This window comes from Nicotiana tabacum, chromosome 18 (assembly GCF_000715075.1).
Source record: "Nicotiana tabacum cultivar K326 chromosome 18, ASM71507v2, whole genome shotgun sequence".
In the NCBI taxonomy this organism is placed as follows: Eukaryota; Viridiplantae; Streptophyta; class Magnoliopsida; order Solanales; family Solanaceae; genus Nicotiana; species Nicotiana tabacum.
Genome location: NC_134097.1, coordinates 87678676 through 87750764, shown reverse-complemented (window position 1 = coordinate 87750764; position 72089 = coordinate 87678676).

Sequence of the window (72089 nt, the reverse complement as noted above, 5' to 3'; positions counted from 1 at the left end):
GATGCTGACTATGCCAGGTGTACCGCGAATAGAGTGGAGGGGTACTTTAGATCACACTCCCAGTAGAGTTATTTCTTTCCTTAAAGCTCAGTGAATGGTTGAGAAGGGGTGTGACGCGTATCTGGCCTATGTGAGAGATGTTAGTGTTGATACCCCTACAGTTGATTCAGTCTTAGTAGTACGAGACTTCCCCAATGTGTTTCCAGCTAATCTTAAAAGTATGCCACCCGATAGAGATATTGATTTTGGTATTGATTTGTTGCGGGGCACTCAGCCTATTTCTATTCTTCTGCATCATATGGCCCCTCCTCAGTTGAATGACTTGAAGGATCAGTTACAGGAATTGCTTGATACAGGTTTTATTCATCCCAGTGTATCACCTTGGGGTGCTCCTGTCTTGTTTGTAAAGAAAAAGGATGGTTCTATGTGTATGTGCATTGATTATCGCTAGTTGAACAAAGTTATAATTAAGAACCGGTATACTTTGCCTCGTATTGATGATCTGTTTGACCAGTTACAGGGTGCACGAGTGTTTTCTAAGATTGACTTGCGTTCAAGTTACCATCAATTGAATATTCGGGAGCTAGATATCCCGAAGACTGCTTTCAAAACTCGGTATAGTCATTACGAGTTCCTTGTTATGTCGTTTAGACTGACCAATGCCCCAACAGTCTTCATGCATTTGATGCACAGTGTGTTCCGGCCATATCTTTACTCGTTCGTCATTGTCTTTATTGATGATCCTCTGGTATACTCCCGGAGTTGGGAGGATCATGAGAAGCACTTGAGGACAATGCTTCAGACTTTGAGGGAAAAGAATGTATATGCAAAGTTCTCGAAATGTGAGTTTTGGTTGGATTCCGTGGCATTCTTGGGCCACATGGTATCGAGTGAGGTTATACAGGTGGATCCGAAGAAAGTGGAAGCAGTGCAGAGTTGGCCCAGACCATCCTCAGCTACAGAGATCCGCATTTTTCATGGCTTGGCGGGTTATTACCGTCAATTTGTTGAGGGGTTTTCATGGATCGCAGCACCTATGGCCATGCTACCCAGAAGGATGCTCCGTTCCAGTGGACGAAAGAGTGTGAGGCGAGCTTCCAGAAGCTCAAGACAACTTTGACTACAACCCTAATATTGATATTGCCTACAGCTATTCGGGGTCTTATGATGTCTATTGTGATGCCTCGAAGATTGGCCTTGGAGCAGTATTGATGCATGTCGGTAGGGTGATTACGTACGTGTCCAGATAGTTGAAGGTACATGAGAAGAACTATCTTATCCATGAACTCGAGTTGGCTGCTATTGTTCACACCTTGAAGATCTAGCATTACTATTTGTACGGTGTTCCTTGTGAGATTTATACTGATCACCAGTGTTTGCAGCATCTATTCAAGCAAAAGTATCTTAATTTGCACTAGAAGAGGTGGTTAGAGCTGTTGAAAGACTATGATATCACTATCTTGTATCACCCGGGCAAGGCCAATATGGTGGTCGATGCTTTGAGTCGCCGGGCGGAGAGTTTGGGGAGTTTGGCCTATTTACCAGAAGTGGAGAGGCCCATGGCGATAGATGTTTAGGCCTTAGTCAACCAGTTTGTGAGATTGGATCTTTCGGAGCCCAGTCGGGTTCTAGCTTGTGTGGTCTCTTAGTCTTCCTTATTTGATCGAATCAGGGAGCGTCAGTATGATGACCCTTATTTGCTCGTCCTCAAGGACAAGGTTCTGCATGACATTGCCAGAGATGTGACTATTGGTGATGACGAGGTATTAAGGATGCAGTGTTGGGTATATGTACATAATGTTGATGGACTTCGGGAGTTGATTTAGAGAACACCCATAGTTCGCGGTATTCCTTCCATCCGGGTGTCGCGAAGATGTACCAGGATTTGACGTAGCACTATTGGTGGAGGCGGATGAAGAAGGATATAGTTTGGTTTGTAGCTCAGTGCCTAATTGTCAACAGGTAAAGTATGAGCACTAGAGGCTGAGTGGTTTGCTTCAGCAGATAGAGATTCCGGAGTAGAAGTATGAGCAGATCACCATGGACTACGTATTTGGACTCCCACGGACTTTGCAGAAGTTCGATGCCATTTGGGTGATTGTGGATCGACTGACCAAGTCCACGCACTTCATTCCTGTATGTACTACCTATTCTTCAGAGCGGTTGGCGAAGATTTATATCCGGGAGATTGTTCGTCTGCATGGTATTCCAGTTTCCATCATTTCAGACAGAGGTACTCAGTTCACATCGCGGTTCTAGAGGGCCATACAACATGAGTTGGGTACTCGGGTGGAGTTGAGCACAGCATTTCACCCCTAGATGGACGGACAGTTCGAGCGCACTATTAAGATTCTTGAGGATATGCTCAGTGCATGTGTGATGGAGTTTGTAGGTTCTTGGGATCTGTTCTTGCCACTGGTGGAGTTTGCCTACAACAACATTTATCAGTCCAGCATTCAGATGGCACCGTACGAGGCTTTATATGGTAGGCGGTGTAGATTCCCGGTGGGTTGGTTTGAGCCAGGCGAGGCTAGATTATTGGGAACAGACTTGGTTCAGGATGCTTTAGAGAAGGTTAAGGTAATTTAGGATAGACTTCGTACAGCCCAGTCCAGACAGAAGAGTTATGCAGACCGGAAGGTTCGTGATGTTTCCTATATGGTTGGAGAGCAGGTCTTGCTTCGGGTTTCACCTATGAAGGGCGTTATGAGATTTGGGAAGAAAGGGAAGTTGCGTCTGAGGTTTATTGGTTTTTGAGATATTGCGACGTGTTGGGGAGGTTGCTTATGAGCTTGCCTTACCTCCCAGCTTGGCAAGAGTTCATCCGATATTTCATGTTTCGATGCTTCGGAAGTACCTCGGTGATCCGTTACACGTTTTGGAATTCAGTTTATTCCTGTTGGACAAGGATCTATCTTATTTTGAGGAGCCAGTGACGATATTGGACAGGCAGGTTCGAAAGGTCAAAGAACATTGTATCAGTGAAGGTTCAATGGCGGGGTCAGCCGTTCAAGGAGGCGACTTGGGAGACCTAGCACGATATGTGCAGCCATTACCCTCAACTTTTCACTACTTCAGGTATGTCTCTATGCTCGTTCGAGGATGAAAGAATGTTTTAATAGGGGAAGGATGTAACGATACGGCCGGTTGTTTTAAGAATTAATGCCCCGATCCACTATTAACTACTTCCCCGTATTTATTTCTACTGTTCTGACTTTCGGGAGGATTCGTTTGGAGTTTCGGTAAGTGATGCACAGATGCGGTGCATTTAAGTGAATTTTTGCAGATGCGCACTGGTATCACAGGTGCGGGTCCGCAGGTGCAAGGAAATGGCCACTGGTGCGGAAACCCTGGGCCAGAACCAATATAAGGTTTCTGTCGTGATTTTAGCCTATTCTTTCACCATTTTTATCCGAGAATTTTGCTTTTTGGGAGGATTTTGAGAGAGGATTCAAGGGAGCTTCAAGGAGGTAAGATTTTTGGAACCCAAACTCATTTATATGGTATTATTCTACTGATTTGACAAGAAAATTATGGAAAATAAGGGTTAGAATAAGGGGTTTAGGCTTTGAAATTGGAGACTTAGATTTAGGTATTTGAGGGGTTGTTTGTAGTCTGATTTTCATGTATTTTGTATGTATGAAATCGTGAGAGTGTGAATCCTAGTTTTGCAAATTTTATCCGTTTTCGAGACGTGGGCCCGAGGGACTTTTTGGGCAATTTTCTTAATTTCGCGTGTTAGCTTCGAATTAATTAGTGGAATTAGTTACTTGAAGTTATATTTATATTCTGTAATTGATTTGAATAGATTTGGTCCATTTGGAGTCGGGTACTCGCGGCTAGAACGTGATTTCGAGTTGATTGAGCTAGTTCGAGGTAAATGGCTTGCCTAACCTTGTGTGGGGAACTCCCCTTAGGATTTGATATTATTGTTATATGAGTGCCGTGTATGTGAGGTGATGAGTGCATACACATGCTAATTGGTGAAAATCTCGTTTTCATTGAGCTAATACTATGTTTTCTTGTAATTTAACAAATACTTGTACTTGAAGCCTTTTATTTAGATTAGGAAAAGCATGCCTACGTTACTTAATTGCCTTTCCCGCTTTAATTACCTACTTGTACTCTGTGCAGCATGTTAGAGTAGAAATTCATGTCTAATTCTTGAATAAAACTGTATATTTTTCTGAGATGGTTGTGTATTTACTTTGGGTCTACGGGACGATATCCCGATAGATCCCCCTGCTTTTTTAGTTTAGGAATACGGATCGGTATTCTGGTAGATCCCCCTGCACATTTATGATTGGGACTACGGGATAGCACCCGGTAGATTTTTCGTACTGGATATTTACTTTGGGACTACGGATTTGGTATCCCAGGAGTTTCCCTTGCACATTTATGATTTTGACTATGGGACGATATCCCGAGAGATCCTCTGTACATTTACGTTTGGGACTACGGGATGATATCTCGGGAGTTCCCCTTTTGCTACTTCTATGTACTGAGTTAGAATCTTTTCTGTGATTTTATACATTATAGACTGTTAGCAATTTAATTATATTATCGTATTCTATACTACTTTACCTTATTTTCATCTATAGTCAGTAGGGACCTGACCTTCCTCGTCACTACCCGACCGAGGTTAGGCTTAGCATTTACTGAGTACCGTTGTGGTGTACTCATGTCCTTTCTGTGCATGTTTTTCGTGTGCAAATCTAGGTTCTTCGGATCAACCATACTATCAGTAAGGCGAGGCGATCATTAGAGACTTTGAGGTATATTTGTCGCGTCTGCAGACCAAGGAGTCCTTCTTTATTCCCCCCTCTAGCTTTAGCTCCTGTATTTACTTTTGTTTAGACATTCTAGAGATTAGAACACTTGTAGTAATTCAACAGCTTGTGATTTCATGAGATTTTGGGTTTCGGTAGTTGTTTTAGTTTGAGAGTTTGTATTGTATATGCCAAGTGGCATCTTAAATTTTTTATTTATGTTTATTCTGCTGCTTTTGGCTAGTTTTTTTATCTGTCATATCTTTTCCGTAAATCATTAGGATTACCTAGTCGTAGAAACTAGGTGTCGTCACGACAGTTCACGGAGGGCGAACTTGCGTCGTGACAACCTCTACCAAATGAACCTCTGCCTCCAGATGAGGCCACCAGAAACCACCAAAATGACGAAGCGTCTTCTCAGCTACCGCCTCTCAACCTTGAAGATGAATCACCTCAATCCATTTAGCAATCTCTATCGCCATCTGGAAAGAAATATCATCTCTTATATCCTTGGCCGCATGTTGTCTGATACCAAAATTAATACCATTAATGAATCTTCTCACCCTCTCTCTATCAGTAGGAATCAAGATAGTTGCATGGCGAGATAGGTCCACAATTCTAGTATTGTACCCGCTAGCAGTCATGCTACCTTCTAGAGGTGCTCGAGCTGCCTGCGGTACTCCTCTCACTACAACAAAAAATTCTTTTAGTGGCAAAAGATATGCCCTTTAGCAGAAATAATAATTGTCGCAAAAACTATTACCGACAATTGTTTATTTTCTGCTGCTTCCAGTGTCACCAAAGGCTTTAGCGGCAATAAATAAGAAAGCTGGTAAAGACCCAAATTGTTGCTTCTAAAAGGTATGACAATTAGCAACAATTATCTGTCGGCAATAGAAGTGGCCACTAAAAGTGGCTAAGGAACATCTTAGTTCATACATTTAGGAACAATTACTATTGCCGGTAAAGACAACTTACTACTGGAAATGGTGACTTCTATTATCAACAACTTTTGTTATGGTAAATATATATCCAATTTATTGACAGTAAAAGTTTAACAACATATTTTATGGCCTGAAATCATAAAATAAACACACTGCTTTTACTCATTCCAAAAAGAATAATATTTCATTACATCCACAAACAAAAATGACAAAATTCTTAACTTTAGAGTTTCAACATCGTAAAATAAATAGTACACAACTTGAATTAGTAATTTAATCTAGTCTTTCTTCACCAGCTTGGTCACCCCACTTTGCTTTGCACACCCCTTGTTTCGTAAACCCACAAGCTCCATAGCCTACAATGGTATACCTGAAACATAGAAGAATGAATTTGTTAAATCTAGTTCATTATGTCTCGAGAACAAATTAACAAATTTGGTTGCCCCTCATTCCGTTCATCAGATATATTATATCTTACGTCCATTTCAATATATACTTCAGGCAATATTCCAATGAGCCAAAATCTTATCTGACTAGCCTACCAAAGTATGTCAATGTTGGATCCATACTCGTGCCTACCCCAAAGCGACTCCTTCAGCAAATTCATGGCAAAGGTTTTCTGGAATATAGAAAGAAGCCACTAAATATTTTAATATAATAGAATAATTAACTTCACTCTTAGAATGCTCCAAACAGTTAAATTAAACACGAAATATTTTAGATCTACTTAAAACCACTTCGTTGAAAGATCAAACAAGAGGCAACACCTAGTGGTTTATTCCTTGTGAACATATCACAGTGTGAAACTTAAATCTGCATAGTTTCATTGAGACAAGCTTTACTTTTTTTTCTCTAGGAATTGATAGACCACATGAAAGGGGTAGTAGTAGAAAATTAAAATACAAGTTTAGATTATAGCTAATAAGCCAATTTATGGGTTTAAAGCCCATCTATTCTATACTTTGAACAACCTTTAATCTAAAAGGTTCATAGAAGGAGCAAGTAACTCAACTACGTCAGCAACTTTCGAATAAAAATTTACATATATATTTCACTCTTCAATGCAGTAAATGCCACCGATTTTCGAGATTCATTTTATTTAACGGCACATTACAGTAAGGCATACTAATTAGTAGACTTGTTCCAGCTAAAACTTCAATATTTTTAGCATTAGAAGACTGCTTGGCATTTTTAATTATGTGTAAGAATATACTTTCTTTCTCCGTTTAGTAATTTTGATATATTAATTAACAAAGTAAATACATTGAAGTATATTTTAACTTTTATAGATACTAGAATTCAAATAACTTACCATGGAAGATGTAACTTTCAATAAACATATGGCATATAAAAGAAAATTAGGTAACTTTTGAACTGAACTAGCTAGAAGTGAAATTAAAATGAATGTTAGAAAATGGAATTTTATGTAAAGCAAAGTTAGTATACGTGCAATCAAATTACTTACGCCAACCATTTGAATATAATATAGTTGAAAAAACATCTTCTATCTCAAGAGAATTGATACGAACGATGAATTCATCAAATAACTTACACTAACAGTTTGAACATGTGGAACTTTACAAGTTTTGGCTTGATAAATGACGATTATCGATGTTATTCATAGAAGATACCTACTAAATGGTTTAATAAGTTAATGGAAGTGCTATGGCATGAAGATAAGAATCCAAGACTATTATTACAGAACGATATAGAGACCTTCATATCTATATATATCTTGAACGGGTAATCGCATGTACATAAATAAAACAAGGTGGACAGAATAACTTCAATAACTAGAATAACTTTTCAATAAAAAATAGAATAATATGGTTTCCTCCTTCAAGATTTAGGAACACAATATGAAATTACCTTCTAATTCTTCTTTATATGAGTGTACTCCAGAAGACAACTGCGAATGTTTCCACTCAAATAAGGTAAACATTCAATTAACTTGAGTTAGTAAGTGAAGAAAAACTAATCCATCAACAACTTATATCTAACGAACAATACAAACAACTAGATAAAATAGCTTTAAAAATATGTCGTTTAGGACCTATTCTCTCAAACATAAATCAAGTTGCATTACTGCAGATATTTGGACATCTTCTATCAGATGTATTAATATGATTATATCAGGAATAATAGAAGAATAAATTTTTACCTCAAAGGTATAATAATGAACTAGACATGTAATCCAAAAACTCATTGTCAACAAAAAGAGATAACATACTTTGTTAGAGGATGGTATAAGACAGCAAAGTGTGACGTCTTAAAAAATATCCCTATATTGTGAATTCTCCTTCACCCATTGTGAATGAAATTATTAGTAATTAAATTGCACTCATGAGAAGCAATTTAAATGCATATCAATTTGATTTTACATCAAAAGGGTCGGCCGTCAAAAAACTTTAAGAAACATAGTCATATTGTGAATCCAATTACCAAATGAAATCTTTATTTTTCCAGAAAATCAAAGTTACCAAACTATATCTTAAATTTTACCTTCTTCTCTTTTTTGCATCAACGTTATGCATAAAATTAGAGCAAGGTAAGTCTAAATTAAACATTTCTACTATAGATGTTGGAGAAAAATAAAAAATATTGAGACATATGAGACCTACCAGCAAAGGAAGAAGAACAAAGTAGGTCAAAAGTACAAAGAAACAACAAAAGAGCAATGGATTTTGACTAGTAAAGAAACCCTAATCCCTGACCGATGAAACCTATATTTAATTTAATTGGAATATGAATCTATAGAAGGGCAACCTTCTTCTACACTTACTACAAACACCAAATTAATATTTACGCACTTTAGCTTTGCATTTCACGAGCAAAAGGGCCATCAAAATCGAAACAAAGAGGAATAGAGAGAGAGAGAGAGAGTTGAGAGAATTACCTTGTGACGGTTGCTGCTAGTGGTAAGAAAGATGATTTGAGCGCCAATGGAAATGGGAGAGAAGACGGGAGGCATCTGCTCTATCTTGCGGCTTACTATGGGTGAATGTATTTCTGCGCAGTAGAGGGAGAGGGCACTTTATGAGGAAAACATGAGGAAGAAGGAAATGAGTAAAATCAGTTTATAATTTAGTAACCTTTACTGACTATTAATTTGAATCACGGGTAAAAAGGCATGATTTCTTGGCAAATGTTCAATTGTCGCTAATGTTTGTGCAAAGAGAATTATTTTATCCGCAATTGGCTAATGTGACGACTCGGCCAGTCGTCTCATGAGTTATTGCAATTTCCCCCCTATGTTTGCTCTTTATTGCTTTGTCTATCGGTTTTATATGTGATCGGGTTGGTTGGCTCGGGTTCGGAAAAGATTTAGTAAGGTTTAAGACACTTAGTCTCTTTTGAGGAAGCTTAAATTGGAAAAGTCAACCGGATATTGACTTATGTATTAGAGGGCTCGAATGTGAGTTCTGATGATTCGGATAGCTTTGGGAAGTGAATTGGGACTTAGGAATGTGATCGGAATGTGTTTTAGAGGTCCGAAGTAGATTTAAGCTTGAATTGGCAAAATTGGATTTTGGCGATTTCCGGTTGATAGGTGAGATTTTGATATATGGGTCGGAATGAAATTTCGAGAGTTGCAGTAGTTCCGTTGTGTCATTTGGGATGTGTGTGTAAAATTTCAGGTTATTCGGATATGGTTTGGTTGGGTTTTCTATCAAAAGCATAATTTAGAAGATTTTGGAATTCTTAGGCTTGAATCTGATGCGAATTTGGTGCGGTATCAACATGGATCTCCTCCTCTTGCTCCATCTCAGGCTTTGTAATCGGTGTTGTTGCACATGCTCTAGGATGAGCTCTACCTCTTCCTCGGCCCCAACCCCCACCTCTGGTATTGGCTACAACAGGGGGCTCTGGCTCCTAATCGGCTGTAGATGCAGTGTGTGTCGTCACCATCTGTGGGAAAACAAGAATAGATTGGTTCTAAATTCAGTAATAGAATAAAGTCGCACAGTAGCGAAAGAAACATGTATAATTTTTCTAAAGATCTATAGCCTCTAATAAATAAGTACAGACGTCATCTTCCGGACTCTACTAAGCTTGCTCATGACTCATGAGACCTAGGAAACTTAGTGTTCTGATACCAATTTGTCACGACCCGGAATCCCAACCTCGGGGCAGTGATGGCGCCTAACATTTCACTTGCTAGGTAAGCCAACTTTAGCTAATTACTTAACCAATTTAAAACAAAACATTAATAATATGAAGCTGTAATAGTGTGAAATAGATATGATAAATACAACGTAGCATAGTCTAAATATATCCCAGAAATCTAGGGTCACGAATACATGAGCATACTAGAATTCTACAGATAAAATCTTAATGAATTACAACATTTAGAAATAAGGAAAACAGTAAAGATAGGATAGTAGGGGACTTTAGGGACTGCGAACACCAACATCTATACCTCAATTCTCCAAAAGTAGTTGAATCCGAGCAGTATCCACTACGCTGCTGGGACCAACACTGTTATCTACACAAGTAGTGCAAAAGTGTAGCATGAATACAACCGACCAGATGTACTCTGTAAATATCGAGCCTAACCTCGACGAAGTAGTGACCAGCTATGGCAAGTCACTCACAAATAACATGTATGAAAGAATAATAACAAGAAACATGAATAGAAGTAAATCAGTAAACTCATATGAATGGACCCGAAGGTCAGCTACCAGGGGGCCTGCAGAATAACATAATTTCAAGTTTCATATCAAAATATCGAGAATAAAATCTACAACCACAAATAACTACAACACATCAAATCTATTGCAGCATGCAACACGTTCCCAAGTTTCAACACAATATCTTATACAACGTATATCTCATTTCCCATATCAATATCATATCATTTCCTGCTCCGTTGCGGCGTGCAACTCGATCCCTCAATATCAATTCATTTCAATACTGTTGCAGCATGAAACGCGATCTCCCAATACCAATTCATTAACTTACACCATTATTTTCGAAATACCAACACAAAAGAGAATGAGACGTGGAGAACATTAAAGAACGACCAATACAAACGGTGGGTATCCAACACCTCAAAATCCTAAACCTTGACAGTTCATCAATACAAGAATATCTAAATAGCTCATGTAGTCAAAATAACATAAAAGAGTGCATCAAGTAATATAAGGACAATAAAAGCAAGTAAAAACATGTGACAATGAGAATATATAGTTAAGTCATGTAGAAACATGCAGCAGACAAGTAGATATTGAGTGAGAAATGGACAAATCAAAATAAATAACATTAAATAATAATTAACAAGTAAAACATTGATATCGAGTAAGAATATGTAACAATTAAAGTATATAACAAGAGATAACACGGAAGAATTGAAGATATGGAGGTAAATAACCCAATCTCACATGCCTTAATTCACTGACGGCACATATACACTCGTCACTTTGCATATACATCGTTTCCTCACACAATTTACATTACAAATAATCCAATAAGTCTTAATTCCCTCAAGTTAAGGTTATACACAACACTTACCTCTTTCCAAAATCAAATAAACACTCAACCACAATATTTCCTCTAGATTTAACCTCCAAACCGGTCAAATCTAGCCAAATATAGATAAAAAAGCTTTAAAAACTACCCGCAAGTGAAAAGGATTCAATTCTTAATGAATTTGAAAAAGTCAACCCCAGGCCCGCTTGGTTACAATTCGAGATCCAGACTAAATTCGATTACACATTCACCCCTGAGGCTAGTTATATGAATTGTTTCGAAATCCGATCTCAGTTTGAGGTTTAAATCTCAATTTTACAAAATTTCAAAATTCTACCCAAATCCCTAATTTCTATCATGGAAATCCTAAACCTGATGTTAAAAACACATAAAATGTAATGGGGAATTGAAACAAAGTGGGTTAGTGTTGCTTACCTGTGATTTTGGGAAGAAGAAATTCGCCTCTAGAGTGTTTTAGGGTTGAAAAATGATATAAAATGAGCTAAGTCCCATTTTTTCCTCTTTGTCCCAGATGCAAGTATCGCAATTGCGAACTCTTGTTCACAATTGCGACCACAGCAAATGCGAAACATAGGTCGCAAATACAAACTGTGTATGAGAAGCATAGAAGTCACAAATGCAATAATTAGTTCGCAAATGCAAACTGCCCCCCTTTGCAAATGCGGACAACTACTTTGCAAATGTGAGGCTCTCTCAAAGCAAACACAGCACCCATCCCAAAACCGACTCTTTATTTGCAATTGTGAAGATCTAGCCCCCAACCTATGCTCACAAATGCGAACTGCTAGTCACAAAAGCGACGCTCACAATTGTGAGATCTGCAATAGACAACGGAAACAGGCACTGCACCAGCAGTCCTCAAACTATCCGAACTCATTCGTAATGCATATGGAACTCACCCGAGCACTTTGGGCTCTAAACCAAACATACACACAACTGTAATAATACCATATAAACTTGCTGGCACAATACAAATACCAAAAAGAACATCTAAAATCATGAATCAAAAATCAAAACACATGAAATTCAAAAAAGGAAACTCAAGAGTAGCTAGAACACAACCAAACATCTGATTCTTATTAAACCAACTCGGAATTACACTAAATTTTGCAGATAAATTTTAAGTAGTAAAACAGACCTATTCCAAGTCCCAAAACTAAAATAAAAGCCCGATAATCATAAAGACAATCTACGGTCAAATCTAGGGAATTTCCAAATATTCAAATTGCAAACTTTCGACAAAACAAGTCAAATTAAGATAGGGACATCCGAATTCAATTTCGGGCATGCGCCCAAGTCTAATTCATAATACAAACCTACCGAAATTAGCAAAACACTGATTCGGTATCGTTTACCCAAAATGTTGATTATAGTCAACTCAAGTTTTTTAAGGCCAAAAATCCCATTTTCTTCAAATTTTTTGAAAAAAACACGGACTACGCATGCAAATCAAGAAACATCAAATGAAGCTAATAGAGGTTTCAAAACACAAAAATAAGGGCTAGAACTCAAAATGACCGATTGGGTCCTCACACCAAATATGTATTTACAACTATATTTCTAAATAGTTTTCAACTGCTTGATGGCTATGTATAGTATATAGTTGCTCTCAGGATAGCAGATGCTACCTCTTTCTTCCACTACCTCCTTTTGATCCATCTTATGCTGGTTGTTGCCTCTACTTTTTATATTTGTATTCTGGTCCAGTTTGCTATGGTATTCCTTACCTCAATGTAGTAAAAAGGTTAAGATGTGTCTCCATAGTAACAACTATACACATGCTACATTTGTCATCATTAATGGGAACTTGTCATCTATGTAATCTTTCTTTTATAAGTAACATGTTGTAACACCCCACACTATTACCCCATATAAGGAATTAAAGAATTAAAAAGGTTTTTGTAATTCCAATCAGTTGGTAGCACATTACCGGGGAAGTAGACGGTGCAAGGCAACACATTAATCATTCGGGGCGGCGAAATTTCCTATACTAGTCACTGGGTATAAAAAGGCAGTGCAACTCTCTTCTCTTTCATTTTAGGAGATATAACTCATCTTAGTCCACCCAAAATTCTCTTAAACTCTCTCTAGAATTCTCAAACAATCTAAGTCTAAATCAAAGGCGAATCTCATAGGATCTAGCGTGAAGAAGCTTGGAATCATCACTTTAATATTTATTATCTTGTTGTATTGATTCTGGAGATTCGTCGGAGGCAGAGTTAACCATCATAGAAGTGTAGCCAATTCTTAAACAAGGTATGTAGGATAAACTTTCTTTCTTGGCATGACTTGGTTTGAGTGTCTCTCTCTCCTTCAAGGTTTTATGTGTTGTGAGATTATTTACTTCTAAGATCTTCTCAGTAATATTGTCTCTGTTCTTGTACATTATTCCTACCGATGGCACACCTTCAAGATTTTGGTATTTCTAGGCAGTACCTTTAGTTTGGAAAAAGAAATATGATTCCTTGAGAGTTTAATCTCAGGTTTTCCTTGAAATTGACTCTGCATAGCATCTATGTATATATGTATCTATTTTACATTTCTAGCCGCGATATAGACTGTCGGATATGGCACCTATAGTGCAACAACTGATCAGTTGCATATGTTGAGACATGATATGAGATATTATCGAGCTCTTGTGTGGCTAGGTATGATTATATGTGATGTGAGGTTACTGAGTCCTCTTGAGGATGGTTACGCAGAGTTCTATTGGGACCAGGTACTACCGAGACTTCCTGAGGCCATGTACGACTGAGTCCTCTATGAGGTCGGGTATGAGGTGATGTCTGATGTAAGGCTACCGGGTACTATTGGGGCCGACTACATCGAGTCTTATTAAGATGTGCATGTACAAGTTTTCATGTGATGGTATGATAGAGGCGGTGTATCGTGTGGGATTGAGATGTGCATGTACAAGTTTGTGGTCAGTTTTGAAGGGAAGGTCATGAGTTCTAGACAATATGGACGGTTCCAGAATTCTAGATAAATGTTGGTACTATTTTGTATCACTTGAGAAGGGTGCACATTTTAGAAGGGGTACTGTGTTTTGACTTGTTGATGCTTTACTGGTATTACGATAGTCGGCTAGTTGATCGACTGCTAACGTTTAGATTTTTCTATGTGGCGTAGAAGAATTATAAAAGTATTCCTACTAAGATGATTGTGTATGAGGGATATATTAGTCATTTGAGTGGCGGAATTGGGATTGGATACGATGATTCATGTATTCTAGGGATTTGGAGGTTATAAGGGTTCTTAGAGGCATATTGTTCTTTGGTTGCGGACTGTGACGGTACGTTAAGAGGTTGAAGGTTAATTGTATATGTTATGGATATGTTATGGATATGTTATAGTGGACTTTTTGGAGGCTATATACCTATTATGGGAGGATCAAGATTGATTTGGATGCCACTACTAGGCCTAATGAGAATGTGTATTCTACACTGGGTCGGAATTTGGTTACTCAACATAGCTATTGTTGAGGAGTGTCATATGTTAGGATCTTATTCGTGTTATGATATGTTCCATGAGTTACTCTTCTATGCTACAATGAGTTGTCATACTGTTGACTATTTACATGTAATGTGGTGCTATTTGGGCCTTACGGTAGAATTTGAGCATGATGGCTCTTAGGGAGTTGAATGGTTGATCGTACCTTGGTTATGGTCTTCTTGTTTGTGGTATATTGTACTATTTGTTTCTCCATGGTTATGTTCATGAACTTTGTGTGGTTGTTGTTGATATGCATATGGTTGTGGATTGTGAGCATCATGGCTCGAGGTATTCCATGTGGACTGGTGTTGGATTGGGTTACGCATTGTATCAGGGTTATGTTAGGATATTATCCTTTGTGTTTATTTTATATGTTTTGTTTCTCTTTTGTGTGATATTTCATAGCATTGCACCTTGTGGTGGTACTGGTTGAGCTTGCAAAATGAGTCCCTCATTTGATTCTCTTTCCGTTATTGGATGCGTTTGAGTTATTGCTTATTTGGTGCACGTATTGCACGATATATGGCTCAAGGTAGTGCTTGTGTGGCATGTCAGTCGAGCAACTTGTACTAGATGAGATGAGGTTATTGGACCTGGAATGAGTGCTATTGGATTTGATTAAGGTATGTTCAAGAATAACGCCACTAGTCAGCTTAGATTTTGGCTATGGTTCTTATCGGGTGAGAGAGCTTCATGTATTGTTGACCGGATGAGTGAATATGTGTTTCTACATGTTTCTTTCATCATTGGAATTATAAAAAGGTGTAGAAAAATATTTTATTCGATATGAGGTTTGCTACCGGTGCCAGGTTTGTTATTGAGCAGCTATTATGGTCAGAAATTACTGCTATGAGTGTTTGAGTTATATGGTATATCATGTGATTCTATTTTTGGTTAAGGTTACAGCTTGATATAGCTTTTTTATATTATATGTAGTGTGTAGATATGAGAATCTATTATTTTAGAGAATTTTGGATGTTTGAGGGTTCTAAGGTTTATGGACTAATGTGGAAGTAAGGATCTTCAGTTAGGTTGTGTTGTCAGGAATATATGGATTGGAGTGACATGGTACCACCCATGGGCATGTGCATGGTGAGTTTATATAGTGATTTGATGGCTTTGGAACGACTTTTGGCACGATCTAGCATGAACGTATGTTTAAGGGGGGTGAATATAACGACCTGACCGGTCGTTTCGAGCATTTTCATCTCTGTTCGGTGGTTTGAGGTCGTGAGTAGCTTCATATGATGTAGTATGACTTGCGTTTATAGTCGATTTTGGTTTTCGAGTGATTTGGGATTGATTTGGAAGAATGATTCTCATTTTAGAAGCTTTTAGTTAGAAGAGTTTGCCGAGTTTGACTTTTGTATGATCGACCCTGGATCAGAGTTTTGATGGCTCCCTAGGTCTGGATGGTGATTTTGTACTTGGGCATATGCCCGGATTTGTATTTGAATGTTTCTAGAAGGTTTTGACTCAAATTAGCAAAAGTTGGCAATTTGAAAGTTTGGATAGCTCAGAGGTTTGATTGGGAATTGACTTCGATGTTATCGGGTTCATATTATTGTTCTAGGAGTTGGAATAGCTTCGTATTGTCATTTGAAACATGTGTGCAAAGTTTGGTTTTATTCCGAGTTGATTTGGTAGGATTCAGACGCGTTTGGCAAAGTTTGAAGGTTTGAAAGTTAAGAGAATAATCTTGACCTTCGATTCTTGGTTTTCATTTATTTGTGATGTTTTGAGCTATTGGAATGATTAGACGGAGTCCTGAGGGGTTCGACTGAGTTTTGGGGTGGTTCCGGACTATTTTAGGCCCATTTTAACTGTTGATTTTCTGCTACAATGATGTACATCGTGATCGCGAAGCTTTGGGGTGCGAACGCGAAGAGTAAAATACAATATTGGATCTATGAATCGTATTTGTGGAGGGAAGGCTTGCATTCGCGAATAGGAAATTTCTGCTGTCACTGAGCTGACTTCGAGAGCTTAAATCTTGCAATCTATAAGGAATTCTGAGATGATCTACAATAGAAAGTTGTATCTCTTTATGTCTATTTTTCAGAAAATCAAATTGGTTGTCATTTGGAGTTTATTACAAAAAGGTATGACCATTCTACAAGCTGTCTGGGAAGAGTTTAGGAAATATTAATGTAATTTGTTTGCGATCACGGGGACACGACCGCAATCGCGAAGGGTAAAATTGTGCTAGACATTTTGGAATCACGATCACGAGGTTAGTGATTGCGATCGCGAAGAAGGGGGACAGGTAGTGCATTAAAACATCCAATTTTGAGATTTTGAGTTCATTTTCTTGACTTTTTGAGTTCTTAGAGCACAAGTAAGCGATTATGGAGGAGATCAATACTCAAATCTTGAGGGCTGGTAATTTTATCTTTGTTCTGTTTATATACTTTGTTTCCCAAGGAATAATACACTTAAAAAAGGATTTGAAGAGGAGAAATTGAGGTTTTTCTTATTTGAACTTAAGAGAATGAATTTTGGGGTTTTGAACAAGAAAATGAGGTCAGATTCTAATGAAACTTATATGGTTAGACTCGAATTCGAATGGGTTTTTAGAACTTTTGAGTTTGGTTGGGTTTCGAGGTGTAGGACCAGGTTAACTTTGAGTATTTGATTAAAGATTCGACCTTTATCGTGTGGGTTTGTTTTCTATGGCACTATTTGACATTTTTGAGTTGCTTTTGGGTAGTTCGAGTTGTTAGGAGGTTGATTCGTGTGGGATGGCATTTCTAGAGTACTGTTTTGGCTTGCCCGGTATTGATTTACCTTCTTTGAGGTAAGTAACATATCAAAACTTGGGATTGAGGGTATTTATCCCTTAAAACTATGATATTTGAAAAGTTTTAGGGGTGACGCAAGCACTAATTGACGGGAGTTTGTGCGGGAATCGAGGTATTCATGATCCGGATAGTTCTTAGGCTATTATGTGCTTTGTTTTGCTATCATGCTTCTTTGATATCATGTTTTCTCCATTTATATGACTATGTGAGACATTATTCATGCTAGAAATCATATCTAGACCATCTGCTTAATTGTTTGAGACATGATAGGGCTATTTTTGCCATGTTGATTTGCCTTAGCCGTAGTCATATTGTACATTCATGATAGTTACATCCGCATGTTATACCTCTTTCTCTATGCACTTTGATATGTTGTCTCACATGTTATTGTTTTCCTTGTTTGTGATATGCGTTTGAGCTATATTTGAGGCATATTATGATATTCTGTGCTATATAATTGGATTATGTTTTGGTGGACATGTTGGCATATGGAGACTTTAGCAGATTGATGACTAGTGTGTGTCATATAGCCATGTTGTGAGTTATGTTGGATCGCGTTGCATGCCGCAACAGTTATATTGATATAGAAGTAGCGTGTATGCTAGGCCCCATATTGGACTAAGTGTTGGCGATTTCGAAGTTGCCCGTGCACCAGGCCCCACTATTAGGCTATGTGATTTTGATTAGTGTTTGGCCAGGATCCAGCCCTCTAGAGTTTAACATGCTAGTAGTGAGCGTAGGCACAATTATATAAACACGCTTTGGTGAGGGGATTTTGAGCCAGAGACCCATATAGTACTGAGTAATTGTATGTGTGATAAAGTGGGGCATTTGAGCCAGACACCTTGAGTATGCTGAGAGTGAGTGTACTTGATGATAGCACTATGAAATTATTTATTTGACATTTATATTTGACATGTAGTCACAGAGATTTATTTCCCCCATGCTAAACGGTAATGTGACATTTGATGATTTGACATGTAGGTACAAAGATGTATTTCTTCATGGTAGCTGGTAAACGAAATATCTCATATTTTGTTCTAATTTTGGAAAAATCATAGATTCTGGATATACTCATATTTTTATGATTTCGGTGTGAGATTTGGACTTTGACTGTAATACTTAAAAAGCATATCTACTTTTCTATAACTGTGAACGAGTTGAGTATAATTCCTTTTAATTTATTCAATTTTACTGTCTTATTTATATTATTACGAGTTGTTATTGGCTATTGGTGTTGGAATATGACTTTCTTTCCAGCTCGTCACTGCTTTCAGCCTAAGATTAGGTTTGTTACTTATTGAGTAAATGGGGTCGGTTATACTCATACTAAACTTCTTCACCTGGCGTGCAGATCTTGGAGATGATGCTCCTGTCTATGGAAGGAGCTGGCATTGAAGATGTATTTATTTTTTGGATATAGCTACCACTTATCCTTGGTAGTTTTAGATATTAAATTTGGTTTATGTATATTCAAAACAGATGTTGCATTGTTTCATATCAGCTTGTAAATCTATGTCTTAGTAGCTCGTGACTTGTACTCCATGTTGCACCCTACTTTGCACGAGTCAAAATAAGATTCAACTTGTGGTTTCTCTGTTGTTGATGAAAGAGAGTCGCCGCCTAATATTTAAAGGTATACTACGGTACCTATTTAATTACTATAAGTGATATTCTTTATTAATCTGCTAACCAGTGAGATTATGGGTAAGGGTTCTTGTCCTTCTAAGGGGAAGGTGTTAGGCACCTCTTAAAATCTACCTGAGGTAGCTCCATATGACTTAGACTAGATTTATGACTAATTGTTTGTACTATGCTTAACTAGTGTTTGAAGAGGTATGACTTACTGTATATTAGGACATAATACTTACAAAGGATGCATGTTGTTTAAAAAGGGTATAAGTTTATAAAGGAGTTTGAAAAATGATGTTAGTGTATATATGCTTGAAAAGAGCTTTAAAAGTATATATGATATTTGTATTTAGGAAAATATATGAAAAAAAACTAAGTTAAAACACTTTATTCCTAAAGCATGAAAGTTCATATTACTCCAATAAGATGTTATCAGAGTAAGGCTAAGATATACATTGGCTCTTAAGAATCAGATAATGCTAAATTGTTTGAAAATATTTGTTTGGACGGTAGCACCTTGTGTTTTTTTTCCGAAAAGAGTCGATTTCCTTTAGAATGTCAAACTCGCGATTCAGTTTTGGTTTTTTTGTTTGAAAGAAGGGTGCGTTCTCTTGCTAAGCTTTTGGGATTCAAAATCTTTAAGAGTCAGCAAAGCATAGTGGACTAATAATAATAACAACTTACAATTGATTGTAACGACCCGACCGGTCATTTTGCTTTCTAGAACCATGTTTCCCTGAACAAGAATCTGCACTTGCTTTTACTGATTTATGACTTGCCGGGATGGGTATTACGAAAATTGGAAAGGTTTGGGTTGAAATCTGAACACTTGATTCCTTAAGTATGGCTTAAAAGGTCAAGTTTGACTTTGGTCAATATTTTGAGTAAATGACCTTGGAATCGAGATTGATGGTTCCAATAGGTTTGTATGATAATTTCGGATTTGGGCGTATATTTGGATTGGGTTTTGTATGACCCGGGGCGTTTCGACACCTAATAATGAAAGTTGGCAATTTGAGCAAAGTCCATAAATTTGGGTTGAAATGGATTTTTATATTCTAGGCATCCGTTTGGGATTCCGGGCCTAGGAATAGCTCCGTATGGTTATTCTGGACTTAGGAGTGCATCCGGAAGTGGATTCGGAGGTCCATAGGTCGTTCCGTAGTCATTTGGCAAAAAGTTAGAACTTGAAGTTTTTGGAAAGTTCAACCGAGGGTAGACTATTTGATATTGGGTTCGGATTTCAGTTCTAAAAGTTAGAGTAAGTCCTTAATGTCATTTAAGACTTGCACACAAAATTTGGCGTCATTCCGAGTTGATTCGATAGGAATCGGACGCGCGGAAGTGTTTTATAAGTTCTTAGAGTTCATGAGAAATTCATGCATTTTGGAATCCAATTATTGGTTCTTGATGTTATTTTGGTGTTCCGATCGCGCGAGCAAGTTTGGAAGAAGTTGAAAAACACACCAGATTTTTTGTGTTCTTGGCACCAGTTGCAGGTCCCGCAAATGCGAGAGATTGTTCTCAAATGCGAACCCCGTATTTGTGATGATGGCTTTGCAATTGCGAAGAAGCCCGACCCAGGTAGTGTTCGCATTTACGACACTTATGCCACATTCGCAATCCCAGCAGAAGTCGCGTTTCTGACTCATTGGTCGCATTTGCGACTCCAACAGCTGAAGCCCAAGCTTCGCATTTTTGAGGCTTTTGTCGCATTTGCGACCCTCACATTATTGAAACTGGTGTCCCAAATGTGACATCAGAGGGCTGTGTCCCGCTCTTTTAATGCGAGACTTAGGCCATTATTTCATTTCACTTCATCCTCTTATGCGTTATTTGGATACTTTGAGGTAATTAATTTCTATACAACATGAGTTAAATACATAGATTATGGGTAGATTAACATGTAAAATTTAGGAAAATCAAGGGTTTAGATGAGAACCTAGGTTTTGATAAAAAAAAGAGATTTGACCACGAAATTCGTTATGGAACTTAGTAAAAATTATATATTTGTGTTCCTAAGGTTATGGGTAACAACTGTGTTCGAGAATTTCTGGAATCCGAGCATGCGGTACCAGGGGTAAATTTTGGAAATCTTGCAATTCGGGGATGATCACTTTAATAGTGGAAATATGAACTTTTGAGCATAAATTGATTAGTTTATGTAATGTTGATTAGTTTCGAGTCGTTTGGCATTTGGAGGTTTGAGCACATTCTTGAGTTGGGAAGAAGGCTTCGAGACGAGGTAAGTCTCCTTTCTAACCTTGTAAGAGGGAATTTACCCCATAGGTGAATTAAATAAATCTATCTGTAGGGCTACGTACGTACATGGTGATGAGACTCTGTATATAGCTACTATTATGTTATTGTCCGGGTAGTTTAGGACCTGTATCATGCTTTATTTGAAATGCTTGTGTCCTTACTTGCTATTATAATCACTTAAGTCATGCTGGAAATTGATAAAATAATTATAGAAGATTATATCCACCTACTTGAGGATTTGTATGAAATACTTGACTGTAAATGAGAAATTTGTGTTTTCTTGAAAATAAATTGTTAATTGTGGATCGTGCCGAGCGCCTTGGTAGTAAATAGATGCATCTATGGTTCACACCGTTCGACCCTCTGGCAGTGCATATTCTTATACTATGTTGGACCGGACCGGACGACCACAGCATAATTACGCATGTTAATTATTTGGAACTCTCCGTAATTTATACTGCTTAAATGCTTTGAAATGTAAGTTGTTAAATGATACGACTGAAATTGAAATTTTATTTATGAAAGAATAACTTATCACTTCCTGTTATTGAACTATCGGTATTATTCATGATATTTATGCCTAGCATAACATTTTAATTGTATTATTGTTGGCTCTAGTAAGTGTCCAGTCGACCCATCGTCACTACTTCATTGAAGTTAGACTGGATACTTACTAGGTACATATTATTTATGTACTCATACTACGCTTTTGTACTTAATTGTACAGGATCTAAGGTCGGTGCATCTAGCTACCCGCCTGACGCGTATACTTGAGCTTGGATTGAGACTTCATGGTGAGCTGCCCCCTTCCGAGCCGCTCAGCAGCATGTCGGAGTTTCTCTTTTGCTTATATTTGTCTATTCTATTTCAAATAGCAGGATAGTCATCTTTTGTATATTCTACTAGTCGCCCACACACTTGTGACACTAGATCTTGGCATATATTAGTAGAAATTAATTTTTGGGTTGAAGTTCTATAGTTATGATTTTTTTTAGTTATTTTCGTTTTGTTTTCCTTAAAAATCCGTTATTTATCAAATTATTTAAACTTAAGTAAAGTTAAATGTTGGGATTGCTTAATAAAAATGAGAAATCACTAAGTTGTTTACTGTTGGCTTGTCTTGCAACGGTGCTAGACGCCATCACGGTCTGACATAGAGTTGGGTCGTGACATTGACGAATGTAGGATTATTCCCTAACTAATGCTTCTTTTAATCCTAGGTTCTTTAACGCTTGTCTAAATTGTTTTATATGATTTAAGACATAAAGTAAAGCATTTAATAAAATATATAATTGTTGTATACAGGTGAGATAAAATAACAGGAATACAATAAAGGACAATGACATAGTAAAGCTATAGAATAGCGAAAACAGTAAATAAAGGCGTAAAGGGAAATGAAGGACTGTGGTTTTTGGGTCTCAAAGAGGCAGGCCCAGCAATAACAGGGACGGGCAACAACTAACTTTAGATTCTCAAAATATAGAAATGTCAGATTTGGGCTTGAGTTCTTCAAGAACTTAGCAGCCCCAAGCCATTTTACATGTTCGAAAAAGAAGAGAGAAATTCATTAGAAAGGCAATACTATACTACATGCTCATACATGAAACTTGCAAGAAATGAATAAAAGAAAGATAGCTAACTATATTTAAACACTAAGAAGGTTATATTAATGTGGTGGTTATGTACAACAAATGATCCACATTGAACACCTTTCATTGTCATTAGACACTAAACCAAAGGGAAAAACAAGTGTCAATGAATTAAGTGATAAGGAGAAAATTTCACTCAAAGTCGATGCCCCCTTTGAATCCCCGACACTTCAAAGTTTCCAAGGGTCTCAAGGCTAGGACAATGCTTGTGCCGGGGAGAGCAGCCCTACCTAGAGTTAAACTCTATTCCCAAATACCCCTAACCACTAACGACTCATTATTCACTATAGGTTTAAGTGTCAATAAGGTTCTTTCAATGTGAACCAAATACCATAATACACCCTACCACAGAAGCATACCTCTTCTTAACAGAATAGTATAAGGAACACAAAAACAGTTTTATTTTTTATGACTATGTTTCTAGTACTATGTGAATGAAACACACATTGAACAAATCCTGAAGGTCAAGTTTCCAAACACATATAGAAGCGGGGACAATTATACTGTTATTGCTAAAGACTCAAGCAACTAAGAGCACACATCTCAAGGATAGATAAAGAGTACATAGTTTAGATATGCAACAACCAAGAAATACATGTGCCTTTGCCCTAATAGACTAATCCCATATTAGTTTAACTTAAGTCTTGCACGCACATGTCAATACTGCTTGGAACTTTTGAAAGTATCAACAAAGGTTCAGGCAACAATCATAGTTAGAACTTCTATAGGGGCTATTAGAACTACCAGAATATAACCAGAGCTTATAACATGTCTACAAGTTTTACAGATTAAAAAATGAAATTCCTAAGAGTGCATAACAAGAGCATAGACTATCACTCTTAAAGCATTTTGGAATTGATGGAAGAACCACTTCTTTATAGGAGTATCATAAAATAGGCAAGTTATTGTGTTTAAGATGTAGCAATAAGAGGTCTCTCTAAGACAAGATTTTGTTCAGATTAATAAGGAAAGAGAGAACTGAGTGCAGTTTCAAGATAATGTACAAAAGTATGAAGTCGAGAGGGATAAACAAATATTCATGCAAAACTTTTATTCAATCATACATATAGAGATTTCAATTAAAGTTATGATCTTTTAAGACAGGATGAGTCTCAACCATTACAAAATCAAGTTATCAGTTTCATTAAAGGAGTTAGAGGCAGGGAAGTTATTATACCAAATAGGTTTAACTTAGCTGTACTGACTCAGATTAACATCTAAACATTATATAGTTATACTCAGCTTATAAAACAGTTAACATTCAACTATTGTAGACATGATTATAACCTATTTTATGAGAGATAACTTAATTATAACAGAACACATGCAAGATGGTTGCTGATGTTTACATAGGTTCACCTTAATAAGACTGTTTCATATACAGAAACTCATAGATGTAACTAATAGTTAGACATGGGTATAAGACTTCCATAATGATGACTCAAAGAATGCTTACAGGTTAACAAACACTTATACAAAGAAAGAAAGCATTTAAACTTCGCTTACTTTAATTAAGTGATGAAGGATTAAATTGTGAGCTTTCATATTTTCTCTAGTTAGGATTATCAAACAACAACCTCAACAACAAAATGCAGAAATAGTATGGCAGGGATAAAATTCATAGCAGAATCATTAAAAAAAAACTAAAGCCTATGAAAACATGAAAAGTCATTATGGCATATTAAGTAGATTAATTACATGGGTGACTTGATATACAATAAAAGCCATTAAGGTTACATGACAACTCAATCAATACTAATGAAAACATGACAAATAATCATAGATCAACATCAGGTCATGGCGAACCATAATAAACAATTATAGACTAATAACAAACATTGTAAACAAAACGATTAATAGAAAGATATGGTCATGATCTTTGAATGAAAAAATCAAAAAGAGGGTGGAGGTACACTGACCTTTTCTAGGGTAGTAGACCAAACAGTATTCAATCTTAACCATAGGATATAACCAAAGCTTTGAGATATTAGCAGTAAATAAACTCGGAAACAAAGGAAATAGAGATCAATCAAAGAAGAAACCAAGCTTCTTAATTCGTATGAGATTTTTAGACTATTGTTAAGTCGGATAGGTCTGTTTGGTGGTGTTAGGTGAGAGAAATCAAGGCTCTATTTATAATGTCATTTAGGCCTCATTTGTTGGACTTATTGGAGCTCTGAATCTTAATCATTCAGATCTTAGACATTAAGTGTGTTTGTTTTTAAAGTCTAAATCTTAATCATTCAGATCTTAATCATTAAGTTTGCTTGTTTTTTTTTACTTTAGAACCACTTAATGAGTCTTAATATGTCTGTATGATTAAGATCTACAACAAAGACATAATTTCATTAAGATGTTATCATCCACATTCATTATTAATTACCATCACCGCCTACTATTATCAACTATTACCATTCCACCCACCACCACCTCAATCATAGCCGCCACCATTATCGACAACCACTTAGAATTTCCACCACCATCATTCTCAACTAGAACCACAAGCTCATCCATCTCAACAACCACAACTAACCACCCTACCACCATCAATAACCATAGCTGGCACTGGCCACCATTATAAACTACCACCACTTTCCTCAATCACAAGCACAACCACCACCACCACCCATTGTTATTAGTTATTACCACTTAACTACCACCATTCTCAACCATAATCGCCATCACAACCAATTACCACTAGCTAATACTCAGAACCACCATCATCAACCAAAACCAAAACCAACCATAGCCTCTAATCGGTATTCACAAGCACTACCGTTAACTATCACCACCAGTAACCTCTATATTTTAGACAATATATATTTTATTGATAGATTATTATATTAGTTGGTATTTTATTTAAATTTTATGTTTATTAATTTTCAAATAAAGATAAATTTCATACATTCAAATGTTAAAAAAAATAGTCTTAATCATTTAGTATTCAGATCTTAATATACATCTTAACATTTAGACGTGTATTCAGATTCAAATGTCTTAATCTTAATACATATCTTAATATCCAGATGTGTATTCAGATTCAGACGTCTTAATCTTAAAAATACAAATAGGGCCTTAATGTCCTAGGGTTTCAGATTCAAGCATAGGTAGTGGAAGATGACGATTACCAGGTGATGGAAGCATAGGCGAGTAAAAAATTAGTGAGATAGAGAGAAATCAGTGAGAGTTTTTTCACTGAAAGAAGAGAAGTTGACCATTGATGGAAAAACCCATCGGTCAAAGCTTCAGTGTCCAGAGGTCACTATATTTGACCTCTTGACCTCGAATAATCATAATAAAGCTTTGAGATACGCTCATGCATGCTCCGATTTGATCGAGTATAAAAGCAATCTAAAGATTTGAAGTTTCACCTTTGAGTCTAGGATTTCAGGTTTGGGGTTTTTGAATCCAGCCAATGAAATGGAAAGCAAATCATAGGCCTCATGGCCTAGGGACAAAGTGAATGATTCTCTAAGTTTGGAATTAAGAGAACAAACACGAAACAATGTCTCGATGCTAAGGTCAGAATCTGGTACTTCAAATTTGAAGAACAAAATGGGAAAGATCAGCAGGATTCTCGGATAGAGAAGTAGGATAGGATGATATGATGAGAGATTTTTTGACCTTCCACGAATTTGTGCAAGGCCTGCTGATTGATGTGCATGAGAGATTGGGAGAAGGGAGAGGAAAAGGATGCGACTGAAGTAGTTGCAAATGAACTAGGGTTAGAAGATTGGGAGGGGGGGTCCCTCAATTAAGAATGAGGGAGTTGATATGGGTCGTTAATCTTTTAGATTAATAGTTCAGATATTTAGGGATTAAACTAATTTTGTGGAAAATTTTGGTGGTCGTTGGATATTTGTGATCTAACGGTCAAGATAAAAAACTCTGGGCGTTTAAAAATTAAAGGGGAATTAGAGTTAAAAATCGTGGGCCATTGATCTAAGAAACAGACGACCCAAAGTTGTTGTGTTAGTTTTGTAAGTGGGTAGGACGGGTAACGTGGCACGATCTCATTGGTTCAATGGGAGTGGCATAGATTGCCAAAGTAGAGAGTGAGGAATTGGACCTGGGTCATTTTCGGATTTGGCTGGCGCATTGGGCCAATTTTGATTTGAAAATAGCCAATTTGTGCTAAGGAATACAATTGCAATTATGGCCATTTAGTCTTTAAGCTCTTTAAAATTAATTTAAATAAATTTAATTATTTTTAATAAAATATAGAAAAATAATAACTATCAAATATACTACTAATTATTGTAACCAATTATTTGTAAAATACTTTATCTTCTAATTTATGACACTATTTTAAATTAGTAACAAAATAGCCTATTTAACTAAAATTGAGAAATAATTTGTTAACTTAATTATAAAGCCTATGTGGTGTAAATAAAAGATTATTTTAATATTATTAAAATATTAAGTACATTTGTAATTACATAATACTAATACTGGGTGATTAAATTCAAAATTAATACTTAATTAATTTGTAAAAATAGCTATTTAGCGATAGAAAATACTTTCAAAATATTTATTATAAATTATTAAGTACAAGTAAATTAATTTTAAAAGAGAGGGTCAACATTAGTCGTCAACACTACCAATGCTAGAAATTTTGTATAGAAGTTCAGTTATTTTACTCCTTAACTATTATTATTCTCATTTGAGTTGTGTTGAATGTTATTTGGCTTACCTAGTGGGTTGGGTTAGGTGCCATTACGACTAAATGAATTTTGGGTCGTGACACATTCCTTAATGTTTGAAGTGTTTCTAGGCAGTACCTTGAGTTCGGAAAAAGAAACATGATTCCTTCTGAGTTTAATCTTGATTTTTCCTTGAAATTAACTCGGTATTGTATTCATGTATATATGTATCTATTTTATATTACTGAGTCGCGGTATAGACGATCAGGTACAGAACCTATTGTGCAACTACTGATTAGTTGGGTTGATGAGACATGATATGAGATATCATATCACCAAGCCCTTGTGTGGCGGGGTACAATGATGTGTGATGTGAGGTTACCCAAGTCCTCTTGAGGCCGGTTACACCGAGTTCTGCTGAGACCGGGTATAGCCGAGACCTCCTGAGGTTGGGTACGACCGAGTCCTCTATGAGTCCAGGTATGGAGTGATGTGTGATGTGAGGCTAACGAGTCCTCTTGAGACCAACTACGCCGAGTGCTGTTGAGACCGGGTACTATCAAGACCTCGTAAGGCTGGGTACAATCGTGTCCTCTATGAGGTCAGTTATAGAGTTGAATGTGATGATATGTCCCAAAGAGTGGTTGAATAATGATATATGTAAATTAAAATAAATGTATGGCCTAAATGAGTGGCTCCATTTTACCAAAGCTTGCATAAATTCTTAATTTATGGTTATAGCAGTGTACGTCTCGGGTGGTTGTCTACCGTATCAAGGGTAAACTTGTGCATTTCTATCTCTTTATGTTGTGCCTTTGGCTTACATATGTCATCCGTTTTACATACTCAATAAATTATTCGTATTGATACCCTTTTCTTTAGCTTCGTTTTCATGTTCATAGGTATAGATAGACCCGGTGATGTCCCTCCCCAGTAGGGTGTTCGTTTCAGCAGTTGGTCGTTGTTCTACACTTCTTCGGAGTAACTGTTCAAAAGTCAATAGGTACCGAAGTGTATATTCTAGTTATTTTGAGTACGGTGAGGCCCTGTCCCAATCATCCTGTACATATAAGCATATTTTTCAGTATTCTTAGAGGCTTGCAAACTAGTGTTCAGATGTATGTAAAGATTGGTTATAACTATGTTGGTACTAATTGTGAAATAATAACAATGTTTCTTTTGCAAGTCAGTTCCACATATTCTAGATTTTTAGTATTATTATTTGGAGGCCTTGCTAGCCCCAATTTCATATTAAAAGGGTCTAAGTATGGGCGTCGGTTCGCACGGGCCTTCGGGCATCGTGTTCCGGTCGCACCTCCCAAGGTTGGGGTGTGGCACATGTCTTGGTAAGCGAGCCACATGACCGGCCTTTGTTTAGGCATCATAACAGAACTCCACACTGTCACGACCCCAGTTCGCCCTCTGTGAACTATCATGACGGCACCTAGTCTCTACAACTAGGTAAGCCTAGCAAATGCAGAAAAGAAATAATTTGCGGAAAGAAAATAATTAAAGACCGAAATAACAAATGAAACAGTATTTAAGATGCTGCCCGGCATATAACAGTACAAGAATCAACCTAACACTCCCAAAATCCGGAACCCCATGAATCATAAGCTAAGAGTTTACATAAAAAGCTCTAACTCCAGAAATATCTATCAATAAGGAAAATACAGAAGGGCTATACTAGCACTGAGAATAGAAATGGACTCTTCATTCTGCGGACGCATCAGATATACCTCGAAGTCTCTATGAAAGCACCTCGCCTCAAGTGTGATAAGACTGAGTGGAAGTGCCTGGATCTGCACATGAAACACATGCGCAGAAAGGGCATGAGTACACCACAGCGGTACTCAATAAGTACCAAGCCTAACCTCGGTCGGGTAGTGACGAGGAAGGTCAGGGCCCTACTGAGATTAAATGAAATATAAGGTATAATAGTATAGAATGAGACAGTATAACTAAGTGTAACAGTAAGAGATAATATAGAATAGAAAGAACAACAACAACTATAATAGAGACAAAATAATCACAGAAAGGAGTACAGCTCAACACAGAGATAACAACCGGGATCTCCCAGGATACCATTCTGTAGTCCCTAAATATAAATATCTAGTGGATCTCCCAGGTGCAGTCCCATAGTCTAACTCATAAGGCGCGGGAATCTACCGAAAATCCGATCCGTAGTCCCAAATGTAAATATCCAGTACAAGGGGAATCTACCAGGTGCAGTCCCGTAGTGCCAATGTAAAAGTGTAGGGGGATCTACCGGAATGCCAATCCGTAGTACCAATGTAAACATGCAGGGGGATCTCCAGGGATACCGTCCCGTAGTCCCAAAGTAAACACACAACAACAACACGTAAAATAGACAAATCAATTCAAATTCCATACCGAGGTAAAACAGGTATTTCTAGCCTAGCATGCTGCACATAATCCAAATAAGGCAGTTTGAGCAAGTAAAACAATTAAGTCAATTAGACATGCTTCTCTAAGCTAACAATAGGCTTAAATTGCAAGTAGTATAAAGAGGAAAAGAAACACAATTATAATTACTTAATAAAAGCTGGGTTTTTCAACAATTAGCACAAGTACGGACTTGTTACCTCACGTAAAGGCATTTCAAATATCAATAATACCAAATCCTAAGGGGAGTTTCTCCCACGCATGGTTAGACAAGCCATTTACCTCGAACCAGCTCCAAAATCAACCTGAGACCACGTTCTTACCACGAGTACTCAACTCCAAATGGCCCAAATCTATTCAATTCAATTGCATAATGTAAATATAACTTCAAGTAACTGATTCCACAATGAAATTCTAAGATAATACGCAAAATTAGGTAAAATGACCAAAATGTCCCTAGGCCCACATCTTAAAATCGGGTAAAATTTATATTTTCAAAGACCTCATACTCTCACGAGTCTAACCATACCAAAATTATCCAAATCTAATGTCAAATTCCTAGTCAAAACATGAAATTTAGGTCTAAGAACATTCTCCAAATTTTACCCAATTTCTCACCCCAAATCCGAAATTAGATGATGAATTCATGTTTAGATTAATGGGTTATAAGAAAAAAGGAGTTAAGAATCATTACCCACAAACTCCCTCCGAAAATCCTTCCAAAGTTCATCTCCTACCGAGCTCCCAATTCAATTTTGTGACAAAAATGGCTAAACCCTCGACTTTGAAATTTTATATTCTACCCAAATAAATCCTTCTTCGCGAACGCGGAAGGACCCTCGCATTTGCGAAGTACAACTCTGCTTGGTCCAGCTTTCAGCTTTCGTGAACGCGATGCCCAAGTCGTGAACGCGATGACCAACTTTCCTCCTCCTACGTGAACGCCGGACTACCTTCGCAAACGCGTAGGTATAAGATCCCACAGCGTGAAGCATTAAACCTTCACCAACCCCAGCTCCTCTTCGTGAACGCGAGACCCCACTCGCAAATGCGAAGAAGAAAGCAAGAACTGTCTGCTGCAACTTTTTTCTACAATTCTCTAAGTTCCAAAAATGATCTGTTGAGCATCTGAAACACACCCGAGCCCCCCGGAACCTCAACCAAACATGACAAACAATTCTAAAACATCATTCAAACTCTTTCCAATCTTCGGAACGCTCAAAACAACATCAAAACACCAATTTAACATTGGATTCAAACCTAAGAACTCCAAAAACTCTCAAATTACGCTTTCGATTAAAAAGTCTATCCAACCTCGCCCGAATGACCTAAAAGTTTGCAAGCACATCATATTCAACACTACGGAGCTACTCCAATTTCCGGAATTCCGTTCCGACCCTGATATCAAAATCTCACTATTGAACCGGAAATTTCAAAAATTCAACTTTCGGCATTGCAAGCCTAATAAGCTACGGACCTCCAAAACACAATGCGAACACGCCCCTAAGCCCGAAACCACCCAACGGAGCTAACGGAACAGACAGAATTCCATTCCGAGACCGTCTTCACACTGCTCCAACTACGGTCCAAATTCTAAAGCTTGAGCTCCCATTTATGGACTAAGTCTCCCAAAACACTCCGAAACTCAAAACCAAACATCCCGGCGAAACAAAATAGCAGAAACAAAAACGGGAAAAGTAGTTAATAGGGGATCTGGGCGTTAACTCTTACAACGACCGGCCGGGTCGTTACATCCTCCTACACTTAAACATTCGTCGTTGAACTAGCATAGAGACATACCTGAAGTAGTGAAAAGATGAGGGTAATAGCTTCAACATATCCTGCTTGGTCTCTCAGGTCGCCTCCTCAACTGATTGACCCCGCCACGGAACCTTTACTGATGCAATGCTCTTGGACCTCAGCTTTCGAACCTGCCTGTCCAATATCGCCATTGGCTCCTCAACATTGGATAGATCCTTGTCCAACTGGACTGAACTAAAATCCAACACGTGTAATGGATCACCGGTTACCTCCGAAGCATCGAAACATAAAATACCAGATGAACTCCTGCCAAGCTGGGAGGTAAGGTAAGCTCGTAAGCAATCTCCCCAACACGCCTCAATATCTCAAAAGTGCCAATAAACCTCGGACTCAACTTCCCATTCATCCCAAATCTCATAACGCTCTTCATAGGCGAAACCCGAAGCAGAACCCGCTCTCCAACCAAATAGGAAACATCACAAACCTTCTAGTCCGTGTAACTCTTCTGTCTAGACTGGGCTGTACGGAGTCTATCCTGAATCACTTTAACCTTCTCCAAAGCATCCTGAACCAAGTCTGTGCCCAATAATCTAGCATCACCCGGCTCAAACCAACCCACTGGGGATCTACACCGCCTACCATATAAAGCCTTATACAGTGCCATCTGAATGCTGGACTAATAGTTGTTGTTGTAGGCAAACTCTGCCAATGGCAAGAACTGATCCCAAGACCCTCCAAACTAAATCACACACGCACGGAACATATCCTCAAGAATCTAAATAGTGCGCTCGGACTGTCCGTCCGTCTGAGGGTGAAATGATGTACTCAACTCCACCCTAGTACCCAACTCATATTGTACGGCCCTCTAGAACCGTGATGTGAACTGAGTACCTCTATCTGAAATGATGGAAACTGGAATACCATGAAGACGAACAATCTCCCAGATATAAATCTCTGCCAACCGCTCCAAAGAATAGGTAGTACACACAGGAATGAAGTATGCAAACTTGGTCAGCCGATCCACAATTACCCAAATGACATCGAACTTCTTCAAAGTCCGTGGGAGTCCAACTACGAAGTCCATGGTGATCCTCTCCCACTTCCACTCCGGAATCTCTATCTGCTGAAGCAATCCACCCGGTCTTTGGTGCTCATACTTCACCTGCTGACAGTTGAGGCACCGAGCTACAAACCCAACTATATCTTTCTTCATCCTCCTACACCAATAGTGCTGCCTCAAATCCCGGTACATCTCGCGACACCCGGATTGATGGAATACCGAGAACTATGGGCCTCCTCTAGAATAAACTATCGAAGCCCCTCAACATTGGGTACACAAAGCCGACCATGCCTCCTCAATACCCCGTCATCACCAATAGTCACATCTCTGGCATCGCTATGCAATACCTTGTCCTTGAGGACAAGAAAATGAGGGTCATCAAATTGACGCTCCCTGATACGATCAAATAATGAAGACCGGGAAACCACGCAAGCTAGAACCCGACTAGGCTCTGAAAGATCCAATCTCACAAACTGACTAGCTAAGGCCTGAACATCCATAGCCATGGGCCTCTCTATTGCTGGTAAATAATCCAAACTCCCCAAACTCTCTGTCCGGCGACTCAAAGCATCGACCACCACATTGGCCTTGCCGGGGTGATACAAAATAGTTATATCATAGTCCTTCAACAGCTCTAGCCATCTCCTCTGATGCAAATTAAGATCCTTCTACTTGAACAGATGCTGCAAACTATGGTGATCAGTATAAATCTCACAAGGCACACCGTACAAATAATGACGCCAGATCTTCAAGGCGTGAACAATAGCAGCTAACTTAAGAACATGGACAGGATAATTCTTCTCATGCACCTTTAATTGTCTGGACGCGTAGGCAATCACCCTACCATCCTACATCAATACCGCTCCAAGGCCAATCCTCGAGGCATCACAATAGATAGTATAAGACCCCAGACCTGTAGGCAATATCAAACTTGGGGTTGTAGTCAAAGTTGTTTTGAGCTTCTGAAAGCTCGCTCACACTCTTCCATCCACTGGAGCGGAGCACCCTTCTGTGTTAGTCTGGTCATAGGTGTTGCAATCGATGAAAATCCCTTAACAAATCGACGGTAATAACCTGACACGCAAAGAAAACTATAGATCTCTATAGCTGAGGATGGTCTGGGCCAACTCTGCACTGCTTCCACATTCTTCAGAAGAAAATTTATCCCCTTACTAGAAACCACGTGACCTAAGAATGCCACGGAATCCAACCAAAACTCACATTTTGAGAACTTTGCATATAACTTCTTTTCCCTCAAAGTCTGAAGCACAGTCCTCAGGTATTGCTCATGATCTTCCCGACTTCGAGAATACACCAGAATATCATCAATGAAAACAATGACGAACGAGTCAAGATATGGCCGGACACACTGTGCATCAAATGCATAAAGGCTGTTAGGGTATTGGTCAGCCCAAATGACATAACAAGGAACTCATAATGACTATACCGAGTATTGAAAGCAATCTTCGGGATATCTGGATCCTGAATCTTCAACAGATGGTAACTTGAGCGCAAGTCAATCTTAGAAAACACTCGTGCGCCCTGAAGCTAGTCAAACAAATCATCAATACGGGGCAAAGGATAACGATTCTTCACTGTAATTTTGTTCAACTGGCAATAATCAATACACATATGCATAGAACCATCCTTTTTCTTCATAAACAAGACAGGGGTGCCCCAAGGTGATACACTGGGCCGAATGAAACCCTTATCAAGCAATTCCTATAACTGATCCTTCAACTTAGGAGGGGCCATACGATAAAGATGAATAGAAATGGTCTGAGTCCCCGGCAACAGATCAATGCCAAAATTAATATCTCTATCGGGCGGCATGCCCGGAAGATCAGCTGGAAACACATCAGGAAAATCCTGTACTACTAGGACTGAATTAATTGTAGGGGTATCAATACTAATATCTCTCACATAAGCTAGATATGTGTCACACCCCTTCTTAACCATACGCTGAGCCTTAAGGAAAGAAATAACTCTACTGGAAGTATGATCTAAGGTACCCCTCCACTCTACTCACGGTACATCTAGCATAGCTAGCATCACAGTTTTGGCGTGATAATCAAGAATAACATAATGGGGAGACAACCAGTCCATGCCCAAGATAATATCAAAATCTACCATGTTGAGCAACAATAAATCGGCTCTAGTCTCAAAACCACTAAGAGCAACCAAACACGACCGATAAACACGGTCCACAACAAGAGAATCTCCCACAGGAGTAGAAACATAAACAGGGGAACTCAAAGAATCCCGAGGTACACCCAAATGTAGAGCAAAATAAAAAGACATATAAGAATAAGTGGAGCCTGGATCGAATAGAGCCGATGCATCTCTATGACAGACCAAGACAATACATGTGATGACAGAATCGGAGACAACAACCTCGGTACGGGCAGGAAGGGCATAATATCTGGCCTGGCCTCCCCCTCTAGGGCAACCTCTACCTCCCCAACCTCCACCTCTAGCTGGCTGAGCCGGTGGGGTAGCAACTAGAGCTGTAACCATAGCCTGAGAACTCTGTGGGGCACACTGTGGCTGAGAAGTTTGTGGAGGTGCACCCCTCCTAAGTCTGGGGAAATCCCTCACTATATGACGTGTGTTACCACACTCAAAACAAGATCTGGGAGGGCGTGGTGGCTGTGACTGGCTCGGGCCAGGCTTGCTGGACTGACCTCTGAAAGCACCCCGTGCAGGAGGCGCGCTAGAAATTGGAGGTGCATAATAAGGCTCCCGAGGCCTAGGAGGAGCTGGAGCACCACTGGCTGTTGGAAAAGCTGAATGAACAGAGCGACTCATATAACCCCTACCATGATGACCTGCAGCTGGTGTACGGGCACCAGAATAATAGCCCGACTCTCGAGATCTCTTGGCCTCCCTCTCCTCTCTCTCCCTAGCATGCATACCCTTAATCCTCCTAGCAATGCTCACCACTCTGCTAATAAGAAATATCCATCTCTAACTCATGAGCTATGCTAGACCTGATGCTGGGAATAAGCCCCTCAATATACCGGCGAACCCTCTCGCGAACAATAGAAACCAAGGCTGGGGCATGTCTAGCCAAGCTAGTGTAACTGAAAGCATACTCCGAGACAGTCATAGTACCCTAGCGCAAATTCTCAAACTCTGCGCGCCATTCGTCCCTGAGGCTCTGAGGAACATACTTTCTCAGGAATATATCTAAAAACTGAGTCCAAGTCAGGGAAGCAGCCTCATTCGGACTGTCTATCTCATAGGTGTGCCACCACTCATAAGCAGCTTCTCGAAGCTGGAAGGTAGTGAAGGAAACCCCACTCGATCCTAACCCATGGTACGGAGAATACGGTAGCACTCATCTAGAAATCCCAGAGCATCATCTGATGCTACACCACTAAATACAAGAGGCTTGTACTTCTTGAACCTCTCAACCTCAAAATGCGCATCCTCAGAAACCATTGTCCTATCCTCGGGCTGATCTGGGACTGCAGGCTGTACAGGAATAATCTCTGGAACCTTATCAACATGCACTCGATGCTCAGGAGTGCGGGCGGTGGGAGTCTGTGCTCCTCCCCCGTCCTGGGATGTAGCTACAGCAAGGGGAAGCAACCCTGCCTGAGCCAAAGTGGTGTACATGCTCATGAACTGTGCTAGAGTCTCATGAAGTACTGGAGTATTAGTAGAAGTAGGCGTATCAGGTGCATGGGCTCTAGCTGGAACTGCTGGTGGCTCATCGGTGGTAGCTCGCGCGGGTGCTCTGGTTTTATCACGTACGCATCCTCGGCCTCTACACCGGCCCCGGCCTCTAACGGCTGCAGTAGGGGGCGCAGGTGCCTGATCATCTCGGGTAGCACATGTCTTCACCATCTATGAGAGAATAGAAGACAGAAGTTTAGAGTTGTGATATCAAAATCTTGCAAAACAAGGAAATCAAATGAAGTGGAATTTTCTTAACAGTTATATAGCCTCTCGTAGATAAGTATAGACGTTTCCGTACCGATCCGCAAGATTCTAAATTACCGGCTTGTGATTTATAACTCCTATGAACCTAGAACTCTGATACCAACTTGTCACGATCCCAGTTCGCCCTCTGTGATGGCACCTAGTCTATACGACTAGGTAAGCTTTACAAATGCTAAAAAGAAAAAATTTGCAGAAAGAAAATAATTAAAAACTGAAATAACAAATGAAACAGTGTTTAAGATGTCGTCTGGTATATAACAGTACAAGAATCTCAACCTAACACTCCCAAAATCCAGAACTCCATGAATCACAAGCTAAGAGTTTACATAAAAAGCTCTAACTCTAGAAATATATATTAACAAGGAAAATACAAAAGGGCTATACTAGTACTGGGAATAAAAAGGGACTCTTCAGTCTGCGGACGTGGTAGTATATCTCGAAGTCTCTACGAAAGCGCCTCGCCTCAAGTATGATAATACTGAGTGGAAGTACCTGGATCTGCACATGAAAAACATGCGTAGAAAGGGCATGAGTACACCGGTACTCGGTAAGTACCAAGCCTAACCTCGATAGGGTAGTGACAAGGAAGTTCAGGGCCCTATTGAGATTAAATGAAATATAAGATATAACAGTATAGAATGAGACAGTATAACTAAGTGCAACAGTAAGAAAGAACACAGAATAGAAAGAACAACAACAACTATAATAGAGACAAAATAATCACGGAAAGGAGTACAGCTCAACATAGAGATAACAACCGGGGATCTCCTAGGATATCGTCCTGTAGTCCCCAAATATAAATATCCAGTGGATCTCCCGGGTGCAGTCCATAGTCCAACTCAAAATGCGCGGGGATCTAGCGAAAATCCGATCTGTAGTCCCAAATGTAAATATCCAGTACATGGGGAATCTACCGGGTGCAGTCCCGTAGTTCCAATGTAAATGTGCAGGGGGATCTACTGAAATACCAATTCATAGTCCCAAAGTAAACACGTTGGGGGATCTCCCGGGATACCATCATGTACTCCCAAAGTAAACACACAGCAACAACACGAAGAATAGACAATTCAATTCAAATTCGATACCAAGGTAAAACAGGTATTTCTAGCCTAGCATGCTGCACATAATCCAAATAAGGCATTTTGAGCAAGTAAAGAAATTAAGTCAATTAGACATGCTTCCCTAAGCTAACAACGGACTTAAATTACAAGTAGTATAAACAGGAAAAGAAACATAATTATAATTGCTTAATGAAATCCGGGTTTTTCAACAATTACCATAAGTACGCACTTGTCACCTCACGTACAAGGCATTTCAAATATCAATAATACCAACTCCTAAGGGGAGTTTCCCCTACACAAGATTAGGCAAGCCACTTACCTCGAACCGGCTCCAAAATCAACCTGAGACCACGTTCTTGCCATGAGTACTAGACTTCAAATGGCCCAAATCTATTCAATTCAATTGTATAATGTAAATATAACTTCAAGTAACTGATTCCACAATTACATTCTAAGCTAATACGTGAAATTAGGTAGAATGACCAAAATTTCCCCGGGGCCCACATTTCGGAATCGGGTAAAATTTACATTTTCATAATTTTCATACTCTCACGAGTCTAACCATACCAAAATTATCCAAATCCAATGTCAAATTCCCAATCAAAACTTGAAATTTAGGTCTAAGAACTTTCTCCAAATTTTCCCCAATTTCTCACCCCAAATCCGAAATTAGATGATGAATTCATATTTAGATTAATGTGTTATAAGCAAAAAGGAGTTAAGAATCATTAACCAATCGATATCTCTGAAAATTTCTGAAAACCTCACTCAAATCCGAGCTCCCAAGCTCTAGTTTTCACAAAAACGGCTAAACCATCGACTTTGAAATTTTATATTCTGCCTAGATAAATCCTTCATCACGAAGGTGGAAGGACCATCGCGTTCGCGAAGCACAAATTCGCTTGGTCCGGATTTCCTCTTTCGCGAACACGATGCCCAAATCGCGAACGCGATGACCAAATTCTTTCCTCCTACGCGAACGCATAGGTATAAGATCCTACAACCTCGCGAACGTGGGAATACCTTCGCGAACGCGAATCATTAAACCTTCACCAGCCCCAGCTCCTCTTCGTGAACACAGGACCCCACTCATGAACGTGAAGAAGAAAACCATGACGGACTGCTGCAACTTTTTTCTGTAATTCTCTAAGTTCAAAAAATGACCCGTTGAGCATCCGAAACACACCCGAGACCCTCGGGACCTCAACCAAACATGCCAACCAATCCTAAAACAACATTCAAACTTGTTCCAATCTTCAAAACGCTCAAAACAACATCAAAACACCAATTTAACATCGGATTCAAGCCTAAGAACTCCAAAAACTCTCAAACTACGCTTTCGATCAAAAGGTCTATCAAACCTCGCCCGAATGACCTGAAATTTTGCAAGCACGTCACATTCAACACTACGGAGCTACTCCAACTTCTAGAATTCCATTCCGGCCCTGATATCAAAATCTCACTATCGAACCGAAAACTACAAAAATTCAACTTTCGGCATTTCAAGTCTAAATAAGCTACAGACCTCCAAAACACAATCCAAATACGCCCCTAAGCCCGAAATCACCCAACGGAGCTAACGAAACCGACAGAATTCCATTCCGAGGTCGTCTTCACATTGCTCCGACTACGGTCCAAATTCTAAAGCTTAAGCTCTCATTTAGGGACTAAGTGTCCCAAAACACTCCGAAACTCAAAACCAAACATCCCAGCGAATCAAAATAGCATAAACAAACATAAAAAAAAGTAGTTAATAGGGAATCTGGGCGTTAATTCTTAAAACGACCGGCCGGGTCGTTACACACACCAAATTTGCTACTCTCATTTTTGTAAACATAGCTAGATAACTTCTACTCAAAGAGTAGTTTCCTTTAGTGGTCGGAGCATATTTTCCATTCTGGTACTTTTTTTCTTTATCTAGACCCCGCTTGTAGAATTTTATTGAATTGTTGTTGTGGTTGTACTAATTTTCTTTAGCTTTGTACTCCAATAAATAAGATTAATATATTACTAACTTAGAATTAGTTAGAAATACGTTTACAAATTTTTAAGCATGTCTGGAGTTTGAATGTCACAGCCCTAGCTAATGCATGGCGGATATATGATTTTTAGTCTAAGAGAACTTGCAGATTTGTCCCTTAATTTACGATATATCAAGCCCAAAAGCGTGTCATGTTATGTGAACATCATGCGCTCCTCTTATATACATATAACACTTCACTTTCCTTTTTGTCTCAGGTTAATCTAATTAAGGTGTTATAGGCGATACTTCTTTGACAGCTAATTAAGTTGTTAGTCCATCTCCTTCACCTCATCCGTCATAGTGTCATAGATGTTACATACACCCTCATATAGGACCTCAAAACATTCTTGTTGAGGTTTCTCCTCCGTCACATTGTGGTTAATAATATTACATTTGTCACAATCCAAGCTCATCATGACATAGATTATTCGATTTTCTGCGAAGAAAACTAACAAATTTGTTTCTTGAGCTACATTATATCAAGCATGAAAGCGCACATTATTATATGACCTTGTATTTTGTTTTATATACTTCTATCGCATTTTATGTGATACTTTTTCATTTTTAGTCAATACTAAAAAGAATGATATCTTTCTATAGCTAGTAATAATTTAACTTTAAATTTTTCTTTTTACAGATGATTTCTAACTACATAAATATTTGTGTCTTCCTTTATTTCTTAAAGTCAGTGCACAATCAAACATCATTCACATAAATTGAAACGAAGAGAGTAACAATTTATCTTAATTCAATTTCCCTTTTTGACGTGTTGGTGGACTAAGGTGTCATATGAATCCTTCTTCGAAAACTTACTACTCTGGAAATCTGCTAATCATTCTCCATGACGTGTAGTCCGGCATCCATCGTAAGCGACGTTAAATGTGAGTTTCTAAACCAAGGGATAAATATACATATCAAAAGCTAGGCATATCAGCTAGGGGTGCTTATCGGGCAGATTGGACAAATAATTATACTTAACGGTTTGGCTTATCGATTATCGGATTATAAATATAGTAATCTGCTAGCCATCCAATAAGATAACGGGCGGATTGGTATCAGATTAACGATTATCGGGCAGTTATCGGGCGGTTTATCAGCTAAACTGAAATAGAAATTTTTTGAACAATCCTAGTCTGGTGAACCAAACGGTCAAACAGCATAGCTCACTTGTTGTTATACCTTTCCGTTGTGAGACTCCATATGACTCCTCTTTTAGCGACTCCACTATTCTTATTTCAACTAGTTGGTTTGGTGACTATATTACTCTTAATTGGTCCTTTACATGTGTTACCCCCATGCAGCTGGTGTCCAAGATCATCAAGAGTGAGACGAGACTGACGAGTGACGAGTGATGAGCACGAACAAATTCAGATTGAGAGAAATTTTGATTAGGGATTTAGGACTTAGGAGAGATGGCTAGTCGATTTCTCACTCTCTACTGTGGACTGAATTCAATTGAGAATTAGAAATTAGGGATTTAGCCATTTAGGGTTTCACTAGTACTTTATATACATAGGAGTAAAAGTGTAAATATAAAAATTCTTAACGGGTTATCCGTCCCTAAACCGTAAAACCGTTAATTATAAAATCTCAATCTATTCATCAACCATTACCCCAGTAACCCGATACCAATTAGCCATCAGCTCGATTTGATTAAGGGTTATGGTTCGGTTTTGAACCGCTCTAATACCAGCACCTTGTTGCATAATACGTCGCGGAGTGAGTCTTGCGACGAATAGAGACAAAGACTTTAATGAGCTTATGGAAATTTTGTAATTTCTAAAAATTAATGATGGAAGAGTCGGAGATAATTGTGTCTGAGTGAGTCAAAGAGAAAGACAGAAGAGTACTCAGTAAAAGGGTGGTCTTTTGCCAGAAAGGTAAAGAAAATCAAATCAAAGTGGCTATTGAATACATAGAAACCGACTATGACTTTTAACTATTCCTATGGTATGTTTGTCTCTGTAGCAACACAGGCATATTGTATGGTACAATCACAGTTTTGGCTCCCAAACTTTAATGAGACAGTACCCAAGTCCTCTCAGCATCTTTCCTTGTCAATTTCCCACCTTCTTAATTGTATTTGTACCTTCTTATCTCCTCAATCTTTTCCCTCTTTCATTGATCGGAAGTTTTTCAAGTGTTTTTTTTTTTTTTTCATATTCGAGTGCCTTTTTTATACGAAGAGAGAAATTATCAAAAGAATATTCTTTTTATTTCAATTTATGTGATATAATTTGACTCAACATGAAATTTAAGAAAGAAAAAAAATATTAATTTTGGATATATTGACGTGGCACATTAAGGGGAGGTACCATGATACATATTATTTGCAGATGATATAGTATTGATTGATGAAGTGCGAGGTGGAGTTAATGACATGCTGGAGGTTGGGAGATAGATTTTGAAATCTAAAGAATTCAAGCTCAACAGGAATAAGACCGAATACATGGAGTACAAGTTCAGTGACGCAACTCATGAAGATGAAGGGAAAGTGCGTTTTGATACGAAAGTCATCCTTAAGAGGGGAAGTTTCAAGTATCTTAGGTTAGTAATCTAAAGTAACGGAAAAATTGGCGAGGATATCGTACACCATATTGGCCAGGGTTGATGAAATAGAAGCTTGCTTCCGGTATCTTGTGTGATAAGAATGTGCCACTAAGATTTAAAGGTAAACTCTACGGAGGGGTGCAGGTTAGACCAACTATGCTGTATGGAACGGAATATTTGCCAGTCAAGAACACTCATGTCCTGAAGTTGAAAGTAGCGGAAATTAGGATGTTGAGATGGATGCGTGGGCATACTAGGAGAGATAGGATAAGGGATAAAGTTATTAGGGACAAGTGGGGGTGGTTCTCGTGGAGGATAAGATGTAGGAAGTGAGGTTGAGATGGTTCAGATATGTGAAGAGGAGATGCCCAGATGCCCCTATGAGTAGGTGTGAGATACTGGACATTGTCTGCCTGAGGAGATCAGGTAGAGGAAAACCAAAGAAGAATTAGAGAGGTGATTAGACAGTACATGTTGAGGACAAGACCCTTGATAGGAGGTTGTGGAGGTCAAGAATTATGGTTCAACATTAGTAGTAGTAAAGCGTGCTTTTCTTCCATTTCAGTAGTTGTAGTGTTACTCTCGTTTTGTTTTTTTCTTAAATTTTTATTATTATCTTATGTTGTTTCTCCTTCTGTTAGTTACTATTTTGTTGTTGCTACTATTTCTTTTCCTATATATGACTCTCTACTATTTTTAATTTACTTTAGTGTTGTGAGTGTATTTGCTTGAGCAGATGGTCTATTGGAAATAGCCTCTTTATCTGCACAAGGTAAGGGTAAGGTTTGCGTACACACTACCCTCCTGAGACCTACATGTGGAAATATACAGGGTATATTATTATTATTGTTGAAAGAAATATTAACTTTAAAACTTATGATCTAAATATTTCATGACAACTTTTGTGACTATACAATAATAATAAATTCAGTGTAATCCCACAAGTGAGGGTCTGGTGAGGATAGTATGCACGCAGACCTTATCCCTATACCTTATGAAGGTAGATAGGATTTGTGTCACTATAAGAATTTTGAAATTTGTGATTAAACATGTCATAACATTTATGTGATTATAAATTTAAAACTTCTTATTCAAATAAATGAGAAATTTAAAGTTAAATTGTATATAATTATAGAATTATGTCGTTCTTTTTGAAAAGGTCTAATAAGGAAATAATATTACACAAAATAGATCAGATGAAGACTTGTGGATCTCTATATGTAACAAGAACATGAGCGTGGAGATATTAATCACTCATATATGATATTGATAGAGTATCTTGTTTCAAGTGTTATAATTATTCAAGTTTAATATGATTATTTTCAAAATATTTACGTGTAAAATTATTAGTACTATATTATTATATATCTGCAATTTTTAAAAAATTTATTTCCTCACTATGTTGAGTGTTGGCCGGTTAAGAAATCTCATATCCAGAGGATGGAGGTAGCGGAAATGAGGATGTTGAGATGGATGTGCGGACATACTAGGATGGATAAGATTAGGAATGTTGATATTCGGGAAAAGGTATGTGTGGCTCCCATTGATGACAAGATGTGGGAAGCAAGACTCAGATGGTTCGGGCATGTTCAAAGAGAGAAGCCCGGATGCTCCGGTAAGGAGGTGCGAACGTCTGGTTGTGGAGGGCACGGGAAGAGGTAGAAGACGGCCTAAGAAGTATTGGGGGGAGGTGATTAGGCAGGATATGACGAGGCTTCAGATTTCCGAGAACATGGCACTTGATAGGAACATGTGGAGGTCGAGTATTAGGATTGTAGTTAGGAGGTAGTTGAGTTTTGTCATATACAACAATATCTTTGTGAGACTAGTTTGGTAGGGATACTATTTTGCTTTTGCCTTGCTTTGTATCATTCTTCTTGATTTCTGTTTCTATTTGTCATATTTGTTTCATATTATCTCGGTGGTGTTACTAATATTGTCTTCTTTTGTCTTTTGTCTTCTTGAGTCGAGGGTCTTTCGGAAACAGCCTCTCTATTCCTTCGAGGTAGGAGTAAGGTCTGCGTACACACTACCCTCCACTAATGAGATTTCACTTGGTTGTCGTTGTTGTTATTTCCTCACTATCTTTTACGACAAAAAGCATGAGTAAAATTTCAAAGACATTTTAGTTTCAAGAAATCCAAAAGATTCCTATGGAACTCTTATTTTCTCTTTCAGGATGCTGTGAGGGTACATTAGGGACAAACGGGCGGTTACTAGCTTTGGATCATACATAGTAATTTGTAATTCTACTACTCTATTATCTCATTCCCTAGAGAATAAAAGTTACAACAAAACTTTCATAGAAAGGGGAAAAAGACAACAATATACAAACAAATACATCTTTGTTGATGAAGGGTTGATAGAAAATGGTACCTCCCGGATGGGATCCTTTTCTTGCAGAATATATTGTTGAGAAAGACTTGCGGCATCAATGTCTCTTTGGGTTGTGTCTCTTGGATGCCAACAAAAGTATACAAGACAAGATGCCACAGGTTTCAGTGCAATAAAAGATGCCATTACTATTGCTCTAGTACCCACCAAGAAATTATTGGGTTGCATATATGCAAAGATGTTTCAGACCTAAAAATTACACATGCCACAGGTTTGTAAAGATGGCCAGTTAGATAGTATTTGATACAAGTGATCTAGTTTTTGGCAAAGATTTGCAACCCTACCTATTATTTTCGACCCCAACAATGTGTGCGGCACTAAAAGAAGATTGTTAAGACACAAATTTGTAAAGAATTGCACCTACTTCATACTTACTGACTCTAAATTTTAAATTCTTCTCCTTTTAATACCTCAACAACACGACTAATATCTTGACAGTCATGTTCTCAGCTAATCTTTGATGCCTTTATGATTACTGCTTTTCGTAGATGAGTACTAGTATATATCAGATATAGCTTCTTTACTAGTATTTAATTAATAGAATTTGCTAGAATTTAAAGTCATCTAAGAGTCGTAATGTGTTGAAAATCAAATACAATTGCAGCGGAAACATCGAATAGTTAGTGTTTACCCTTAAGACAGATAACAATTAAATTTGTACTCGGTTTTAAGTATACATGGATATATTCAACACAAATAATCAAGAATATTATATAAACGAGTTAAAGACAAAATGAAGATCAATTCAATTGTAATATCACGGCCCGACTTGAACTTAGATTGAACAATAGTTTTGCCTTCGATCGGACCCTTAGTTAGAAGTCACTTATGAACGAAGAACAATCAGTAAATAAGAACTCTGCAATAGTTAAAGAACAGAAAAATGAATTTATATTCTTTGATTCTTGTGTTACAATGTGTTCTATTAAAGAAAGAGCTTCCTCTTTATATAGTAGGAGAGTTTCATCCCTAGTACAATTCTAAAAAAGGTAAAAATTCTCATTTCTCGTCAATTACTGATTCGTAACCGACACCAGATGAGATTTGCACCGTAATATCTGGTTAGGTACGGATATCACGGCCCTCTGTTAGTCTTGTGCAACTGTTTGCCATATTTTCCGAGGTCTTGGAGCCCATCTTGGGTCTGGGGAGTATTGCTTCATCATGCCCGACGATTAACAATTCGTTCACCTTTTATAGGCCTCGGCACGAAAGGCCCTAGCCTAATTTAAACCTCGTATGCATGTATCCTTCTTCCGACTTCCTCATCAGGAAATTGGGTAAGCATTATTTCCGATTTTACCCATATACAGATAGTCCCCTAATTTTCTAGAGAGTAGGTTTGCCGAAATGATGGGAAATGAACAGATGGACCAAGGTTTCTTTCCTCGTACGTTATAACTGAGGTGATGGGTAAATCGAAATGTCCCATCAGTCGCGTCGTTCTCACATCAGACATGTGTCGATTATCGGGTGGCTGTCTTTGAACGTGAAACTTCGCGTAATGATTGTATTTTTCCCTATAAAAGCTTCAACACTCTTCACTTTTTCCACTTTCCGTTTCTAGACTTTTCCTTACGTTCTAACGGCTTTTAAGTTCTTCAGATCTTCACACATTGTTTATTGAGCCTTCATACCTTCAGCTTCATCTTCATACCTCCTCTTTGAATGTTCTTATTTCTCCTCAGACCTATATTTTTCAGATCATAATGGCTAAAACTTCTAAGTCGGTGCCTCAGCAGGCCGCCCCTTCATCTTCCCACCCGGCTGTAGATGCCGAGGTCGACACTCCTGAAGCGGCTCAGGAACCCCCATGAGGAGCTTCATACCCTGGGGCTTCTCTATTGGGGATGACTTCAAGGTTCAGAAGGCCTCTGTTCAATAGGACCGGGGCGAGGTAGCGTGGAGATACATATGCTCCATCACTGAAGATACCCTTCCCATAGTCCGAGAGGACTGTAAGTGGGAAGGTAAAAACGTGATCATCCCTGCACCTAGTGACGTTATTACTACCCACGTGGATGGGTATTTAACTATTTATACTTACCCTTTCATGTTAGGCATTGTAGACCCTATAATCTTGGATTTTTTGCAAGAGGTATGAGCAATGTCTCGGACAAATCTACCCGTCCTTCTGGAGGATTGTGATCCTCTTACGCCATTTTTTGAACAACACTGAATCTCCTTGGTTATCCCTCGACCACCTACTCCATCTGTACAGTCCCCAAATTTTCGAGGGGGACTTATCAAGCTTGTTCACCGAGAAAGCAAGGCCCTCTTCTCAAGCATCGACAAGGATTGAGACTGAGGCTGGTAGGAGAGGTTTGTTCGGGTGAAAACCAAAGATGTGGTCTCTCTCGAGTTCCTACCGTTCCGCGAGAAGTGGAAAATATCTCAAAACTGCCGTCTTTCTTAAGTATTAACTCTTTTTATTCATTCTCTCATTACCTATATTTATGGCCATGCAACTATTGCCTGATTTCCTGATGTGATCCCCCGGTTCAAGGAGTGGATCGAAGGGATTTGTAAGCAGATTCCATACTCCGAACTCACATGGCGTAAACTTTCAAAGAGCAAATGGGAGGCATGTTCTCACGGTGAGGTTCTTTCCTGCATAGTTAACACTATGTCCCCAACTTGCACAATACTAGCCTTTTCTCTTCTTTTGTAGGTCTGCCTAAGACCACAGAACTTAGGCCACTGGACGAGGATGAGGATACATCCTTACTCGATGAGCCCTCCATTTTGGGACAGCCCGATATTGCCATGGAGGAGGAGAAGAAGAGGAAAAGAAAGTCCTCGGGTTCCTAAGATCCCGAGGTGAAGAGGAAAAAGAGAGCGGCCACCCGGGTCCGGAAGCCCAAGAAGAATACCAAGTCCAAGGTATCGGACGCTGACTTCCTCTGTCGACTCAGGGATGAGCCCAAAGAAGACAACATCTTCGTTGCCCATGGATTGACCCCTACTGGGGAGCAGGCGTAGACTGAGGAAAGAGGCCACGAGGCTAATCCCCTTCTGACTCAGGAGGCCGAGGGGGAGATGGATGATGCGACCTCCTAGGAAGCCATTCCTGTTCTGAAGGAGGTGATCGGTGTGATCAACATCATCGAGATGCCCTCCTATACCGAGTCCATGCACGAAGAGCCCCAAACGGGAAAAGAGAAGTCAAGTGAAGGATTCGATGGCATGGAAATGTCCACATTGGAGGATTTTTTCGAGCTGGGTCACCTAGAGATCTCGAAAAAGGACGTTCCCTTGGAAGTTGGTGGGCCGAGTTTGAGCCCAAAATTGGTGAAGTAATTTCTCGTGCCGAGCATGGACCCCAATTGCAAGATAAAGATTATTCTCACAGTCCCAGAGGATGCGAGGGTCCTATATGCTCCGATGGGCTTAACCAGCTACCTCTGATGTCTGGTAATCGAGGAGTACCAGGAAAAGATGAACTAGGTAGGCGCGTCAAGTATTTTCAATGAGGCGCAACAAGCGCTAAACCGGGTAATGCGATAAAATTTGTATACCCCTTTATGAATTCCGCTTAAGTTTTGATGTATCTTAATACTTCCATTGTTTTGATGTCTCTTAATACATTCGGAAGAAGGACATGTACAGGCTTCTTAGTGAGAACTAGGATGAGGCCCTTAAAGACCTCCTAATTCTCCAGGATGAGCAGGAAAAAGCTTAGAAGGAAGCTTCGACCCTGAAGCGGGAACATGCCGAACCGGTTGAAAAGGTAAAGGTCTTTGAATCTAAAAATGAGGAGCTATTCATGGTGACTAATAACATAACTTCATAGGTCCAACAGAAGATTGACCTGATTGACCAACTGTGGACTGAGATGGACAACGAGGGTGGAATGGAAGGATGGACCTGCTGGCTTCAGATAAAGAAACTGCGAAGGCGGAGCTGGCATCAGTCAAGAACCAACTCCGGGTGGCGAAAGACAAAGCCGATAAGTGGTCTCAGCTGAATGATGATCTCCGAGCATAGTTGAGCTTGGCCGTCGTAGAACGGGATACTCTCAGAAGAGAATATGTGGCACTGAGGTCCAAATTGGACATAACCTCTGCTGATACCGAGAATATCGTAGCCCAGCATAAGGCCAATGTGGAGGCAGCTAAGACTCGCTTAAAGACGAAAGGTTGAATATATAAAGCGATTGTCCCGAAGAGAGGCCCTCGAAGAGATTTACACCTGAGATTTCAACTTATCAGCCGAGATCGAAGAAGCTAAGAGTCTCGAGGCCAAGAAAAAGAAGTTGTACTAGCTTGAGGGTGCCAAAGCCTCAAGGGATCTGCAAGATCTGATGATTCTAGTGATGAGTCGGGCCCTAGTGAAGACCAAGTGTAGATGCCTTAGTACCTTTTCAGTTTTTTGTTTTTCCTTATGTATTTATTTTTTGTTTGTTTTGAGGTCATTCTATCGGGCCTTTGTGTGTGTGTGTGTGTGTATATATATATATATATATATATATATATATATATATATATATATATTTACATATCTGACAATATCGTGTCTTTACTTTTCCAGCATCTTCTTGCAATTTCTATTCATGTATTATTTTTGATGCCTTAGCATAAAATCAGATGTAGTTCTGGAGGCATTCATTTTTCAGAGGTTTGAACGAAACCCGACTTTGATGCAACTTTGTTTTCTCGTGGCTTCAAAACTTCAGTGCGACCGGAGGTTTCAAAGACGCTTAAGTATTTTTAGATGATGTTTTTGTCGAGGGTAACCTATTAGTAGGTTTTGATTTTTTTTAAAGGCCTTACTTTCTAATTATGAGCTTCAGACGTCTCCGAACCATTTTTAGGGTAGTCGTAGCCTTTTATTTTTTGGCACCACCTAATAGGTTTGGTGCCTCCAGGATTCAGTAGCCCGGGACGTCCGAATTTTCTTCGGGCGAAAGACCGCGGGTAGGGCTAGCCTGTGGACTTGATAGTCCTCGAGTAGGGATAGACCGTGGGCTCTAGGATGGGGGATCGAAGAAGAAAAAACGTGTAATAGCAAAGAGGAATTTTCCTTCATTTCTTATTATGCATGGTACACGATTGAAAGCTCTTAAAAACTTGTGCCATGACTAGAGTGGAATACGTGGGAATGGTTCATACGACCCTTTAGCCCTTACAATGAATCCTAACCACCAAGTCTTAACTATTAGACACAAAGTTTTCTTTTTTCCCTTGCTAAAGACCTCAATCCGAGGGCAATGGCCCCTAGTATCCGAGGTCAAACTCGTGAGGGCTCAAGAACTGTTGACCTAAAGCGAACGATCATTGACTCTAGTCTTAAATCGGTCTTTGAATCTAATTTAGAACATTTTACTATTGCCTCATCAAAAAACCTTGCCGAAAAACCCATTTTGGGACAAAATCGGTCACCCCTTATGGAACAAGAGTGCAACGCGTACTTTCAGATTAAGAAGTAATTGAGTTTGTACCTTAGTATTAGTACTGCTTTAAGTGTGTCACGTTCTATTTGTTCGGTAGTTGTACGCCATTTCCCACTCCGAGTTTATACAAGCCTTTGCCGGTTATTTTGACAACTCGATATGGTCCTTCTCAGTTTGGTTCTAGCTTCCCCTAGTTCAGGTTCCTGGTGTGTAATGTTACTTTCCTCAACACCAAGTTGACGATTAGAAAGTGTCGGAGGTTGTCTCTTTGGTTGTAGTACCTTTATATTTGCAATTTCTAGGTGGTTAACTGGACCAAGGCAGCCTCCCGCCTTTTATCCAATAGTTCCAAGCTCGTGATCATGGCCTTGCCATTTGACTCTTCTGTAGCATATTTGAACCTGAGGCTCGGTTCTCCCACTTCGACTGGTATTAAGGCTTCGGTAGCGTAAAGCAACAAAAATGGGGTGGCCCCAGTACTAGATTTGGAGGTCGAGTGGTATGCTCACAGGAGTTCGCGTAGGATTTTCTTCCATTTCTGTTTCGCATCGGTCAACCTCTTTTTCAAGTTTTAAAGTATGGTCTTGTTTGTTGATTCTGGATGCCAGTTCTGACTAGGGTGATAAGGCATTTATATTGTCTTTTTGATCTTGTGGTCTTCGAAAAATTTATTCACCTTGATGCCGATGAATTATTTTCCATTATCACAAATGACTTCGGCCAATATCTCAAACGGGCATATTATTTGGTCCTAGATGAAGTCAATGACTTCTTTCTCTTGGACTTTTTTGAATGCTTTAGCTTCGATCCATTTGGAAAACTAATTGGTCATGAATAGTATAAATTGAGCCTTACCGGGTGCCCATGGTAGGGGACCGAAGATGTCCATTCCCCACTTCATAAATTGCCACGAGGACAAGAATGAGTATGAGTATTTCTCTGGTTCATGGATCATTAGGGCGTGTATCTAGCAGTCATCGCATTTTCGTACGAAGTCATTCACATCTTTCTCCATTTCAGCCCATTAATAGCCAGCCCTGATTAATTTCTGAACCAAAGATTCTGCCCCCGAATGGTTCCAACAAATGCCTTCATGAACTTCTCTCAATGCATATTCAATATCTCCCGGCCCCAAGCATCTGGCTAGCGGGCCATCAAATGTTCTCCTGAATAATGTCCATTCGACCAAGCTAAACCTGGCAGCCTTGGTATGCAAGGATCTCGATTCATTAGGATCCGGGGGAAATTTTCGGTCTTCAAGTAGTCTATGTACTTGTTCCTCCAATCCCAAGTTAAACTCGTTGAATTTACTTCGGCGTGGCCTTCTTCTATTAGCGACTTCATTAGATACACTACTGCTCCAGAACTGAATTCATCGGCATAGACCGACATCCCCAAGTTAGCTAGATCATCAACCTCGCTTTTCTTATCTCGGGATACGTATTGTAGGGTCCATTCCTTGAATTGATGCAGTGTTACCTGTAATTTGTCTAAGTACATTCGCATTCGTCCCTTTTTTACCTCGAACATCCCATTAACTTGATTTACCATGAGGAGAGAGTTGCACTTAGCTTCAATCACCTCGATCCCAAGGCCTTTAGCCAATTCAAGACTTGCAATCATGACCTCATACTCGGCCTCATTGTTAGTCAATTTTACAGTTTTAATAGACTGCCTAACTATATTCCCCATAGGCAATTTTAACACGATGTCGAGTCGAGGCCCCGTTGTGTTTGAGGCACCATTCGTAAAAAGGATCCAAATTCCTGAGGTAGTCCCTGAGGATAACAATAACTCCCTTTTGACTTTGGGAATTAAGGTCGGCGTATAGTCAGATATTGTATCTGCTGATTTTAATGGCCCATTTGGCCAACCGGCCTGAGAGCTCGGGTTAGTGCATGATGTTTCTAAGTGGGCAAGAGTTCAAGACACATATAGGGTGGCATTGGAAGTATTTTTAGCTTTCTGGAGGCGCTTAGGAAAGCGAGCGCCAATTTTTCCAGTTGAGGATACCTTGTTTCAGTTTCGCCTAGGGTTCTATTGACATAGTAAATAGGAAATTATGTACCTTCCTCTTCCCGGACTAAAACTCCATGTTAGTTTGTATGAGTCCACCAAACAGTAGAGTACCTGGTCCTCTACAAGATTCTGCTGAGAATGCTAATAAAATAGTACGTAAATAAGGCAGAGGATTTTTACGTGGAAAAATCCCACACAAGGGGATCAAAAAACTACGACCTATACCTGTAGGCTTTCAACTTCACTAACTTGTAATAACCCTATTATAAGCCATTTTGCAATGACTCTATTACAAAGGATTAAGTCAACAAACTTGTGGTACTCTAACCACAAGCCACTTTGTGAATTCCTACTTACAAAGGCTTTTACTAACTTGTGATGCTCTCACCACAAGCCACTTTGTAACTCTACAACTACAAAGACTTTTGTTTATGACTAAATCTAGTCACAGCATAAACTCAAGGAGTTTACGGATTTACAAGAGGATTCCTAATCAAACGCTTCTAGCTAAGCAGTTTAGGAGATACAATAAGTACAATCACAAAGCTACAACTCAACTAAAACAACAACAAGCTATCTTTTAGGAACTGGTCCGTAGTTGTGTTCAACTTTGTTCTTCAAGCTTGTGAGGATTGATTTCTCTGTTTTGGCAAGAAGCTTGAATAAGAAACTTAAACCTTCAAGTGATGTTTTGTATAAACTCATTTTAGGTACACCTTGATCACATCACTTGAAATGATGTGAGCACTTTATTTGGTTAGAGAATGAGTGGGTGCTGGAGACAGTGCAGTGCGGCAGAAACAGTGCAGTCGGTCACTTCATTTCTAGCTGTGACCAATTGACTTGTACTGTAATGAGGGAACCACAAGGGTATCAGATCCTTGTTTGGGTTCCTAACTCCTGAAGCTGTAGTAGTTCACCTTTAGCTTGAGAATTCGTTAATCTTGCAGTATAGTCCAAGTGGGTCAGGTTCCCTATCTGGTTCTTAACAATAAGTTTGTTAGATCATCAAAACGTAAAGCAAGAACATTTAAAACCTATCAATTTCCCCCTTTTTGATGATGACAAACTTAACATTTATAGAGTGGATTTAGAGCAGTAAGAACCAGTTTAAATAACAGGGGAACACAGGTTCCCCATGAGACTATGCCTTTTCGTAACAATGTTTTCCCCCTGAGTTGATGGCCGTATTATTTTTCCCCCTTTTGGCATCATTAAAAAACTGACAGAATAATAGTACAAAGAAGTCCAGCTAAGCTAACTCATGCCACATATGTGCACACAATCATGATAGAGAATAGAAACACAGAAGGAGAGCACTGACATAATAAAACAAGGATTGATATGAATAAAGCTTTAATATGCCTTTGCTTTGAAAAAGCGAAAGTAAATATTGGACTTGTTAACAGGAGCAATAGTGTATCATCCCAACCATATAAAAAACAAAAACATCCGCCAAAACATAAAAAAAAAACTTAACAAATATTTCCAGAAACTTGCCATTGAAGGGGTACTTAGGGGGCAGTAGGAGTAAAAGGCTTGGTAGATGCAGCAAGTTTTTGGAGAATGAGGTCTATTCGGCCAGTTTCCGACTTTTTCTCATTGAGTAGTTCTGCTTTCAGATTCTCTACTTGCGCCCTGAGATCATCATTCTCCTTTGTCAAACGAGCCACTTAATTATTTGACATTAGAACCCCTTAGGCTTGCTGACCTTCCAGGATAGCATTCCTGGCCTTGAACCGATGAATTTCCTCAGCTGCACTGTTCTGAGCATTTATAACATGTTAGACGGTTGATGTACTTCCTATCCCCCCCCCCCATTCTTTTCCACGCACTCACACTCTTCCAAAGTTGTTTGTGAGAAAGTCTGCTTCCTAGTCCCCACTTTGCCCGTCCCCAGTGGGACTTTAAAAATTTGAACACTAGAGTAAGCAGGAACCAATAGGGAAGGCCATGATTACAATCTTTGAAGGTGGCAACCTTTTGCATGTGTTCAATTATAATAGCAGGCAGACTCACAGGAGTAAAATTGTCCAGTTGCTCCATCAAGAATAGGTCAGAATTAGAAGTCACTGACCTCCTCTCAGCTCGAGGCAATAGAACTTTGTTAACCAATTCAAACAGCAGCTGATAGATAGGGAGCAGGGCTTTCTTATAGATATAGTCCCCTTTCTGGTTTGCATTATCTTTTACCATGGCATTTCTAAAGTTATACTGCCACACATCTTTTATACTGGACAACCAGCTGTAGGGAACTTTTAAAGTCTCTTCAAGCAACTTTACATCAAAGGAGATGTCCACCCCATTGACCAAAGCACAAATGTGGCCAGTCTCAACTAGAAAGAGGCTAGCAAAGAAACTTTGTACCTCATCCTCATATATCTTAGGTGCATCAATTTGAAATAGATGCGCCCAGCATTGAAACTCGACCATTTCTAGAATTTGGAGCATTCCAGCCATCTCAGAGATTGCCAGGTCAAACATACGACCAAGCAGTACTTTTTGATGCCTTAGGCGCTCAGAGCCAAGGCTAAATTCACTTCTCATTCTCTTCACAGAACTAGGTTCTTCAAAAGATTCAGACTTGCGTTTGCCGGATGTCTCTCCATTGAAATTTCCTTTTCCCTTGGATTTAACTAAGACATCCTCATCAGACATTGAAAACTCACTCACCACCTCCTTCACCTTGGACCTAGATGTTGACCCCTTTTCTATTGAAGCAAGCTTCGTCTTATTCGAAGACCGTCTAACAAGTGAACCGGGTTCATTTGGGGTTTCCTCTTCCACCTTGACTACAGGGATCGCCTCATCACTTGCAGGTACACCGTCTTTCACCAACTTTCTTCTTTTATTCTTACTACTCTTCTTGCTCTTTTGAAGGGCAGATTCGTAGGCCACTTTAACTTGAAGCCTGGTAGTAAGTTGTTTTGTTTTAGACTCATGGGTGTACACAAACCTTCGCTTACTTATGAATGCATCAAGATCCACATTATCTAGGCCTTGTTCATCATTGGATCTCATTTCAGGTGCTTGAATTTCCAAGGGCATAACATCGAATGCAGGAATAACACTGTCCTAGGAATGAGAGCCCTGACCTGGGTCCTCCGGAGAGGGATCAGGTTCCTTATGTGATGCCCTAGTAGTATCCGCTACTACATCCCCTTCAACAGTTACAATGGCTCCTTCTTCATCCATACTTTGTGCCTTATTTTTCTGAGATGTAATCTCATGCAGTACACCATCAGCAAACACCAAAAACACGGTCACTACATTTTTCTCTTACTCAAATGGTGCTACCACCACCATGTAATCGGTAGCAACGATGGCAGAACTCTTAGTGACCTCAGGGTTTTGACCTTGTTCTCTACTTAGTTTTTGACTAGAGCCTCAGACGATGGGGAGAACAGAGCAGTAGTTTTAAAAGTTTCTGAATTAGGAAGAGATTGGGAAACTGGGTAAGGTGTGACTATAGCGGCAGGAGTAATAGTGGGTGAGGAAGTCTTAGTGAGAGCGGAAGACTCTATAGATTGATCAGTAGTATTTATGACTGAGGCAGGGAGATCGGAAGTTGTCTTAGCCATTGAAAGAAGTGGTGTGATGATCCTTTTTGGAAATTCTAGTGTAAGACTTATGGTTAGGAAGAGCAGAAAAGAGGGTTTTTAAAAGGAGAGGATAATTATGAAGAGAGAGGAATAGGCATCGGTTCTGAAACGGCGGTTGGGTGTGGAGAATTGCAATGTTTCAGAGGGAGATGGAACGATTTGAAATGAAGAGACATGACAGTAGGATCTGAAAAGTTGATGATATGGCAGTTGTGTTTTGTACCCTTTTAAGACATGTATTAAAGGATGTACATAACTACTAACCTTTGGTACAAAAACCAGGTTCTTGACCTTTCTATTTGAAAGAATCAATCCTCTTTTATCATTCATGCACTACATCTACAACTTTTATACTCATCGTGTGTGTTTACCTGCAATGGTATTGAAGTGAGTTAGACATGGCCAGAAAACACTTTGAGCCAGTTATTTCTTGAAGGTAAAAGCCAGCTAAAGAGGAATCAGGTTCTCAATTGGGCTTTAAAAGCCCCAACTTCACTCTATTTGTTTCAAACTGTTCCCTACTTAGCGCCTTGGTGAAAATGTTTGCAATTTGATCTTCTGTGCTGCAGACCTTCATACATATCAGCTCTTTCTCCATATTGTCCCTCAGAAAATGATGCCTCACATCGATATGTTTTGTCCTTTTGTGTTGAACTGGATTTTTGGCCATGTTGAGTGCACTGGTGTTGTCACATAGATGGGGCACACTCTCAGTGAGTACCCCAAAGTCCTCCAGTTGCTTCTTGATCCATAAAAGCTTAGCACAGCAGGATGTTGCGGCTACATATTCAGTTTCAGCTGTTGAAAGAGCCACTGAATTTTGCTTCCTTACGCCCCAAGAGATAAGACATGAACCTAAGAAGTAAGCCATTCCAGAAGTGTTTTTACTGTCCCTAAGATAACCTGCATAATCTGCATCAGCATACCCAGTCAGATTAACACTGTCAACTGATGGATAATACAACACCAGGTCTTGTGTTCCTTTGAGATATCTTAGTATTCTTTTGGCAGCCTTCAAGTGAGATTCCTTGGGATTTGATTGAAACCTTGCACATAGCCTCACAGTGAAAACAATATTAGGTCTGCTAGCAGTGAGATAAAGAAGAGACCCAATAATGCCTCTATATATGGTTTGATTCATAGGAGATCCAGTTTTATCCATGTCCAGTCGAGTGGCAGTAGCAATGGGAGTGTTTATCACCTTTGATGCTTCCATGTCAAACCTCTTCAAGAGCTTTCTGATGTATGTTTGCTGACAAATGGATATACCATTTGGGGGCTGTTTTACTTGAAGACCCAAGAAGAAGTTCAGTTCTCCCATCATGCTCATTTCAAATTCACTTCCCATGAGTTTTGCAAATTCTTCGCACTGAGAATCAGTTGTTTCTCCAAAAATGATATTATCAACATAGACCTGAACAATGAGCAGGTTCCTTCCTCATTTCTTTAAGGAAAGAGTGTTGTCAATTTTCCCTCTTTTAAAGCCATTTTCCAAGAGGAACTTTAACAACCTTTCATACCAAGCTCGAGGAGCCTGCTTTAGCCCGTACAGGGCTTTGTCTAGTTTAAACCCATATCTAGGGTGCTCATGACATTCAAACCCTGGGGGTTGCTTCACAAAGACTTCTTCCTTAAGGAGTCCATTCAAAAATGCACTCTTGACATCCATTTGGAACAAGGTAAATTCCATATGAGATGCAAAAGCGATTAGAATTCTAATAGCTTCCATGCGAGCCACTGAAGCAAACGTTTCATCATAGTCAATCCCTTCCTCCTGATTGTAGCCTTGGACCACTATCCTGGCCTTATTTCTTGTGGTAATTCCATATTCATAGAGCTTGTTTCTAAATACCCACCCGGTTCCTATAATGGTTCGATCTGGGGGTCTAGGTACCAGGTACCACACATTGTTTCTCATAAACTGATGTAGCTCATCTTGCATGGCTGTAATCCAATCTGCATCTTTCAAAGCTTTCTTGATATTTTTGGGTTCTATCTAGGAGAGAAAGGCTGAGAAGGCAAGTGAATTGCTCTTAACCAGGTTTGTACTCCGGAATCTAGAGGAGTAATAATGTTGTCTATTGGATGAGAGCTTTGGTGTCTCCAGTTAGACGCCTGAGGTTAATTCTGAGAGGAAGGAGGTATGTTTGGCTGATTTTCCTCTGTCCTTCTCTCAAGTGCTAGTGGAGTTCCTTGAACTGTATCAACCACCCTTTCTTCAGCTTCAGTGGTTGTAATTGAGGTGTTTGGTTCTGTTAAAGATGAGGTACCGTTGTCTTCATTTGGCTCCTTTACTTGACTCATCATATCTTCCTTTCCATTTGTCATGTTAATGACTTTACAGGGACTAGTAAGGGTTCTCCAACTTGATCTGCCTCAGCACTCTTCTCACATGATGGATAATATTCATTAAAAATAACATGGACACTTTCCTCAACACATTGAATCCGCTTATTATATATCTTCTAAGCCTTGCTTTAAGAAGAATAGCCCAGAAATATTCCTTCATCGCTCTTGGTTTGGATTTTTCCAAGCTGATCCTTTCCATTATTGAGAACATATCATTTGCACCCAAATGTTCTTAGGTGAGTTAGCTTGGGTTTCCTTCCATTCAACAATTCATACGGGGTTTTGTTCAGAAGTGATTTGATCATGCACCTATTCACCAAGTAGCAGGCTGTAATGACAGCATCAGCCCAGAAGTGCTTTGCAATTCCACTGTCGATCAGCATTGTTCTTCCCATTTCTTCCAGAGTTTTGTTCTTCCTTTCTACTATTCTATTTTGCTGGGGAGTTTTGGGAGCTGAGAAGTTGTGTGTGATTCCATTTTCATTGCAAAATTCATCAAATTTGACATTGTCAAATTCTGTCCCATGATCTGATCTAATGCATGCGACTCTAGACTCCATCTTCACCTAGATTTTCTTCACAAAGGCCACAAACACCTCAACAGTTTCATCTTTGGTTCTAAGAAATAGAGTCTATGTGAATCTGGAGTAGTCATCTACTATCAGAAAAATGTATCTTTTTCCTCCTCTGCTTGGCACTCTCATAGGTCCACACAGATCCATATGCAGAAGCTCTAGTGGCTTTGAGGTGCTCACATCTCTTTTAGACTTAAAAGAGGACTTCACATGTTTTCCTCTAGCACAGGCATCACAGACTTTGCATCTTGAATTGTGACATAGGCAGACCATGGACTAGGTCCTTCTGAATTAGTTTGTTCAGAAGAGAAAAACTTGCATGGCCTAGTCTTCTGTGCCATAGTTCAACTTCATCATCAACAGCTTTCAGAGAGCTCAGATCACCACTCTGTATGGACTCAAAATCAGCGACATAGATGTTCTTGTATCTTTTGGCCACAAGTACTATTTCACCGATCACAAGATCAGTGACTGTACATATTTTGGACAAGAATTCCACCTTGTTTCCTTTATCACAAATTTGAGAGACACTCAAGAGATTGTACTTAAGGCCATTTACATAGTACACATTTTGAATAGAATGAGTGAGTGACTTCCCGACCTTTTCAACTCTAAGAATGTACCCCTTTTTACCATTTCCAAAGGATACACTCCCTCATTACAGGGCTTTTAGTGAAAGAAAGTCCGTGGTGTTCCCAGTCATGTGTTTTGAATACCCACTATCCATGAACCATTGTTGACCGCTTCCTTTCATTGTTCCCTGCACGGGAAATTAGGAGTTATAAGCAAGAGGATGAATAAGAGTTCTCTTAGTCCATGCAGGTAATGTGCATTTTTTGTGAGTGGAACCTGGTCCCTCTTTTGTAGTCACCATTTCAGCAAACACTATATTTTTCTGAACCAATTGATTCTTGGCCTGGACATCTTCCTTGAAGCGCCCAGTGTTCCCACATCGGGTACAAGGCCAGTTATTAGAGACAGTGACATATTTAGTGTGAGGGTTGTAAGGATTTTTCTCCCTTTGGAACCCTACTCCCTGCCTGTTTTCACAATCATTAGTATGCAAGGCAGTGGTAGCTTCTGAGGACTAGGTCCATTTTAGGAACTTTTCAAGATCATTCTTTACTCTTTCCAAATTAGTTTGGAGAAGCTCGTTTTTCTCAATCTCATCAGACATCCTAGATCTCATAGCTTTCACCTCATTTTCAAGCCTAATGTGTTCCTCACTGCTATCTCCTTTCCCTTTCCAGAACTTTTAGGTTTTGACTTAATCCATGGTTTCACTATTGTTTCCCTTAGGTCTGCAATTTCTGCCAACAAATCACTCTTTTCTTTTCTGAGGATTTTAGTGGTTTTCTTATGGTCAGTAACTACAGCCACTAAGTCGTCTCTAGTTTGTTCAGATTCTCCTAATTCTAAGGTCAAAGAATCCCTATCCTCCACAAGACTATGAAAAGAGTGATTAATACATCAGCTAAAGACATGAGTTTTTTTGGAGAATAGGATTTCAGATTTCTCTGAACATCCCTAACATTTACCTCTTTGTTGCCATTGTCTTCATCATCATCTGATTGAGCCAACAAAGCAAAAGTTGAGGCATATCCATTCTTTTCGCCTTCAACTTTCATCATGGAACTATCACCAGTATTAGGTTCATCTTCAGACTCACTAGATGAATCCCCCCATGCTGCAAGAGTTTTTCTCATCACATTTTCATCATATCTTTTTCTCTTAAAGTCCTTGAAAGAGAATGGGTTAGTCTTAGCTGTTTTCTCATGATGGTTCTTGGAGAATTCTTGCTTCAAAAGAGGACAGTCTTTCATGAAGTGTCCAGGCTTTCCACACTTGTAACAAAGATCACAGTTTCTTGGTCTGTTAGAACTGTCCCTTTTTAGCATTTCTCTATTTCTTCCGACCATCTTCTGAAATCTTTTGGTTAAGTAAGTCATGTCACTGTCTTCCTCACTTGAATAATTGTTATCTGCTTTAAGTACAAGGTTCTTTTCCTTCTTTGGTTCTCTTCTTTCACTATTTATCTTTCTCTTCAACTCATAGGTCTTCAAGTTTCCGATCAGCTCTTCTATGGTTAGCCCCTATAAGTCCTTTGATTCAGTAATAGTATTCACTTTGCTTTCCCAAGAGCTAGGAAGAAAGCTAAGGATTTTCCTTACTAGCTTGTTTCTGGGAATAGTTTCATCAAGGGAGTGTAACTCATTTATGATGGAAGTGAATCTTGTGTGTATATCTTGAATGGATTCATCGTCCCTCATTTTGAAGAGTTCATACTCGGTAGTGAGCATATCAATCTTAGACTGTTTTACTTGTGCAGTTCCCTAATGAGCAATTTCCAAAGCTTCCAATATCTCCTTGGCAGTGTCATATGTGGAGATTCTATTGTACTCTTCAGGTCCTATTCCACATACTAGAATTTTCTTGGCACGAAAATTCTTCTCCACAACTTTCTTGGCTGCTTCAGTGTACTCTTTACTGGTTTTTACCATTAAAAATGGAAGTTCCTTTAGTACCTTGGTTGGAACATAAGGACCATCACATATGATATACCATAACTCACAATCCTCAGCCATGATAAAATCGTGTATTCTTTTTTTTCCACCACCTATAGTATTGTCCATTGAACTTGGGTGGTCAGTATGTAGATTGACCTTCTTCCAAATTTGGTGGAGTAGCCATGAGGATCCTTCCTAGGTGTTACCCTAATAGGAGAAACCCGCTCTGATACCAATTGTTAGGTTGTATGAGTCCACTAAACAGTAGATTACCTGGTCCTCTACAAGATTCTGCTGAGAATGTTAATAAAACAATACGTAAATAAGGTAGAGGATTTTTACGTGGAAAAATCCCACACAAGGGGATCAATAAATCATGACCTACACCTGTAGACTTTCAACTTCACTAACTTGTAATAACACTATTACAAGCCACTTTGCAATGACTCTGTTATAAAGGATTTACTCAACTAACTTGTGGTACTCTAACTACAAGCCACTTTGTGACTTTCTAGTTATAAAGACTTTTACTAACTTGTGATGCTCTCACCACAAGCCACTTTGTAACTCTACAATTACAAAGACTTTTGCTTATGACTAAATCTAGTCACAACATAAACTCAAGGAGTTTATGAATTTACAAGAGGATTCCTAATCAAACGCTTCTAGTTAAGCATTTTAGGAGATACAATAAGTATAATCACAAAGTTACAACTCAACTAGGACAACAACAACAAGCTATCTTTTAGGAACTGGTCCGTAGTTGCGTTCAACTTTGTTCTTCAAGCTTGTGAGGATTGATTTCTCTGTTTTGGAAAGAAGCTTGAATGAGAAACTGAAACCTTCAAGTGATGTTTTGTATAAACTCATTGTAGGTACACCTTGATCACATCACTTGAAATGATGTGAGCACTTTATTTGGTTAGAGAATGAGTGGGCGCTGGAGACAGTGCAGTGCGGCAGAAACAGTGCAGTCAGTCACTTCATTTCCAACTATGACCAATCGACTTGTACTGTGATGAGGGAACCACAAGGGTATCAGATCCTTGTTTGGGTTCCTAGCTCCTGAAGCTGTGGCAGTTTACCTTTAGCTTGGAATTCGTTAAGCTTGCAGTATAGTCCAAGTGGGTCAGGTTCCCTATCTAGTTCTTAACAGTAAGTTTGTTAGATCATCAAAACGTAAGGCAAGAACATTTAAAACCTATCACTCCACTTACCGCCACCTCAGAAATCACCAAGTAAAGGTACAATTGCTCATTTGCCTTCGTACTATGCAGTAGGGGCGTATTTGATAGGTACCATTTGAGTTCTTCCAAAGCTTGTTGGCATTGTGGGGCCCAGGAGAAATTCTTCTTCTTTTTTAATAGTAAGAAGAATCAATGGCTTTTGACTGAAGACCTCGAGATGAAATGGCCTAGGGCGGTTATTCGCCTGGTAAGTCTTTGGACGACCTTCACGTTGTCCACCATGGTGACATCCTCTATGGCCTTGATTTTATAGGGGTTTATTTTTATTCCTCGATTGGATACCATGAACCCTAGGAATTTTCCTGATTTGACCCCGAATGTGCACTTCTTTGGTTTCAGCTTCATGTCGAAGGTCTCCTACAAATGTTCAAAATAGTCTGGTGCTCGCAGGGACTTGACTAACATGTCGTCAATATAAACCTCCAATGATTTTCCTATCTACTCTTCGAACATCCGATTTATTATGCATTGATGGGTGGCACCGGCATTTTTTAATCCAAATGTTATTACATTATAATAGTAGGTGCCAAATTTAGTGATGAAAGAAGTCTTTTCTTGATCTTCCGAGTCTATCCGAATTTGGTTGTACCCGGAATAAGTATCGAGAAAACAAAGCATCCCATGCTCGGTCGTTGCGTCGATCATCTGATCAATGTTAGGCAACGGGAAAGAATCTTTAGGGCATTCCTTGTTCAGATCTATGTAATTTACACGCATTCTTAGCTTATTTCCTTTTTTAGGTACTACCACTACGTTAGCTAACCAATCCAGGTATTTAACCTCCCGGATGGACCTAATTTGAAGGAGTTTGGATACCTTGTCCTTGATGAATGCATGATTGACCTCGGACTGCATCCTCCTCTTCTGCTTAACCGGATGGAACTTCGGGTCCAAACTCAGCTTATGAGTAGTTACCTCCGGCGGGATCCCTGTCATGTCAAGAAGGGACCAAGCGAAACAATCTATGTTAGCTTTAAGAAAATTAATGAGTTTTTTCCTAAGCTTGAGGTTTAACCCCGTGCCGAGGTATACCTTTCAATCCGGTTGGTATTCGATTAGTACAACTTGCTTCAACTCCTCGGCCGTCGATTTGGTGGCATCGGTATCATCAGGAGCTATGAACAATCTCAGAACTCCGTAATCATCGTCCTCATCTACTACCTGTTCCTCCGATTTGGATGAGACCGACATCGGTGATTGCTATTTAATTTCTTCCTTTATGGTCGGCTCTATGTTTTTTGATGCCAAAATTACTGGTACTGGTATCATCTCGTCGAAGCGTACATCTCTTTTGTGGTCGGGTGCTCTACATAGATCATCTTGACTCCTCCTGGCATAGGGAATTTCAATGCCTAATGCAAGACGGGGGTACCAACGTTGTGAGCCCACAGCCTTTCGAATAGGGTATTGTACCTCATGTCCCCTTCGATCATGTAGAACTTCATCTCTTGGATCATCTCGGTGGTGTTAACTGGTAGGGTTATCTCCCTTTTAGTAGTTTCACATGCCATGTTAAATCTGTTCAACACCCGGACTGCCGACACTATTTGGTCTTGCAACCCCAATTGCTCTACGACCCTCAATATAATGTTGTTGGTTGAGCTACTGGTATCAATCAACATACGTTTAACTCAAGATTTATTGATAGTACGGATATTACTAGTGCATCATTGTAAGGATGTATGATGCCCTCAGCGTCCTCAACGCTGAACGAAATGGTTCCCTCCGGGACATAATCTCGGGTGCATTTTTCCCTTGTGATAGATACTTTACTGTGATTTATCATTGGGCCATGGGGTACATCGACCCCTCCGATTATCATGTTGATGACGTGCCGAGGATCCTCTTGTTTGGCCTATTTACTGGCACCTATGTTCCTGAAGTGGTTTTTGGTCCGACCACTCAGGAATTCTCAGAGGTGTCCGTTATTGAACAACTGGGAAACTTCCTCTCTTAATTGTCCGCAATCCTCGGTCTTGTGGCCATGAGTGTCATGATACTTACACATCAAGTTGAGTCTCTTTGGGTAGTGTCGGATTGCAATGGTCAAGGCCACTTGGTTTCCTTGATTTTCTTGATAGCTTATACGATGCTGGAAGCATCAACGTTGAAATTATACTCTGATAATCTTGGTGCTTCCCTACCCCCTATCGGCCTGTCAAAACCATTTTTCTCATCATACCTCGTCTATTGGGCCCTCGATTGCTTCTCTTTTCGTTCCTTATAGGGTAACACCCGGACCCGTTTCCCCTTTCATCCTCTATATGGTTGGTACCGATCCTGTATCGCGCTTGGCTCATGATCGATGGCTCTCTTAGATCTGTTGTCAGCTCTTATGGTATAAACAGACGTAGAAAGGGCTCCGAGTTGGTCGTCCTCGAATCTGATCTTTGACTGGTACCTGTTATGGACGTCGACCCAAGTTACCGCCGGATACTCTACCAAATTTTGTTTTAGATATTGTGAAGCCAAGGAGCTTCAATGGTTAAGTCCTTAAGTGAACACCTGAACAACCCAATCATCCGCAACCGGGTCCATCCATTCCATATGGAACCTTGACACTAACTGCCTAAGCATCTCGTTATCTCTTTGTTTAACCTTGTAATGGTATGATTTTCTCGTTTCGATCATGATGGCTCTGTCATGAGCCTTCACAAAAGCATCTGCAAGCATAGGAAATGAGTCAATGGAATTTGGGGGGACAAGTTGTGATACCATATTATTGCTCCTTTTGACAGAGTCTCCTTGAACTTCTTCAATAACACCGACTCGATTTCATCATCTTCTAAGTTGTTTCCTTTGATGGCACATGTATAGGAGGTCACATGCTCATTCTAATCCGAGTTCTATTATATTTTGGAATATCAGGCATACGAAACCTCTTAGGGATTGGCTTTGGTGCCGCACTTGGAGGGAAAGGTTTTTGGATAAATTTTTTGGAATTCAGTCCTTTCAATATCGGGGGTGCTCCCGGGATTTGATCGACATTGAATTGTCTATTTTCACCTTCTTGTCGTTGGCCTCAATTTTCTTCTCACCTGATTTCACCTGCTTCATCAATGCTTCAAGTATTTTCATTATCTCGGGGTTTACCCCGGGTTCAGCTTCACCCGGCATCTTGGTAGTTTGTTCGTTTCTTCAAGTGATCTCCCGGGATTGTTCGAGCTCGACCCTAATATGGATGTGGCCTTGATTCTGTAGTTGTGTTATTGCTGCATGTTGAGCCTGCAACATTTCGAAGATTATCCGCAGGCTTACCCTTTCACCTTCGACTTGGGGCGTTTCTCGAGTTATTGGTCTAGGTCCTCCGCGAATGCTGTGTTCAGGATCAGTTGGCAGATTGACGTCGATAGCCACCTGCGAGTTGGCATCGACCGGATAGACAATTGGGACTCCTTCGGGATCAGTAGGGGGCACCTCATTGCTAGGCACCAGATTATTGTTTTCGCCATGATAGCCAGATTCAGCGTCAACGTTCAAGTGCGCAGACTGAGTGACATTTTTAAGTTGATATGCAATCAAGATTTTAAAGAACAAGCATAAAATAGAGTGTGTTATGGAGATTCGTATCAAACTACCATTATTATCCTTAGCCTCACGGTGGACGCCAAACTGTTTACCCTTAAAAAGGATAACAATTAAATTTGTATGCGATTTTAAGGATACATGGATAGATTCAACACAAATGATCTAGAATATTAGATAAACGAGTTATAGACAAAATGAACTAACAAGCCAATTGTAATATCACGGCCCGACTTGAACTTAATTTAACAGTAGTTTTGCCTTCGATCAGACCCTTAGTTCGAAGCCACTTATGAACGAAGAACAAACAGTAAAATAAGAACTCTGCAATAGTTAAAGTAGAAAAATAAATTTGTATTGCCTTGATTCGCATGTTACAATGTGTTCTATTAAAGATAGAGCTTCTCCTTTATATAGTAGGAAAGTTTAATCCGTAGTACAATTCTAAAAAGGGTGAAAACCCTCCTTTTTCGTCAATTTTCATAACCAACACCTGGCGAGATCTGTATCGTGATATCCGATTGGGTGCGGATATCACGGCCTTCTGTTAGTCGTGCACAATCGTTTGCCATATTTTTCGAGGTCTTGGAGCTCGTTTTTAGGCCCGGGGATGTTGCTTCTGGATGCCCGACGATGAGCATATCGTTCACCTATTATAGGTCTCGGCACGAAAGGCTCTAAGTCTCAATTTCAACCTCGTATGCTCGTCCCCTCCTCCGTCTTCCTCGTCGGGAAATCGGGTAAGCATTGTTTCCGATTTTACCTGTATATAGTCAGAAATATGGATTCCGCCCATTGTTTCAAGTGTATAGAAAATTGCTTTTGATTTAGTGTTGACTTACTACCTAGAGAAAACTCATTAAAAAATAACCTAAGATCGTGTCTTCCAACTTGCAAAATAAAATAATGCATGATGGAGTTACAGTCGTCTTTATATATAGGTAGACAACTCTTAGTAAAGCTATGATAAGTTAAGTGGGGTGATAAGGAGCGAGATGATTATACATTGTGGTGAGAGTAGATATTGTATGAATTTGATTTTGTTTAGAAGTAGCTGGTGGATGATTCTGAGTGATGGTAAGGATCGGATGACGGGGGTGGAGAGCTAGGCATTTGGGTCATGGGTGGTAGACTGGTAGGGTAGGCCGAGGTGGAAGATAATTGAATTTTTTTTTTTTTTTTGCTAATAAAGATACAGATATATTAAATTTTAAACAGTACTCTCTCCGGTTCATAATAAGTGATAATTTTTTATTTGGCACACCTATTAAGAAAATACGATCTTCTAGAGAAAAAATATGTATTTACTAAATTAACCTTAATTAATTGTTACATTGTTGAAATATATAAATAAGGGCAAATAAAATTAATTCCTTCTTGATTATATAGATGAACACATATTTATGAATACATATTTTGGACAAAAATAAAAAGTAAATTGTCGCTTATTGTGGATCGGAGAGAATAACATCATTACAAAGTGGAACCATTCTTGATACAGTAACGTTTGAATAATCCTTATTGAAAGTAGTTAAAACAAAGGGCGGGGTGGACATAAAATTGATAATGTGTTAAAGATGAAAATATTTAACATTACTTTGGAGGCTAATTTTGATATTGAAAAAGTGGATGTGGTTGAAATTTAACAAAGGCCGTTTGGCAATGAGTTTTTTTTTTTTTTTTTTTTACTTTTTTCCAAAAACAACGTTTGGCCATAAAAATTTCAATTTTCATTTGAAGATAAATTTTGAAATTTTTCGAAAATTTGGAAAACTCCAAAAATTTATTTTTCAAAATTTTCACTTTAGATCACTCAAAAAATTCAAAAACAACCCAAAATTATATTCATGTCCAAACATAACTCTAATTTTCAAATGCTATTTTCACTTAAAAAAAATCACTTTTTTTTCGGAATGTTACAAGAAATTCTTATGTCCAAACGCCCAGTAAATAATAGCTGAAAAATGTATATATAAGTGAGATAAGCACCTTAAAAGAAACAATAGAGACAATAAAAGAAATCGCTCTTTCGTGAACGATTTAGATCCAGTATATGATAACACATTAAAATTAACTGAAAAATATCAGCCTAATCTAGAAGGACTTACCAGCTATATTCCTCAAGGAAAGGCGGACCAAACAATAATAAAATAGAATAATACTTTAATAGTATTACTTTTAGAAAATAATAAAAAATTAGATAAAATTATTAAAGAAAAAGAAGTAAAGACTGAAGTAGAAATTCCAAAGTAGACGATTTAATAGAACAATTAAAATAGTAGAAATAACGCCGCAAAAAGACAAACTTAAATTAAGAAAACCCCAAAAATGAACCTTTTTTCATGTGGGTCAAGAACAACAAACTAAGAGAGATCACGGATGAGTTTTTCAGATAATAGAATAGGTAATATATGTTAGCAAGAATTTTAACTAGGAAAATGCAAGAAGAAAATTAGCAATTAGATGAAATAATAAATGTAGACAAAGACATACAAATTTTTCAACAAAATCAACTAAGGTACTCAACCCAAAAATGTTATATAATATAGGACACTTTTCAAATAATTCACAATTATATAAACATTACAAAGAAGAATATTTATCAGCCATAGAAAAAAAAATTGCAACATTAAATTTAATCAACCCAGAACCAGTAAGACAAATAAAAAATTATAAAAAGAACTTAATACATATGAGATTAATAGTAATAGGATTAAAAGGACTAACTAGAAAGAATTTAGGTACTAAAGTATTAGTTGTAGTATATGATGACAGATGATTAGATCAAAAGAAATCTATAATAGATTTAACAGAAGTAGACATGACCAATAATGAAGGAATATTCTATATTAGTCCAAACTTTATGATAAACTTAGCAGAATTTGAAAAAAAAAATTAAAATAGGAATACACACTAAAGGATACAAAGAAATGAATAATGAAAATAATCTACTAATTTGTGTAGGTTTCACAGGAAAAATGGCAACTAATAGTAATACAAAATTTAAAATTAAGGTAGAAGGTGTAGTAGAAGTAATGTGAAATAAAGGAATAAAATTAATAAACCCCATAAAGATAAACACAGAAGAATATGCAGGATTAGAATGGAATCTAGAAGATTTTGCAAAGCCAAAAATACTCAAACCAGAATCTCATTTAATGTACACAAACTCAAAGGGAGAAATGTCAATTAGGTTTACTAATTATAACTATACTACCCATAGAGAAATAGATGATGGAACTGAAAGTTCCGGTAGAAGATACTGAATATATGAATATTGAAATAATACAAGATGAATTTGAAGTAGACATAATATTAGAAAAAGCAAGGAGACTAGTTAAAGAAAATAAAAATAGGACTTTCCAATGTAAAAGATGTAAACTTGAAAGATTAACCTTAATACCAAAGGAGATTGACTACGACAACGGACCGCAGTTTATATAGCACATGACACGTGAAACCGAAGGCGAGTAAACGGCAGGTCAGGCAACGACAAATACCGGATACAACGAATGTGATCAACGTTGGGTAAATCCCGAGGGGAGCATATATAATGGGAAGAGATCAAGGGTTTGCCATTAGATAACATTCAATGAGGGAATATTCTTTAACTTAAATGAGCGACCGTTGTAGAGAATATTTGCATTCATTGCCTGCCGTTATATATTCATCTATGACTTTTTTATTATCATTTAAGAGGAGCTTGATCCTAAGACCTAGCTTCCCTAGGTAAAACTATAAATCGTATGCTCAACAGCCATTGTAGGGACACGGAATTCTTTGCCAACATATGTTATATTTTCGTTTTTCTTTTAATTAAACAACTTCAATTGCTCTTTATCGTTGCTTTCATTTTTGTCCTCGGAGGCATTGTGCTGGGAGTCATGCTTGTCATCTTCTTTAAATTCAATTGCTAAATATCACTTTTAATCTTATTTTATTTAAATTATTTTTGGATCAAATCAGTTCATTTGTCTATAAATTACGTAATAAATTTTAACTATACCGTTTTACGTGTAAACAGTTAGTTTAGGTGAAAATACAGTAACTGCTTCTCAGTTCAAATGTCGATATGAGTCATATGCGAGAGTTTGTATTTGGATAAGCTGTTCATAAGCATTTTTTTGGTTTATATGCACGTTTAAAAAAGATATTGAAATTGCTTAAAAGGCAAGTGATTATAAAACTAAAATGAGTTAAAAGTCATAAGCAATTTATTTCCTTTCAACTTATAAGTACTTTTAATTTGATCAAATCCATTATATTTTTTGTAATCTCGGAATACCTTTTCCAAAATAAAACTTATAACTCCCTCTCTATTTCATTTTTGTTATTCGTCCTTCTCTTGTAAAAATATTTTAAATATTTATTTGTAAATAGCAAGGATATTTTCCTGGCGTTGTAATATTTTTTAATCAAATCCATCAAAAACATCAATTTTATGAATAAATATTCAAATAATGATGGCTTTTTTATAAATAAATCAATTTTTGTACGTAAAAATACTTTTCCACAATGGATGCTTGTCAACTAATTTCCAACCAGTTAAGCAAAAGAAGCCTTATATCCATTTCTACTTTGGTTCATTTCATTTGAATGCTTAATAATTTGTCTTAAATCAAGGGTTCCGTAGTTCTCACGCTTATCCTTTATCTATTATGAACTCTTAAATTCAAGATGACTGAGGATTGTAAATATTACTAGTAATATTTTTGTAGAGTCCATATATGTGTAACCAATTTCTGAAACAACTATTACACTGTAATAGTTGTTTTTCATTTATATTTTATTCCATATATACAGTACTAATATGTATATTTTTTATTTATATTTTATTCCAAAGAATACAAAATATTTTTGCATAACTTAATGTATGTATTATTTAATATCATCACCAATCGCTCCATAACAAATGCAAGAATTATATAGAGATTTTGCTAAAATTAATTATTCATATTTTATTAACAAAATAACTCGTAAGTGTACTAACAATGATTGGACTATAGTTCAACCGATTGATGTCGCTTATATTGATTATTCACTTCCCATGTTTTCTAATTTTTTCACAAGTAAAGAGAAGTCCTCTTCAAAGATAGGAAGTGCTTTTGGTCACTTATTTGGAAAAAAGGTGCCTATTGTTTATTGCATTTCTATCATCTTTTCCAAGGCAATTTTCACTTTCTCCCTAAGCATATTACTTAATTTCTTCGGCGGATCATTATGAGAGGTGGCAAATGGGTGGATTGAGATGATTTTGGGCGGGCTAAGATGGGTTAGGTTAATAAATGAGTTATTATCCAATCTAGTTCAAAATATACTTGGGCTAAGATAGTTTGGATCAATATGAGCTAAACAATGAGTCATAACCCAACCCGCCTAACTTGACCCATATTTTAAAAACATGTTCATCTTGCATTAATCTCTGAGCAGATTGAATGAGTTTGGGCTCAAATTGTCACCCCTAATTCTGACACATCCTACATAGTATCATGAACTATATAGTTCATGATACTTTTATTTCGTTATTGAAATTATTTTTAGTATTTGAGATTTACTAAAACATCTATAAATTAATTGGTTATAATTCGTGTTTTAATAATTAAAGAACATATATCCAAATGTAATACTTTTCTAGAAAACTATTTTGGCACAAATAGCCAAACACAAGTCTTAAGGAAGATCACTTTTGAGCTCACGGTCAAAATTATTTATATTCGGTATCCGTAAAAGTATATTAAATTTATATATTTTTATATATAACATAGAGAGTACAATAGTTTCAGCTATATTTTAAGAGCGATTATATAGTGTCATTTTTTTAATTCTTAACCCATTCGAGTTGGACAATAAGCGAAAACTTTTTTTAGTTTTGTATTTCCAATCATTCAGTTCTGCCAAGGATTGGGATAGAATTTAGGGGCAAGTGCACAGATAGCCATTCTTATGGATGCTATTTAGAGATTAATAAGTATTTATTTTATCCAAAAT